We start from the raw sequence: 69,598 nt of genomic DNA, 5'->3' as shown, positions 1-69,598 counted from the left end.
GTGGTGGAATCTCCTTCCCTAGAAGTTTTTAAGGTCAGGCTCGACAAAGCCCTGGCTGGGATGATTTAGTCAGGGATCGGTCCTGCTTTGAGCAGGGGGTTGGACTAGATGACCTCCTGAGGTCCCTTCCAACCCTGATATTCTATGATTCTATGATTTACCTCTCTCCATTCTGAAAACTGACCATTTATTCTTACCCATTCTTTCCTATCTTTTAACAAGTTACCAGTCTATGAGAGGGCCTTCCATCTTATCCCATGAGTGCTTACTTTGCTTAAGAGCCTTTGGTGAGGGACCTCGTTAAAGGCTTTCTGAAAATCTAAGTACACTATTTCCACTATATCTCCCTTGTCCACATGCTTGTTGACCACCTCAAAGAATTCTAGTAGATTGGTGAAGCATGATTTCCTTTAAAAAGACTATGTTGACTCTTCCCCAACAAATTATGTTTATCCATGTGTCTCTGACAATTCTGTTCACTACCATAATATCAACCAGTTTGCCCAGTACTGAAGTCAAGCTTACTGGCCTGTAGTTGCTGGGATCACCTCTGGAGCCCTTTTCAAAAATTGGTATCACATTAGCTATCCTTCAGTCATTTGATACAGAAACTGATTTAAATGGTAGGTTACAAACCACAGTTAGTAGTTCTGCAATTTCACATCTGAGTTTCTTCAGAACTCTTGGGTGAATACCATCTGGTCCTGGTGACTAATTACTGTTTAATTTACCAATTTGTTCCAAAACCTTCTCTAATGACACCTCAATCTGTGACAATTCCTCAGATTTGTCACCTAAAAAGAATGGCTCAGGTTTGTGAATTGCTCTCACATCCTCAGACCTGAAGACGGATGCAAAGAATTCATTTAGTTTCTCTGCAATGCCTTTATCGTCCTTGAGTGCTCCTTTAGGATCTTGATCGTCCAGCGGCCTCACTTGTTGTTTAGCAGGCTTCCTGCTTCTGATATACTTAAAATTTTTTTTGCTATTACGTTTTGATTCTTTGGCTAGCTGTTCTTCAAATTCTTTTTTGGCCATCCTAATTATATTTTTACACTTTACTTGCCAGAGTTTATGCTCCTTTCTATTTTCCTCACTAGGATTTAACTTCCACTTTATAAAGGAAGTCTTTTTGTCTCTCACTGCTTCTTTTACTTTGTTGTTTAGCCACTGCCATGCTTTTTTGGTTCTCTTACTATGTGTTTTTATTTGGGATATACATTTAAGTTGGTGTCTATTATGGTGTCTTTTAAAAGTTTCCATGCAGTTTGCAGGGATTTCACTTTTAGCACTGTACCTTTTAGGTAGGTTTAACTAACTTTCTCATTTTTATGTAGTCCTCTTTCTGAAATTAAATACTACCGTGTTGGGGTCCTGTGGTGTTTTCCCCACCACAGGGATGTTAAATTTAATTGTATTTTGGTCACTATTCCTGAGCGGTCCAGCTATATTCACAACTTGGACCAGATCCTGTGCTCCACTCAGGCCTAAATCAAGAATTGCCTCTCCTCTTGTGAGTTCAAGGACTATCTGCTCCAAAAAGCAGTCATTTACGGTGTCAAGAAACTTTATCTCAACATCCCTTCCTGAGGTCACATGTACCCAGTCAATACAGGGATAGTTGAAATCCCCCATTTTATTGAGTTTTTTATTTTTATAGCCTCTCTAATCTTCCTGAGTGTTTCACAGTCACTATCACCATCCTGGTCAGATGGTCAGTAATGCATCCCTACTGCTATATCCTTATTATTAGAGCATGGAATTACTATCCATAGAGATTCTATGGTACAGTTTGGTTCATTTAAGATTTTTACTTCATTTGACTCTACGCTTTCTTTCACATATAGTGCCACTCCCCCACCAGCACAACCTGTCCTGTCCTTCCCATAGATTTTGTACCCTGGTATTACTGTGTCCCACTGGTTATCCTCATTCCACCAAGCTTCTGTGATGCCTGTTCTATCAATATCCTCATTTAAAATGAGGGATTCTAGTTCACCCATCTTATTATTTAGACTTCTAGAATTTGTATAATAGCACTTTAAAAATTGTCACTTTTTAGCTGTCTGCCATTACATGATGTAATTGAATGGGACTCTTTTTCATTTGACAGTTTGTCATCAGATCCTACCCGTATTTTATCATCTTCCATCCTCTCCTCCTTACTAGGACTTACAGAATCTCCATTAGTAGATCCTCCCCTAAGGGATGTCTCTGTCTGAACCATGGAGAGGGAGGGATAGCTCAGTGGTTTGAGCATTGGCCTGCTAAACCCAGGGTTGTGAGTTCAATCTTTTAGGGGGCCATTTAGGGATCTGGGGCAAAAATTGGGGATTGGTCCTGCTTTGAGCAGGGGGTTGGACTAGATGACCTCCTGAGGTCCCTTCGAATCCTGGTATTCTAGGGCTAGAAAAGGTGCTGTCTCATACACTCCTGGCTGGATTACTGCATCCAGTGGGATCATTCTGCCTGTAGTCGAAACTATAAAAAGACAGTGATTTTTGCTACATGGAATGTTTGCACCCTGATGGATAACAAAGATAATGTACGACCGGAAAGAAGAACTGCTATCGTCCCCAGGGAACTTGCAAGATATAACATCAACGTCTCTGCCCTGAGTGAGGCAAGGTGCCCAGATGAAGGTCAACTGAGAGAAGAAGGTGGAAAGGAAAATCTGCAGAGGACAGGCACTTTCACGGTGTCCGTTTTGCTATTAGAAATACGTTTTTCAGTCAGTTTACAGAATTTCTTGTAGGAATCAATGAATGTCTTATGACTCTTGGTCTTAAACTCAGCAACAACCAGTCTGCTGCTGTCATCAGTGCATATGCCCTAACGCTTGATTCTATCAAGGATATCAAGTAACAATTCTATACAGATCTTGACAGAGTCTTGACCAACATTCCCAAGGAGGACACGATCATTCTCCTAGGAGATTTTAATGCTAGAGTTGGGTGGGAGTCAGATCTCTGGAATGGCACTATCAAAAAGAAGGAGTAGGAAAGACCAACTCCAATGGCATCCTCCTCCTGAGCAAATGCGTAGAACATGGCCTAGTCATCATGAACATCATCTTTAGACAAAGTGAGAAGTATAAGACCACCTGGAGACACCTTCACTCCAGGCATTGGCTTGACTTGACAATGTTATTGTTAGAGCTCAAGACTGGAAGGGTGTCTGCATCATGAGGGCCATGCATGGAACCGATGACTGTTGGACAGACAGAAATTGCCTTGTTAGATCTATCATGAATTTCCAGATGGCCTCAAGGCATTGTAAATAGGCAAAATCAGTACAGAAGAAATTCAGCATCAAGTCCCTTTAGGATATAGTGACTTGGATAAACTTCAGCAGTATCTCCAAAAGAGGTTCGCCACTTTGACTACAGCTGATGATGATAATGGAAGGGATTAAAGACTGCCTTTCTCTCAGCATGTACTGAGTCCATTGTCTATGTCACCTGCCATCACCAAGATTGATTTGATAAGAATGATGCTGAGATTCAGGGTCTGCTCAACCAGAAAAGAAAACCTCATTGCATATGACAAAACGACATATCACACCAGCAGAAGAAAGAGTTGTACAAGCAACTCAAGGCTGAAGCCAAAAGGAAAATCCGCGACATCAAAAATAAGTGGTGTTGAGAAAAGGTAAAGGAGATTGAGCTTTATGCTGATAAATATGACACGTGGAGCCTTTTTCTGGCAATAAGGGCCATTTATGGTCCATGGTCCCAATGTCCCACAGCACTCAATCCCAAGACAGGTCGACATGTTTTAAGGATAGCAAAGTTATAAAAACCAGATGGAAGGAGCATTTTGATTTATTCCTGAACCGTGAGTCAACTTCTCTGATGCCACCATCAAATCTATACCTCAATGACGTTGTCATAAAAATAAAGGGAAGGGTAAACCCCTTTAAAATCCCTCTTGGCCAGAGGAAAAAATCCTCTCACTTGTAAAGGGTTAAGAAGCTAAAGGTAACCTCGCTGGCACCTGACCAAAATGACCAATGAGGAGACAAGATACTTTCAAAAGCTGGGAGGAGGGAGAAAAACAAAGGGTCTGCATCTATCTGTGTGATGCTTTTGCCGGGGACAGAACAGGAATGGAGTCTTAGAACTTAGTAAGTAATCTAGCTAGGTATGTATTAGATTATGATTTCTTTAAATGGCTGAGAAAATAGCTGTGCTGAATAGAATGAATATTCCTGTCTGTGTGTCTTTTTTGTAACTTGAGGTTTTGCCTAGAGGGATTCTCTATGTTTTGAATCTAATTACCCTGTAAGGTATCTACCATCCTGATTTTACAGAGATGATTCCTTTTTACTTCTATTAAAAGTCTTCTTGTAAGAAAACTGAATGCTTTTTCATTGTTCTTAAGATCCAAGGGTTTGGGTCTGTGGTCACCTATGCAAATTGGTGAGGATTTTTATCAAACCTTCCCCAGGAAGTGGGGTGCAAGGGTTGGGAGGATTTTGGGGGAAAAGACGTGTCCAAACTACGTTTTTTCAGGAACCCAGATAAAGTTTGGTGGTGGCAGTGGAAGTCCAAGGTAGTTTTGGGGAAGTTTTAACCTAAGCTGGTAAAAGTAAGCTTAGGAGGTTTTCATGCAGGTCCCCACATCTGTACCCTAGAGTTCAGAGTGGGGAAGGAAACTTGACAGACGTGAAAGAGAATCTCTTGCTGACCACCCCATCACCCTCAAAGAAGTAACATGATACATTATGCAAACCAAGAACAACAAGGCAGCAGGGCCAGATGGCATACCAGCTGAACTCTACAAGTTTGGAGGTGAAGAACTGTAAGGAAGCTCCAAAAATTTTTCCTTCATATCTGGTATAATGAGAAGATTCCAGAAGATTTGAGAAATGCCAGTGTTGTTACAATCTTTAAGAAAGGAGATAAGTTGGAGTGTGGAAATTATTGAGGCATTGCTTTGCTTTCTACAGCAGGGAAAATTCTTGTCCATATCCTCTTAAACCGATTACTTCCCCTTGCTGAGGAAATATTGTCAGAATCTCAGTGTGGTTTTAGACCATCCTGCAGGAAAACTCACATGAACTTCATTGCCTGCCAAATCCAGGAAAAATGTCAGGAGCAAAATCAGGACCTGTACATGGCCTTCATTGATTTGACAAAGGCCTTGACTCCGTCAATCGTGAAGCCCTATGGAAGGTGCTGGCCAGATTTGGCTGCCCTCCAAAATGTATTAAGGTCCTAAGGCTTCTTCATGAGCAGATGATGGCCACTGTTCTCTGTAATGGCCCCGAGACAGACCCTTTCGTCATCAAAACTGGGGTTAAGCAAGGATGCGTTATTGCCCCAACCCTATTCTTCATCCATTTAGCAGTCATTTTGGTCCAGTTTCACCTCCTCAGAGGAGTTGACATTCAATATAGAATGGATGGGCAGCTTTTTGATCTTCGACATCTCTGCTCAAAGTCGAAAGTCCTTAGGGTGTCCACTACTGATCTTCAGTATGCTGATGACTGTGCTATCCTCATGCACACTAAGAATGACCTTCAGTCTGCACTGGGTTTATTTGCACAAGCTTACTGAAGTCTAGGACTCTCACTCAATATGGAGAAGACTAAAGTCCAACTCAGAGACTACTTGGAATCCCATAGAACAGCTGAGAAAGACACAGTGAGTTTATAAACTTTAGGAAGAGGAGATGCACCATATAGACAGATTAAAAGAAGACATGTATAAAGAGCATTGTTATAAGCAAAGGTTCCCCTGTTTAAGTCATTGGGCCTAGATTTAGGTGTTCCAGTTTCTATGCAGAGAGATCAGGGAGGTTACAATTCAGCATACTTTCAGTGATAGACAGAGATTTTAATTGATTAACAGTAATAACCAGATTCTCAATCCTACTCTATCTGCCTTGTGCTGCTATGGTAGCATTAATCTTAAAGGGAGTCCAAATCTCTTAGGGAAGCTTTGAAAGCACTATAGAAATGCATGTGTTATTATTATCAAATAGCTTTACCCCATGTAACAACCTGCTACTGAATCTAGAATGGAGAATGGACATGGTGTGAAATCCCTAAGACCTTGTATTTTCTCTGGCTTCTGGCTTAGCTCTCGTGGAACTTGTCTTCTGGGAGCATAATGTAGTACGACCTCATTTCAGGGACAGATTACTGATAGAAAGGTCAGGGAGGCGTCATTTGATTTGTAAAAACCTAGAGAAACATAATTTCAGCGGTGTTACCCTCTGCGGTGTGGCAATGGGGACTCGCTGCTGCCCCCACCTCCCAGCTCCAGGTCTTCCAGGTTGGTGGAAATTTTGATTGGACAGTATCATTGGAAATAGGTCAAGTTGGGTATCATTTGAAAGTCCTTTCTATCACAAACACAATGGTTCCAAACATAACAAACCTTGTACAATTAAGTAGATATATATTTGAGAAAATATTTAAAAATTGACTTTTTAAAATTATACTTTTAACCCAGAGATGCACTGCTTACATAAAACAGACATAGATCTTTAGTAATCGTAGGGAAGTTAGCCTTGACATTGTGACATTATGCCCCATTTCTTTATAGAAATATGCTTATGATATGAATATGGCATAACTAAGATATGTTTTATGCAAAGTGGGTTATGTGAAGTATCATTGGAAAGGTTATGTTTTACTGAATGTAATTATCCAATTTGTATGCATGTATCATTTCTGTGTCTGAAGTTAGGAATATTGACTATGTAACAATTGCAACTGTGTATGTACTTGGGGAGCACCCACCAGACAGTATGCAATCAGCCAGGATGGGCCATTAAGAAAGACAATGGGTCTTTGAAGATGCTGATATCCCATCTTCCTGGAGTTCCTTCCTGTGGACATGACAAATAAACCTGGTCTCATTGTTGCTTTGACACTGCAAGGTCATGTGATGATGTCACCTGGTACGAAATACCACCTTGGACACTGCTGGTATTTTTCCACTGGAAACAAACGATTCGCACTTTACATAAATCCTATTTAAGGCTGGGAAGTGAGTTAATCTGGACTCTTCTCCACTGCCTACCTGCCCAAGAAGGAAGACTGCTTAAAACAACTGAAGAAACAAAGCAACTAAGCTGGGGAAAGGCAAGAGCTGAGTTCAGGCTGAGACAGGGCTAACCTTTGAAGAGAAATAACTGGAACTCTGAGCTACAGAAACTCTGCAACCTGTCTAAAACAACATTTAGGATGAGAAATTATTATTTGTAACCTTTCTTTAGTGTATTAAGTTTAGTTTGCGTGTTTTGTTTTGTTTGCTCAGTAATCTGCTTTGTTGTGTTTGCTATCCCTTATAATAACTTAAAATTTACTTTTTGTAGTTAATAAACTTATTTTTTGTTTATTCCAAAACCCAGTTTATGCAATTCATAACTGTGGGGTCAAAGAGTTGTGCATATCTTCCTTCACATTGAGGGAGGGGGTGATTTGCATGTGCTTACGCTATATAGATCTCTATACAGCACAAGACAATATAATTTTGGGTTTACGCTACAGAGGGTGTATGCACAGGAGTGCTGGGTAATGCCCTGAGCTAAGTCCTCCCACACAGAGCTGATTGCAGATGCTGTGTGATTCTACAGCTAGGTGTGTCCCTACCTTTGTGGGTGCTGGAAAGGGGCTTGAGAGCCTGTCACAGCAACGCAGAGTAAGGGGAACCCAGGCTGGTGGGACAGGCGGGCTCAGTAGGACCCCCAGCACATCCGGTAGCACCCCAAAATGTGGGGTCCAACCCGTCACTGACATATAAGACGGAAAACATTTATTCATCAGAGTCATCATCAGTGTTGTCTCTATCTAGGGCACTTCCAGTAGTGTCACATTCTGTGGCATGGATGGCGGGTATCAAAGGCCAGGGCAGGCTAAGCCTCACCTGACCTTGGCCGTGGCCCAGCCCGTGTTCCATGCTGAGGTCCCTCCCTCTCTCCCCATCAACCCTGAAGCCTGGGAGGCTCAGTTCCAGCTGGTGGCCTGGACCACAGGCCTGCTGGCAGCCAGGGGCAGCACTCAGGCCAGCTGGGGGGCGGGGGGTGTCCAGCACTTGGGCCAGCCCAGGGTGGGATCCAGCACTCAGGCTAGCCCAGGGGGGAGTCAGGCCAGAGGCCCGGGGCAGCTCTGGGGTTGGCCCAGCGCTGGGGGGGCCAGAGGCCTGGGGCAGTGCTGGGACTGGCCCGGCTCTGGAGAAGGGGAGACAGTATGGCTGGGACAGGCAGGCTGGGACTCCTCCAGTCACAGGGTGTGTGTGTGTAGCTCGGGACTCCTCCAGCCATGGCGGGCAGGACCTCGGGCAGAAGCATGGGGCTGGCGGGCTAGCCTCCCCAAAGAGGGGGGTTCACCCACCACCTATGCGGTCTGGTGGCTTTTAATGGTCTGAGTGATAGGAACACATCTCTGAATGATAGATAGTGATTCTGTTCCCCGGCAATAGGCACAAAAACAGAATTTTGAGGAAGTGTTGGGTAGCATGTCACAGAGAGCACTAGAACATCTATGTCTTGTGCAAAAATCTGGAGCTTAGTGGCAACTTTCTCTGTGGCATTGATGGCATGCAAGTGTCAGATGAACAGTGTCAGGCAGCTGCTTCATTACGCCATGCAACGACAAAATTCTTCAAGCAATTCTTTGCATGCTGGAGCATTTTTCCTGTAAGGTATACAGTTAATTCACCCTTTGTGCGAGTATGAGACAGTAGCTTCTTCATTGTGACACTGGAGATGTTCTTGGAGTTAATGATTTAGTATTGGGTAGGTGCAATATCATGGATTCTCTTCTTTCAGGTAATATTTTTAATTGATTCCTCTGCATATGTGTCAAACAAAGTGGACTTTGTCATAGGTCCAGTATTTTCTCTGTAGCTTCATAATGAAGTGTTCACCCAAATCTCATGGTCAGGGCCAGATTAACCTTTTGTGGGCCTAGCGCCAAACATATTTGTGGGCCCCCATGTCATCGTTATGGGCCCCTTCCTAGTGTGGGCTCGGCGCAATGGCACCATTGGTGCCATAGTAAACCCGGTACTGCTGGGATGGGGATGAAAACATTTATGCAAAAACAAAATATGATTTTTGAAGCCACACTTGATTGAGACTTGCACTCAGCCTATAGAGAACAAACTGGGCTAGCATCAGAATACTCTTGAATTTGGTTTACTTCTGTGGGAGGAGGTTGTTTGTTAGTTTTGTATTTTTTGTTTAAACACTCAGGACCTGCTTGGGGACCTGAACATAAGTGCTTAATTGGCACATTTATGAGCCATATTAGGCCCAGATGTAGCAGTCAGTGGGGTTGTACCTACATCCCACCACTACCACCTTCTCCACCCAAAGTTATGTTTCGTAAATACATTTTTTGAACGCTGGATTTTCTACTTTGGTACAATAATGATTAAAAAACTTTTTTAAAAAAGTTAGTTTCTTTAGCCTATTTCTCCTTTTGCCTCACCATACCTCATGACTTCAAATAAAATAATAAAGTTACTGAGTTGGAGTGTGGGGGGGGGAAAATTGCTGGTGCCCGTCTTTTGCAGGGAGAAAGGGCCACTGAGACACACATGCACAGACACTTTACCACCACAATCCAGCATCAAGCCCCTACCCCAACCTTCACACCTGGGCTCTTTCCCTCCCCCATCCCTCCTTCTGCCCTCCTGCCCCTCACAATTAACCCCCACCATCACACAAGAGCTCTCCTCAATTACCCTGCTATTGCCCACCCCCACTTTCACTTCAGGGCTGTCACCTCCCTCCCTTCTACTCCCCCCCAACACAAAGCCAACCCCACCTTCAATCCAGACTCCCATCCCTCCTTCCCTCTGCCCCCCAATCCCCACCTTCAACCCAGACTCCCCTCCCTTCTTCCCTCCTTCCCTCTGCCCCCCAACCCCCACTTTCAACCCCCACTTTCAACCGAGACTCTCCCCTCGCTCCTTCCCTCTGCCCCCCAACCCCCACCTTCAACCCAGACTCCCCTCCATCCTTCCCTCTGCCTCCACAACCCCACCTTCAACCCAGACTCCCTTCCCTCCTTCCCTCTGCCCCCCAACCCCCACTTTCAACCCCCACTTTCAACCTAGACTCTCCCCTCCCTCCTTCCCTCCGCCCCCAACCCCCACCTTCAACCCAGACTCCCCTCCCTTCCTCTGCCCCCCACCCAACCCCCACCATCACACCCTGCTTCTCCTACCCCCCTCCCCCACGGTGTCACCACTAACTCCCCCATTGCACCTGGATTTGTCCCACAACCGCTGCTTCCCCCCAAACTGCGCTCTACCCCTTCTCCCCGGAATGTGGGAAGAGAGTTTCTGGGCATTGCCACTGGTGGGGGGTGGGCGGCAGCCAGCCCCACTGTCACCATGTGTGCCCCCCCGGGCCTTGAGGACCACAGACAACCAGCCTCTCCCACACCGCCCCCAATGGCGGCTGAGGGGACACACCCACACACCTCTGGCACAAAGCTGCAGGGCCAAAACAGTACTCAGGAGCCTGTGGCCAGGCATCAGAATTGCCAGAAGCCGCACGCTAGGAGTCAACAGCACTGCTGCCATCCCAGGAGAGGGCGGGAGTCTTGGGGGCGGAGGGGCTGCCCCACGGGAAGGGCGGAGCGGCAGGATCAGCACCCCAGCACTTGGAACCCTCTCTCTGCACCATTTCCTTTTTTTTTTGATCCACTCCACTGCCACCTACTTCAACTGGGGCAGCTCACAGTATGGTGCGGGGCATTATGGGACTACTAGTGTAGCTGGCAGCGCAGGTCCAAGGGCCCGGTGGAAGGCAGCGGCACACAAACTACAACTCCCAGTACTTGTTGCAGCACATTAATCCTTTGTGGGCCTCCAAGTAATTATTATGGGCCCCTTCCAAGTGTGGGCCTGGTGCCATTGTAAACCCGGTACTGTTTCTGGTTTGTTGATAGTTTGTACCTCAGCCATATCATCTATTATTGCTATGCTGAAAGACCTTTGCTGGCATGAGGTACCAGTCACATTCTGAGTAGGTGTAGACTTAGGAAAACCATGCAAGATGTGCATTAGGTTGCATTTCACCTGGCACATATGCACGGTTCCTTCGCATTCAAACATCGATTTCGGAATCATGAAGAACTCATCTTTTCCCACTGTTTTACATAGCTCAACATCAAACTGAGATCTGGACACAACCAGGAGAGGAGCAAACAATGACCTGTCCACAGTTAACTCTGTAATAATCTGTAATGTTACCCGGAATTGGGCCAGCTAGTAAGCTTAGGGAGGACTAATGACCCACCAGAGTTTGGCAGAAAGCAGCACGTTTATTATACTGATCATAGAATCATAGAATATCAGGGTTGGAAGGGACCTCAGGAGGTCATCTAATCCAACCCCCTGCTCAAAGCAGGACCAATCCCCAACTAAATCATCCCAGCCAGGGCTTTGTCAAACCTGACCTTAAAAACTTCTAAGGAAGGAGATTCCACCACCTCCCTAGGTAACGCATTCCAGTGTTTCACCACCCTTCTAGTGAAAAAGTTTTTCCTAATATCCAACCTAAACCACCCCCACTGCAACTTGAGACCATTACTCCTCATTCTGTCATCTGCTACCACTGAGAACAGTCTAGATCCATCCTCTTTGGAACCCCCTTTCAGGTAGTTGAAAGCAGCTATTAAATCCTCCCTCATTCTTCTCTTCCGCAGACTAAACAATCCCAGTTCCCTCAGCCTCTCCTCATAAGTCATGTGTTCCAGTCCCCTAATCATTTTTGTTGCCCTCCGCTGGACATTTTCCAATTTTCCACATCCTTCTTGTAGTGTGGGGCCCAAAACTGGACACAGTACTCCAGATGAGGCCTCATCAATGTCGAATAGAGGGGAACGATCACGTCCCTCGATCTGCCAGCAATGCCCCTACTTATACACCCCAAAATGCCATTGGCCTTCTTGGCAACAAGGGCACACTGTTGACTCATATCCAGCTTCTCGTCCACTGTAACCCCTAGGTCCTTCTCTGCAGAACTGCTGCCTAGCCATTCGGTCCCTAGTCTGTAGCGGTGCATGCAATTCTTCCGTCCTAAGTGCAGGACTCTGCACTTGTCCTTGTTGAACCTCATCAGATTTCTTTTGGCCCAATCCTCTAATTTGTCTGATAGCTAACCTCAAAAGAAGGGGGGGGTCACACTCACACTCGCATACTCACGCTCCCAGGACAGGCTCGGCACTGGCGATTTCACGATCCTTCAAGGTAAGTGTCCCACAGCGCAGCGATGGATGGTGTTATGAAGGTAAGTCTTCCCGAGGCACGATGGAATGCAACGCAGCGAACCACTGGCCAGGCGGTCTGGGCGAAGAGCCTTCACGGGAGGTACAATCTTGTGAGTGCACTCCTGAGCACATAGCCCCTTCCCCTTTTAAGAACCTGCTCCTCATGGCCTGTGACTAGAGATGACTTGGCCGTGTCTGGTTGGTCACACTCCACCTTGGGCAGTGTCCATGCACTGGACATGTGATCGCTGCCTAATCAGAGTCCCAGACACCTTGTCTCCCTGGGAGCTCTTCTGATCTTCCAGCTGCTCAAGCAGCCCATTCATCCCACAAGCATTCCAGGAGGGATCGGGAGCAGGAAAGCCACTTCACAGGTATTCAAGGAGGGAGAGGAGACAAAAAGGGGGGGAAAGTGTAACTGACCTTTTGAACCTACAGGTTATGCGGAACATAGTTATACAGAGCATACAGATCACTGCTGCTTCTACAACATCTGCCACCTTCATTCTGTCTTTCTTCTTTGCATTCAAGCACAGTTTTAGTCAGTTCTTCTTGACTGGAGCCCATAGATTGATGGACCCTTGAATAATTCTTTGGGTTTTGAAGGCTTCATGCAAGTCATAATTCAAAGTATCCATTCAGCTGACATCTTTAGCTAGCTCACTGAAAACTGCTTTTTACATGAGATTAATGAGCTCTGGTCCATCATACACGAATAGTTTGCCAGTGAAATAAACTCAGCCTGCAGCTTTAAAATTGCCCTTTTTTGGCATGTGACAGCACCTAATGAGCGTAGATGGTTCTTGGTTACTTCTGGGAAGTCATCCCAGCCATGCTTAATGTTTCATTCAAGATTTGATGGAGTTCTGGGGTTGTCATGCAAAACCAGAAAAGGAAATTTGGATGCTGTGTAATGCCAGCCAACCCCCAACGACTTTTATTGCTCTGTTTTCATGGTCTTGGGCTTCATCTGACCTAAGTGCACAGAAGGGAACTGGTGACCTTTTAATAACTCAGTTTTCTTTTTGAAATTCCTCAAGTATGTCAGGGTCAGACTTTGCTACACCTCTTATTTCAGCGAGGTCCCAGGCAATCATTGCCAAATAGTGATTATATCTAAAGCAAAAAAGTATTTCACAAAGTCTTCCAGTGCACCGAGGTGCAAATTCCAGTTAGCAGTCCTGACAGATTAAATAAAGATCAGCAAAGACTCGGCCATTTTCATGTATTGATGCACCAACCAGAAAGTTGTGTTTGTCACTGATTGAACCTCATCAAATTGCCTGATCCATTCTGTGATATTGCAGGTCTCCATCGTGTGCAATAGGCCATTGATGGAGAAATGTACACTGGATGTGTGGAACTGGTATTGCAAGTCCTATATCACACAGGAAATGATTTCAGTATGCTTTTGAAAGAAGACATATAGGTAGCATTTTGGAAGGGCAACAAGTGTTCAGGTATGTGCTTGTGTAGCGCATCACAAATTTTCCCTGAAATAATTTGGCCACTGTACCAAATCCCCCTGATCTCAGGTACACCAGAGCCATCAACTAAGGAGCCGACGGCACATATCACTGCGAAGAATATATACAATTAATCAGAACGTAGAATCCACCATCCACAAAGATCATCATGAGATATTATTAGCTGTTGAACAGGCCTGCAACAGCCCATGTCTATTGTCATGATACATTTTGATTCAGTTCCACAGATGTATTTGTTCATGCATTCCAGCTGCATAAGGAATGCTAACTGAACTGGGTGATCAGTGGGGCTAGCACGTATGATTGGCAGGATGCATACCTGTCTCATTAGTTCTGGCACCTCATGTAGTCCCAAGTAAAAACCGGCCATATTGGAATGTACCTTTCTCCTGATAAGGTGTGTTATGGTATGTCCTGGGTGTCCAGATCATTTGAGGGTACATTTGCTACCTCTTCAGCTGAAGCCACACACAATGAGTTTTGGCCTCTAGAGTGCACCCCATATTGGCATAATAACCAAGTGAGGTTAAGGTTAGTGAATGTAGAAAGCATGACCATAGTCGATTTAACACTTCTTCATTGAAAACTGGACTTCTTAGCTTCACCACTTTTGGACCTTAGTAGGAAAGTGAGTCATGAAGCTCCTTCAAGGAATGGTTCTTTGCTGGTCCAGACAGCACTTAAGGCTAAGACTGGTCCCTATTAATACACTGCTGACAGCAGGCCATAACAGTACCATGAATGGTACCTTTGCCATCTGCTGTATCTTCAAGGAAGTCTGTTATCAGCAGCACAGAATGTAAACCTACCCTTGATCAGTTCTGGGGGAAGGTACATCCCTTCATTCAGTTCTATGCAGTGAAGAATCTCAGTTGCAGTTGCAGTCTTCAGGTGGAGGACTTTGTTGTAGTCAGTGGAGGAGACGATGCTGTGCATAAGCTGCATGAAGAATTTGCTATATGTTTTGGAATGAACTGTTAAACCAATAGCCACTAGTAGTGGTAGGTTATGCACATGCCGAACAGTTGTTATGTATGTCTTGGACACCTGCCTTTCACTCAAGCACTTGTACATGAGGCTTTGCAATAAAATGGCAGCCTTGTCTACTACTTGCTTACTGTTCTAGTGCTGGTGTAGTAGAAAGAGAGAGCTTGAAGCATGGGCCTGGTGCAAGGCCTGAAGCCTGAACCAAAGTCAGCAAAAGTCATGCTATGAGCAAAAATCAGGCCCTGTCAAAAGCAGATGCTTGCCTGCAAGTCAGTATCTGGTACACAAACTTGGCATCAATATTGCTAGTATTGGTAAAACACACTGAATATGTAACTACATTCCAGCAGGCCAGCACAAGAACACGTCAACCTAGCACACAATAAGATGGGTTTGAAAAAGGTGATGAATAGTGATATTTTGTCTGAAACCTCAGGAGTAAAAATACAGTGAATAGGAATGTTTTTTCTGAAACATCAGGAGGAAAGTACACGGGGAGGCAGCAAACATGTCATGAAACACGTAAGGCGATATGTAAGTTGTTTATCCCAGATTGTTTGTCTCAGTCTATAATTGTTGGGATCCCTCGCCTTAACCACTCATCCAGCCTAGGGGCCAGTGGAAAGTCCTGCCACTGACTGAGCAGGTCCATTGTCACAGACATACATGTGTTAGTGTAACTGTAGACATTGAGCTGGGGCATTAGCACTGTGCTTCATCGGCAATAAATCTGACCAAGTGCCTTCGCTATTAAACAGGTCTGTAGTTATTGGGCAGTTTGATTGCAGCCTGCTGTACGGGCTATCTGTGCAGAGCCAGTGCAACATGCAGAGAGAACGCACACACACAGCCAACATCTGACAACAGCAGGTGTTGAAGTCACTGCCACCACCAATGCACTATTTAAAGAAATATAGGTTACACAGAACTTTTTTTTCAGCTTTGGTATCAGCTATGGATCCCTGAAACTCCCACATCCTGCAGGACAAAATGCTTCTCTGTAGAAATTTGACAGCTGCAAACAGTCTTCATATAACTGTTGACATCAATGCTTTCTTCTGCTTTTGATAGCACAATGTCTTTTGCAGCTTCTAAGGATATGCACTGTGATTCATTTCTGCAGATAGAATTGCTAAAAACTACGACCATATCCCACAGTTCATCTTCCGTAAGTGCATTATGAACCTTTCCGCTAAGCATTTGTTCCTCTTCAATCCTGTTCAAAGTAGCTATTTCTCTGTACTTAGCCTCTGCACCAGCCATCGCCACCACTTTCCCATCTATTACAGCCTCTGCAAGGCAATTTATGAACTCCAGCAGTGTTGCAATTTGCAGTAGTGAAATCAGTATTTGTTCCTGTTGCTTTTACTTTTTGATGCACACTACATCCATTTTTGGTGTAGCACTCGATGTGATATGCAATGTCATATGCGCGGGGGTCTCTTGGGTCAAAGCATCCACTTAACTTTATGTACCATGCAATGTTCTTACCAAGAGTGACTGCTTCATACAGTTTGTCACCTGTCTCACATGTGGAAACTGTGCTTAATGGGTGCCTTTGGGCTTCTGGCTTTACTGTAGAAGTAGGTGGAAAACCCATGGAAATGAGGCCATTGGAGCCAACCGTTCCCAGCCCCACCCGAACTCCGTGCCTATTACCATCCTTCCATCTCCCTCCCGGAGACAGGCCAAGATCACAAATCACATTGGGTAACATGAGGGGCCAGTGAAGCCCATGGAGACTCGACAATGACTTCAGCAGGGCCAGGATTTCACCCACTGTGCACAGTTTGGTGTCCATTTATCTCTGACGTCCTTTGGAATGTCCTTCAGATATTGGGGGGGGGAGTGTAGCACTGCGAGACTCACCCCTGCGGCGTCTCCTGCTAGTCGTCCAGGGAATTAGCTCACCAGCCTCCGGAGCCCCCCTGCCGACCAGTGCCCCGCCTCTTGCTGTCCCCCGTGTCCCTCCCGGACCCCTGTGCCCCTTTATCTGGGGGTTCTGCCCCAGCAGTATCCCACCCAGTCTCTGGGTCTCCCCTTCCCAGGGAACCCCCAAACCCCCTAATCCCACCTTGCCTCAGCCTATGGGCTACTGCCAGTCACCATCTTGCCCGCTTTCACTGGGGCCAACTGCAGTCTGTATAAGCCAGTCATCATTGGCATACTGCTCCTACCCAGCCCCGGGCTGCCCCTTTGCAGCCCCAGAACCTGTTTAGGCCCTGCACAAGGCCCTGCAGCCTGGGGCGTTTCCAGGCAGGAGCTCCCCAGCTCTTCTCGCCTTCCCCCAGCACTGCCCCACTTCAGGTTCCTGTTTAGCTCCCAGGCAGCCCGGTCCTTCCCTCTCTGCAGTCAGAGAGAGACTGCCTGCTCCTGGCCCACTGCCCTCTTATAAGGGCCACCTGGGCCCTGACTGAGCTGGCCATAGCTGTGGCTGCTCCCTTAATCAGCCTGGACTTTTCTCCCAGGCCCTAGCCCTCCCCCAGGGCTGGCTTTAACCCTGTCAGGGCTGGAGCAGATAACAACCCCGCTACAGGGGGTGATATACATCCTTTCCCTCAGTCCTAAAAATATATCCCGTTATCTCTCAGCTTGGCTCTGCAATGGACTTAATGCTGCAACGCTTTTGCAAGGAATAGCATGGCAAATGGAAAAGAGAAGCATGCCCATACCCGCTCAATACACTTTGCAAGTCCTAAACAGAAAAAGGAAAAAACTAATCAGTATCCACTTCACTTAGTCAAACTCTTCAATGATTTTCTTTCCTGTGGTATCCCAGACTTTCTTCACATCAGGGCCATTTCCCCTCTGAATGATCAAACGTTCAGAATTTCATTAGTCTCAGAGAGCGATCTGGCTAAAAGCCTCTCTGCTCTGAGGCTTCTCTGCTCTTAACCTGAGCCATCCATATTGTTTGTTTGCTGTAGTTTTTCTGAGGCAGACACCTCTGTAATTAAGGGTGAAACTGACTTCCCATTACACACCTGATTGAGTCTCTTACCCCCAAAAAGCAGAATATAAGGAAGAGCAGTCTCACCTTTGGTGGGTCACATCTCAGACCGAGAGAGAATTTTTCTGTCAAATGTGATGGGAATTGAAGAACCCTAATGTCAAAGGCCCCAATCCACAAAGGCACTGAGGTGTAGCTACACCAAACATTGCAGTGCCTAACCACGCAGTGGAACCCACACACCTTAGGTTAAGTGCCCAAGCGTCCTATACACTGAATGGGAAGAGACAGGTGCCTCAGAATGGGATCCACAAAAGCCAGCACACTAGGTAGGGAGCCACCTAAGCCAGCCAGTGGAGATGGCAAGGAGAGGGGTGAGTCCTAAATCCCACCCATCAAATGATGTTAGGGACCTAAGCTCAGCCTGGAGGGAGATGCCTGTCTCCACGTGGGATCCACCATCAGGAATCCCATCCAGGAGGCAGGCATCTGAGTCCTTTTGTGGATCTGGGCCAGACCTCCCAGAACAACCCAGAGCATCTGAAAAATGTAGCACAAAGGAGCTATTGTCAATGCACTTCTCTCGTTCTGTACTTTGGCTCAGCTCAGAAGTTTTGCAGAGCTCTCATTCAGAGAGGACCCCTCAGGAAATCTCCTAGGGTTCATGTCCAGAATAGAATAGCCCCATATCTTTACCTCTCTGCTCCTGACTGCAGCTCTCAGTGGCTGTGGAAAGCTGATGGATGCTGGCACCCAAAAGGAAGAAATACTACAAAGTTAGTGCCGACTGCTGTTTCCTTTGGATATAAGTGACACACACTTCTACACTTTAAATAAGGGATGTGGGGTCACAAAAGTTATAATGCTGCACTCTGAACTGAGCTTACTGTGCCTACAGGGTCAGATACACCCTCACAAACAAAGTTACAAATTCCTGGTTGGACAAACACCAGACTGCTGTGCTAAGGTTCCTCACCCTCATGTTACAGTTGTGTTCTCACAGCCTCGCCTGCAGAGGCTGATCTGGGCTATCAGTTACCATGCTCAGAAAGTTTTGTATTCCCCAGCTCCCCAGACACACACACCCCTCTGGAGTATGAACCCAGATTTATTAGTCTGACTCTGCACAGGGAACTGTAAAAAGTAAGCTCATAAAGTTCACCCCCGCCCTCAATGTGGAGAGGACAATGCACATTTGTATTGCCAAACTGAGATTTTTCCCAACACTTCAGTTGAAGGCACACTGGTTTAGATTAAAACATCAAATAAATTTATTAACTACAAAAGATTTTAAGTGATTATAAGTGATAGAAAACAGATCAAAGTAGATTATCTAGTAAATAAACAAAAACGTAAACTAAGCCTAAAATACTAGAAAGATAGGATATGAATTAGAAAATTCTCACCCTGTCTGATGATAGAAGCAGGCTGCAGATTCTTAAGGAACAAGCTGAGCTTAGAATCCCCAGGTCTTTCACAGACAGGCTAGAAATACCTTTATCCTGGGTCCAGCACTTTCCCCAGTTCAGTCTTTGTTCCTCAAGTGTTTCCAGGAGTCCGCTTGTGTGGGCAGTGAAGAACCACGGAAGATGTCACTCCCTGCCTCTTATAGCTTCTTTGAATGGCTGGAACCTTTTGTTTCCAAAGCTTTGACTGCTACTTTAGCCCAGGCCTCATGCCTCATACCAGGCCTCTGATACAAGGGATTATGATTCAGGCCCTCTTCCTACTACAGGTGGGTCTTGGAGAATGGAATGATGACACCTGTTATATGTGAAATACCACGCACTCCCGAATCAATCCTTCAGCTAATCAAATTATCTTATGCAAAGACCAGATGCTCACCACCCTGCAGATGTTTGGCCAGCCACCTGCCTTGTTGGAGATGTGTGAATGTGGCATGGATGAGATCAGTGTAACAACGTGTCTAGCTGTGGTGCTCTCGATAGAGACAACACTGATGATTACTCTGATGAATAAATGTTTTCCCTCTATATGTCAAGGCTAACTTCCCTAGGATTACTAAAGATCTATGTCTGTTTTATGTAAGCAGTGCATCTCTGCCTTAAAGGTATAGTTTTAAAATGTCAATTTTAAAATATTTTCTCAAATGTATATCTACTTAATTGTACTAGGTTTGTTACGTTTGGTACCATTGTGTTTGTGGTAGAAAGGACTTTTAAATGATACCCAGCCTGACCCATTTCCAAGACATTGTATTATCAAAATTTCCACCAACCGGAGGACCTGGAGCTGGGAGGTGGCAAGGTGGCAGCAAGTCCCCATTGCCACACCGCACAGGGTGACACCACTGACATTATGTTTCTATAGGTTTTTACAAATCAAATGACGCCTCCTTGACCTTTCTATACTAACCTGTCCATGGAATGAGATTGTACGACATTATGCTCCCAGACGACAAGTTCCACCAGAGCTAAGATTCTAGATTCAGTAGCAGGTGGCTACATGGGATAAAGCTGTCTGATAATCATAACACATGCATTTCTATAGTGCTCTCAAAGCTTCCCTAAGAGATTTGGATGCCCATTAAGATGAATGCCACCATAGCAGCACAAGGCAGATAGAGTAGGACTGAGAATCTGGTTCTTACGGTTAATGAGTTAAAACCTCTGTCTATCACTGAAAGCATGCTGAATTATAACCTCCCTATTCTTTCTGCATAGAAACTGGAACACCGAAATTTAGGCCCAATGACTTAAACAGGGGAACCTTTGCTTATAACAATGCTCTCTATACATGTCTTCTTTTATTCTGTCTATACTTTCATCTCCTCGTCCTAAAGTTTATAAACTCACTGTGTCTTTCTCAGCTGTTCGATGGGATTCCAAGGAGTCCCTGAGTTGGGACTCTCCCAGTAAATAAGTACATTAATGTGCTCAGGAATTGACAGAAGCACCATGCTAATGTTATGCCATGTGAACAAGAACAACAAACGGGAGTTTTGCGAGGGAGGAGAGCGACTATGTGACCCTCGTCATGGCTTTGTTGTCTGTTAGTTTGTCTGTTTGTGGTGTGCTTGCTGCTTGACTGTAATATATAGTGTGATCTGGAGTGCTGTGTGCTGAGCCTAGTGGCCTGATAGGCAAGGCTGAGAGCTTCTTAACGAGGCTTTGAGCCCTCATCCCTTTAGGATCCATTAACCATTAACCAGGGGTAGGGCTACTCAGAGAGAAGAGGGATTTAAAAAGCTAGCACCTAAGCAATCAGAGGAGCTAGTGACCATGAAATTTAACTGGCACAATTTTTCTAAGATAGGTTTTAATATAAAAATATCCACCTTACAGGGATGGCTAGTGGAGGTTCAGGGTCAGAGTTAAGGCTGATTGTGGAATTTACCTGTGCATTTCACACCTTGCTGATGCTTGATTTGTAACTGCAGCATTCAAATAATATTGTTTGAATAAGTGATTTTTGTGTCTGAGGATTAACCATAAGTAAAACCCCTTCCCTGTAGTGCATTGTATCTATGGCTCTTACCCAGTTATATGATGGTGTAATGTGGGACTCATTTGTAAGGCAGGAGGTTTAAGGTCTCTGTAGATACCATCACTCTGAACAACCTGCGTAGCAGTGTCATGGAGGCAGCTGGTTCATGCCTTGCTCCCCGAACCAGTGTGTCCCTCACTTCTCCCATTAGCATTACAGTACCTTTGATAATGTACAGAGTTTGAGCTCCATCAGTCTCTCACTGTAAGACCCATTTCCCAGAGCTCAGATCATTCTGGCAGATCTTTTCTGAACCCTCTTCAATATTTTCGAAGCATGGACACCAGAACTGGACACAGTATCCAGAAATGGCCTCATCAAAGCCATAGGTACCACCTTCCCACTCCTACCTGACATATCCATGCTGATATGTCTGAGGATTGCATTCTCCCTCTTAGAGTACAGAGTCACAAGGGGAGCTCATGTTCAGCTGATTTCCACCATGGCTCCATAATCCCTTTCTGAGGCCTTGTCTACACTGCAGAGTTTTGTCAACAAAAGGCAGCTTTTGGCAACTAAACAGTGGAAGCGCAATGCCACTTTTAGTGACAAAACTCTTCAGTTTTGGTGACAAAATAAAACCACCTCAACAAGAGTCATAGGATTTTTTATGCAAAAGTTTTGTCACCAAAGTTCCTGTGTAGACACTGTGCTTGATTGTATCACTTTAACTGGCCTCCTTCTGTCCCACAATGCCCATTTTGACTGCTCTGGTCAGCAGTTCCAATTGCACTGTCCTGTAGCCAGGTAAGCAACCATCCGCCCCTCCCCCTTTAAAGCCCCGGAAATTTTTGAAATTCCCCTTCCTGTTTGTTTCGAAGTGGAGAGCTCATATCATGTCTTCCCATCTGATCATGGTGGCTCCACACACCAAACAGTCTCCCACTTGGAGCAGTGTGGAGCTGCTGGAGCTGCTCAGTATTTGGGGAGAGGAGTCTGTGCAGTTCCAGCTGCGCTCCGGCCGAAGAAATTTGATATCTATGGGCAGATTTCTCAAGGCTTGTGCTTAAAGGGCTATGGTGGGACAGAGTGCAATGCAGAGCAAAGATCAAGGAGCTGAGGCAGGCGTATCAGAAGGCGAGGGAGGCAAACCTTTGCTCCAGTGCTGCGCTCCAGATCTGCCATTTCTATAAGGAGTTGGACATTATCCTTTGTGGCGACCCCATCTCCACCACCAAGAGCCCCATAGATACTTTAGTGGGGCTGGTGACAGCAGAAACTGGACCTAACCCAGAGGATGAAGTCATTGACGAAGAGGTGGAGTTAGATCATAGATCATAGAATACCAGGGTTGGAAGGGACCTCAGGAGGTCATCTAGTCCAACCCCCTGCTCAAAGCAGGACCAATCCCCAATTTTCCCCCCCAGATCCCTAAATGGCCCCCTCAAGGATTGAACTCACAACCCTGGGTTTAGGGGGCCAATGCTCAAACCACTGAGCTATCCTGCCCCCCAGGTCCTCAGCTGACGATGTGGAGCCCACAGTGGGGTCACCCAGTGGTGCGTCCAGTCAGGAGCTGTTCTCCACTCTGGAGGTGTCTAGCCAGTCTCAGCAGTCGCACTCTGGTGAGCAAGAAGCAGGAGTGGAGACCCCTGGTAAGTGGTTTTGTTTTGTGAAATGTTGAAGGCATAAAATGTATAAGGCTGGTTGTGTTTCTGTGAGCTGGGCATTGCCCCAAGCAGCTAAGCAGTACGATGGAACAAGGCGTTGATGCACACCGAGATTTCACAAGAATCCCCGAGGGAGATCTCTAGGAAACTTTCCTAGAACTACTCTGCAATCCTCTGCTGAAGGTTCCTTGTCAGAGCTGCTTTGTTCCTTCCCCCATGGAAGGAAAGTTTCCCACATCATTCTTCAATCACTTGTGAAGGGACCAAAGCAGCACACAGGCGAACAGCATAGGAACAGAGGCAGAAGCCGCAAGAGTGTAGTAGATGTACCCTTGCTTCCCTGCTTACCCTCAGGAGTGAGATGTCTGCTACAATGACCCCTGTGACAGGTTGGACCCCCTTTCCAGGGTGTCACCTGATGTGCTGGGGTCCCACTGAGCCCGCCTGTCCCACCAGCTTGGGTTTCCCTTACTCTGTGCAACTGTGACAGGCTCTCAAGCCCCTTTCCAGCACACACACAGGTAGAGACCCACCCAGCTGTAGAATCACACAGAATCTGTGATCAGTTCTGTGTGGGATGACTCAGCTAGGGGATTGCCCAGCACTCAAGTGTACACACCCTCTGGAGTGTAAACCCAAAATTATATTGTCTTGTATTTTATAGAGATCTATACAACGTAAGCTTAATGAAATTCACCCCCTCCCTCAATGTGGAGGAAGATATGCACAGCTTCTCCCCTCCCCCACCCACAATTATGAATTACACAAAATGGGTTTTAGGATAAACAAAAACAAGTTTATTAACTACAAAAGGTAAATGTTAAGTGATTATAAGGGATGGCAAACAGAACAAAGCAGATTATTGAGCAAATAAAACAAAACACGCAAACCAGGCTGAATACATGAAAGAAATTGGCTACAAATAGTAATTTCTCACCCTAAATGTTGTTTTATGCAGGTTGCAGAGTTTCTTGAAGGTAAACTGCACTGCTTGCAGCTTAAATCTCCAGGTATATCCTTCACAGGCTGACGTTTCTCGCCTGGGCTCATCCCCTAAAACCCCCCAGTTTAGTTCCTTTGTTTCTTCAAGTGTTTTCAGCAGTGTTCCTTCTTGGGCTGGGAGGAAGTGGAGAAGAGCCAAAATGAACTCACTCCACAGCCTTAAATAGGATTTACATATGGCAGGAATGCTTTGTTTCATAGTTTGACCCTCACCCCCTTCCAGTGGAAAAACACCAGACCCAAGATGGGGTCTAGTATCTGGTGACACTATCACCTGACCTTGCAGTGTCAAAGCAGCATCCCAGGAAACTTCTCAGGAAGGAGGGAAATTAGTATCTTCACAGACCTATTGTACTTCCTAATGGCTCATTCAGGCTAATTGCCTACTGTGGTGGGAATTCCCCAGGTGCAAGCACTTTTGTAATTGATACATAGTCCATGTCCCTAATTTCAGATACAGAAATGATACGTTCAAACAAATAGGATAATCACATTCAGTAAATCATAACCTTTCCAATGATATCTCACATGACCCATCTTGCATAAAACATATCTTAGTTATGCCATATTCATATCATAATATTTCTATGAAGAATATGGGGCATAATATCACATCCCCCGCCTTTGGAAAAGGGTGGGAAAATTCAGAATATTGTCCCTAGTCAACTGCACCATGACCCTTTCATGGTGATTTTCTCCCCCTGTACAATGCACCTAACCCCGGGGTAAACTGACCATGCTTGGGATGTTCACTGGCATGCGTGCTTGTCAAGGGTCAGCAAGAAAGTGATTGGCATGTAACTAGAGGTGTATTTTACTGCACTGTTTCAATGCTGTGTGTTTACTTAACAATCATGCAACTGTGTACTGTTCTTTGTGCTTCTTCAGAGGCACTCACTACACACCGGTAGAGCACCTCCACCAGATAAGAAAGTGCCCGAGATGCAGCACAGAAGACATGTTCCGGGAGGTGCTGCAATACTCAGATGCAGAAAAGAGGGAACATAGGCAGTGGACGGAAATCAAAAGGCAGGACAGAAAAGAAAATGAGGCCTTCATTAGGGACTCAACTGAGAGGATGATTAAAGCTATGGAGAAGCAAACTGAGATGCTGAAGTCCCTCATAAGACTCCAGACTGAGCAGATGTGTGCCCTCCCTCACCTTCAGCATATTCAGAACTCTGTCCCATGACCTCCACAAACTCCACCCACACATTCCTTTCTGCTGTCTGGGACTTCTCACTTTCCCGTTCACTCCACCCCCACAGACACCTTTTCAAAGGATAGCTGGACTTATAGACAGCTCTGACAGTCAACCCTCCCCGGTATCTCTTCTCAGACCAAGCATTTGTGGGTGGTGTTGTAGTTCTTTGTGCAACAAAAGCAAAGTTGTTTGAATGATAAGCACTCTTTATTTGTCTCCTGCAAATTGTGATAGCAGATGGCAGCAACAAATAAACAAGCCATTTAATCAATTGCTTACATTGAATCCTTGGCCACAAAAGCATCACAAGTGCTTCCTTGCAAAACTCGATTTCATTAAGCATTGTAGTTCAGAACATAGCAACATACATTATTGGTTCTTATCTTCAAAGTGTTGCCTCAAAGCCTCCCTGATTTGAATTGCCCCCCTGTTGTGCCCCTCTAATAGCCCTGGTATCTGGCTGCTCAAAAGCAGCTGCCAGGAGTTCTGCTTTGGCAGTCCACCCATGAGCAAACTTTTCACCCTTCCCATCACAAATATTGTGCAACGTGCAACATGCAGCTATGACTATGGGAATACTAACCTCACTGAGGTCTAACCTGTCATAAAGGCATTGCTAACATGCCTTTAATCTGCCAAATGCACATTCCACAGTCATTCTGCACCTACTCAGCCTATTGTTGAACCACTCCTTACGCTATAGAATCATAGAATCATAGAATATCAGGGTTGGAAGGGAACTCAGGAGGTCATCTAGTCCAACCCCCTGCTCAAAGCAGGACCAATCCCCAACCAAATCATCCCAGCCAGGGCTTTGTCAAGCCTGACCTTAAAAATATCTAAGGAAGGAGATTCCACCACCTCCCTAGGTAACACATTCCAGTGTTTCACCACCCTCCTAGTGAAAAAGTTTTTCCTAATATCCAACCTAAACCTCCTCCACTGCAACTTGGGACCATTACTCCTTGTTCTGTCATCAGCTACCACTGAGAACAGTCGAGATCCATCCTCTTTGGAACCCCCTTTCAGGTAGTTGAAAGCAGCTATCAAATCGCCCCTCATTCATCTCTTCTGAAGACTAAACAATCCCAGTTCCCTCAGCCTCTCCTCATAAGTCATGTGTTCCAGTCCCCTAATCATTTTTGTTGCCCTCCGCTGGACGTTTTCCAATTTTTCCACATCCTTCTTGTAGTGTGGGGCCCAAAACTGGACACAGTACTCCAGATGAGGCCTCACCAATGTCGAATAGAGGGGAACGATCACGTCCCTCGATCTGCTGGCAATGCCCCTGCTTATACATCCCAAAATGCCATTGGCATTCTTGGCAACAAGGGCACACTGTTGACTCATATACAGCTTCTCGTCCACTGTAACCCCTAGGTCCTTTTCTGCAGAACTGCTGCCGAGCCATTCGGTCCCTAGTCTGTAGCGGTGCATGGGGTTCTTCCGTCCTAAGTGCAGGACTCTGCACTTGTTCTTGTTGAACCTCATCAGATTTCTTTTGGTCCAATCCTCCAATTTGTCTAGGTCCCTCTGTATCCTATCCCTACCCTCCAGCGTATCTACCTCTTCTCCCAGTTTAGTGTCACCTGCAAACTTGCTGAGGGTGCAATCCACACCATCCTCCAGATCATTTATGAAAATATTGAACAAAATCGGCCCCAGGACCGACCCTTGGGACACTCCACTTGATACCGGCTGCCAACTAGACATGGAGCCATTGATCACTACCCGTTGAGCCCGACAATCTAGCCAACTTTTTATCCACCTTATAGTCCATTCATCCAGCCCATACTTCTTTAACTTGCTGGCAAGAATACTGTGGGAGACCGTGTCAAAAGCTTTGCTAAAGTCAAGGAACAACACGTCCACTGCTTTCTCCTCATCCACAGAGCCAGTTACCTTGTCATAGAAGGCAATTAAATTAGTCAGGCATGACTTGCCCTTGGTGAATCCATGCTGACTGTTCCTGATCACTTTCCTCTCCTCTAAGTGCTTCAGAATTGAATCCTTGAGGACCTGCTCCATGATTTTTCCAGGGACTGAGGTGAGGCTGACTGGCTTGTAGTTCCCCGGATCCTCCTTCTTCCCTTTTTTAAAGATGGGCACTACATTAGCTTTTTTCCAGTCATCCGGGACTTCCCCCGATCGCCATGAGTTTCAAAGATAATGGCCAATGGCTCTGCAATCGCATCCGCCAACTCCTTTAGCACTCTCGGATGCAGCGCATCCGGCCCCATGGACTTGTGCTCGTCCAGCTTTTCTAAATAGTCCCAAACCACTTCTTTCTCCACAGAGGGCTAGTCACCTCCTCCCCATGCTGTGCTGCCCAGGGCAGTAGTCTGGGAGCTGACCTTGTTCGTGAAGACAGAGGCAAAAAAAGCATTGAGTACATTAGCTTTTTCCACATCCTCTGTCACTAGGTTGCCTCCATCATTCAGTAAGGGGCCCACACTTTCCTTGACTTTCTTCTTGTTGCTAACATACCTGAAGAAACCCTTCTTGTTACTCTTAACATCTCTTGCTAGCTGCAACTCCAGGTGTGATTTGGCCTTCCTGATTTCACTCCTGCATCCCCGAGCAATATTTTTATACTCTTCCCTGGTCATTTGTCCAATTTTCCACTTCTTGTAAGCTTCTATCTAGGTTTCCTGTGTAAGGATTCATGAGCGGGAGGCTGGGTCTCCTAGGATCACTGTGGTCATTTCAACATCCCACATTGTAATCTTCTGGGCTGGAAAGAAAGCCTCTGCTTTCAGCTTTCTGTACAGGCCAGTGTTCCTGCACCTTTCCAGACCACCCCGCATTGATGTCAGTGAAATGCCCATAGTGACCCACAAGCGCTCACAACACAACAGGGGAAGCCAGGGGGCCAGGGCCCTCCCACTTTTTGAAAGTGGACAGGCCTGGTCCATCCACTTTTCACTGGGGCAGACCCCGCCCTCTTCCCCTCCTCTTCCCCCTGAGGCCCCATCCCCAGCCAGGCCAGCACAGAGCCCAGTTCTGGTAGCCGTGCGGACCCTCCATCTGCCCGCAGTGCAGGGGGTCTGAGAGCAGCCCCCTACCCTTGTACCCATCCCCCAGGCTGCCTGCCCCGCCCAGGGAAAGTGGAAGTGGAGGGTTCACGACTAAGCGCCGGCTCCTCACAGCTGCCCACATGGCTCTCCCTGACCCCACTCTGGCTGGGGATGGGGGTGGGGTGCCTTGGAGTTGCAGCCCGGCCATGGTAAGAGCCATGCAGGCAGCTGTAAGGGGGGGCCCGAGGGGCAGGGAAACAGGCTGGGGGCTGCTCTCCTTGGGTGCCCCACACTGTGGGCAGGTGGAGGGTCTGCTGCAGCTTCCCACAGCTGCCAGGCCCCACGCAGCTCTTATCATGGCCAGGCTGTGGTTCCAAGGTCCCCCCATAGCCAGAGCTGAGTCAGGAAGAGCCAAACGGGCAGCTGTGGGGAGCGGATCCCTTCACCTGCAATGGGTGAGGGACACAGGGGGCAGGTACAGAGGCAGGGAGCTGTTATTGGTCCCCACCCCACCCCAGGTGGGGGAAGGGCATGGATTCCCCGCCCTGCTCCAGCATCTGGCTTGGCCAGGGGCAGGGCCTTACGGTGCCTCGGGGGGCTCCCAGGCCCTCCACTTTTGGGAAGGCTCCAATGCACGCAGGTGTCCTAAGATCTGTCCTAGATTGCGGTGTCATTAGAGGAGGTTTTGGAAGAAATTGATAAACTAAACAGTAGTAAGTCACCAGGACTAGATAGTTTTCACCCAAGAGTTCTGATGGAACTCCAATGTGAAATTGCGTAACTACTAACTGTAGTTTGTAACCTATCATTTAAATCTGCTTCTGTATGAAATGACTGGAGGATAGCTAATGTGATGCCAATTTTTAAAAAGGGCTCCAGAGGTGATCCTGGCCATTACAGGGTGGTAAGCCTGACTTCAGTACAGGCAAACTGGTTGAAACTATAGTAAAGAACAAATTTGTTGGGGAATAGTCAACATGGTTTTTGTAACAGGAAATCATACCTCATCAATCTACTAGAATTCTTTGAGGGTGTCAGCAAGCATGAGGACAAGGGGGATGTAACGGGATCCCTGTGTTGCAGCCTGGGACTGTGGGGACTACTGTGCTCCCTTAACTCTCCAGCCTGGGCTGTCTCTCACAATGCTTTGCTAATGACAAGCAGCAAACCCCTCCAGACGCTGTGATCACTCAGCACAACAGCAGGTGGAGCCCCACACCCAGCTAAACTGCATGAATGCTCCCAGAGCCATTCATGAATCACTCAGAGAAAGGCACCAGCCAAATCCCCACAGTTCCCAGCCTTGTACCTTGTACCTCAGTAATATACCATCTTGCACTGCTCAAGTCCCTTTCTTGAGCAATTGAAATTTATGAATTGGTTCACCTCTTCATCAAAGAAAAGTGGATATACATTGGCTAGGCAAACTCACTTGTAAAGATAAACAGTAAAACAAGTTTATTGACTACAAAACTTAGATTTTAAGTGACTATAAGTGATAGGCAAAAAGTCAGAGTTAGTTACCAAAAAATAAAATATAAGCATGCAGTCTAAACTCTCAACCCTACTAGACTGGGCAACAACTAGATTAAGCAGTTTTTCTCACCCTACTTGATATTGCAGTTCATAATATACAGGTTTCTCCTCTGTTAGAGTCTTCAGTCTTCTCAGTATCCTGGTTGCTTGCATCATAGTTGGGGAAAGGAGAGAGGCCAAGCACGAGGCTCCTGTGTTCTGTTTTATACCTCAGTCCCATGTGCTTGGAGAATACAAGTCCAGGCATGACTGGTGGGCATTGATGAGTCCCCAGGCAAGGTTGAGCAATTCCCCTGGTGTGGCCTTATGCAGGTGAGTCATTGAATTAAAACTCCCTTGCTGGACAATGGCTGCTGATGGTTGTTTGACACCTGCCTGGGCATTGGTTACTTTCTTTGCTGTTGTCTCTGGAGAGCTAATATCAGGCCAATTCCCCAACTTACAGCACGTTTTAGTGACAACTATACAACACAATCTCATAACTTCATATGCACTAAAGATATACATATTTAGATAGAACAGTGACTTTCAGCCGATCATAACCTTTCCCGTGATACCTCACATGGCCTGCTTTATATGCAATATCACAATTATGTACAAATGAGGAATATGGGAGTTACAGGGGGCTCCCCCAAGGTATAGAATGTCACAGGGGATCCAGTGGATATCATATACTTAGATTTTCAGAAAGCCTTTAACAAAGTCCCTCACCAAAGGCTCTAAAGCAAAGTAAGCTGTCATGGGATAAGAGAGAAGGTCCTCCCATGGATTGGTAACTGCTTAAAAGATAGGAAACAAAGGGTAGGAATAAATGGTCAATTTTCAGAATGGAGAAAAGTAAATAGTGGTGTCCCCCAAGGATCTGTACTGGGACCAGTGCTGTTCAATATATCATAGGTGCCGACTTCCCCTCTAGCTGGCAGGTGCTCGACCCCCCCCCACTCTCTGCCCTAGGCCCTGCCCCCACTCCACCCCTGTTCCATCCCTGCCCCCACTCCACCCCTTCCCCCAAACCCTCTCATCCACCCTGCCTCTTCCTATCCCCGCTCCGCTCCCACGCTGCCTCTTTCCACTTCCTCCCCCATGCGTGCCCTGTCCCCACTCCTCCCTCTCCCTCCCAGAGCCTCCTGAATGCCACAAAACAGCTGTTTTGCCATCCCAATGGGAGGCGCTGGGAGGGAGTGGGAGGATTTGATCAGCGGGGCCACTGGCAGGTGAAAGGCACTGGGGAGAGGGGGGAGCTTGGTAGCTGAGTGCTGGAGCACCCACGGAGTCAGTGCCTATGCAACATATTCATAAATGATCTGGAAAAAGGGGTAAACAGTGAGGTGGCAAAATTTGCAGATACAAAATTACTTAAGACCGTTAAGTCCCGAGCAGACTGCGAAGAGCTACAAAAGGATCTCAGAAAAATGGGTGACTGGGCAACAAAAATTCAATGTTGATAAATGCAAAGTAATGCAGATTGGAAAACATAATCCCAGCTATACATATAAAATTATGGGGTCTAAATTAGCTGTTACCACTCAAGAAAGATCTTGGAGTCATTGTGGATAGTTCTCTGAAAACATCCACTCAATGTGTAGCAGCAGTCAAAAAAGTGAACAGAATGTAGGGAATCATTAGGAAAGGGATATACAATAAGAAAATATCATATTGCCTCTGTATAAATCCATGGTATGCCCACATCTTGAATACTGCGTGCTGATGTCGTTGCCCCATCTCAAGAAAAAGTATATTGGAATTGGAAAAGGTTCAGAAAAAGGCAACAAAAATGATTAGGGGTACAGAACAGCTGCCACAGGAGGAGAGATTAATAAGACTGGGACTTTTCAGCTTGGAAAAGGGATGACGAAGGGGGGATATGATAGAGATCTATAAAATCATGACTGGTGTGGAGAAAGTAAATAAGTGTTGTTTACTCCTTCTCATATCACAAGAACTAGAGGTCACCAAATGAAATTACTAGGCAGCAGGTTTAAAACAAACAAAAGGAAGTATTTTTTCACACAATGCAGTCTGTGGAACTCTTTGTCAGAGGATGTTGTGAAGGCCAAGACTATAACAGGGTTCAAAAAAGAACTAGATACATTCATAGAGGATAGGTCCATCAATGGCTATTAGCCAGGATGGGCAGGGATGGTGTCCGTCACTTATGTTTTCTGGGAATGGGCAACAAGGAATGGATCACTTGATAATTACCTGTTCTGTTTAATCCCTCTGGGGCACCTGGCATTGGCCACTGTTGGAAGACAGGATACTGGGTTAGATGGACCTTTGGTCTGACTCAGTATGGCCATTCTTATGTTCTCCTGTAATTTTTGTTTACTTAAATAAACAGTTCTTTATTTAAAGTCAAGTTCAATTATTTATTTTGGGACATCCCAGAGTGTATAGGAAAAATAATCCATGGTATATTTTTATGTGGTCACTCCTGAGTGCAGTATCTTTAATAAACAAAATGAATAACTAGAATTCCATGTAATTAATTTTTTCTCCTAGTTATCAATGTTAATTATTTGGTATTTGTTTGATAATTTTACTTTGAAAATTACCTGGTGTCCAACTGCTTTCTACCCCACACTTGGGTAGTTATGAGGATGTGGTCAACCTCTGCATCCTTGGATAATGAAATTTATCCAGTAGAAAGGAGCTGTTTAACTATACTGTGAGATAGCTGCAGATTTGCAAAGGGGTGGGTGTTTGGCAGAGTGAAGGGAATAAGAAGGCGCCTCCTGACATGACTGGAGGCTACTGAGAAATATCTTCCTCGTGTGATACGTAGGTGCTGTGTATTGTGAAAGCCAGGGGGAGATCCTCAGTGATGGCTGAGCGGCAAAAGTAGAGGGACTTTCTGTATGTTATGAATAGCCAGAGATGGACCTCTACAAGTAGTCAGGGACAAGGTCAGAGATGTGATGGGCCCCTACTTTGATGTCAGAGTGTAGTGGTAGAAAAATAAATATCCTGTAATCAAGGAAATGAATGCAGTGTGTTTGTGTGACGATTTTATTATTAATTGACGTTATTAGAAAGGTGATGTTCCTTAATGGATCTTTTTCAGTTGATGATACATGGTATAAACCCTTTATTGATTTCATATTACACAGTGCAACCCTCAGACCAATGGAGCTGTGGAGGAACATGTAGCTGTGCTGATAGGCTTATAACAATGTCTAGTGGAAACTCTTCTCTTTGTCTTAGTGAATGGAATGGTGTGGCAGGGCCTGCCATTTTGGGGAGCAAAAGGGGGCTCCCCATGCCTTGTGTTCTTCACAGGCTGCAGGACATGGCTAGGCTGGGGTGTGGGCTGTGAACGTAGCTCCACAGTGCTCTCCAATAGAGCTGTTTCCCTCTGCATCACATCCAGCATCTTTTCCTGCCTGTCCTTTCCTTTGTCCATGTGTTCCCATGGGAGGAGGTGGCAGGATCGTAATTTCATGTGCACCTCTACAGTTCATCCTTACTGGAGGATGTTACCCTGAAGTGAGTTCCCAAGAGGCAGGGAAGGGTCTTGATCACAAAGGCAGTGGGGGAAACCAGGAAGAGATGCAGTCCTGATCTTTATCAGGATGGTCCCCCTTGCTCCCAGTTGGTGCAGGAGAGGAAGGGAAGTACCACTTGTATTGCAACCTAGGGAAGGCTACATTGCCTTGCACTGTGCATGCCAAAGTACAGCCCTCCTCATACCTTAAATTCTTTTTCATAACACCTACACAAGCACAAAGAGCACTGCAAAATAAATTTTGAAACTGGTCTGAACCCACAGTGTTTACATTGTAGCCACACACACCCTGTTTTTTATGCATTATGAAATATATCTATAGGAGGAGAGATGGATGCAGACATGCTGCTGGCAATGTCTGCTGCAGGCGCCACCCCCCACAGCTCCCATTGGCTGGGGGAGAGGGACAGAAATACCATCACTAGTCACCGGGCAGATTCAGCCATGGAGGCAGCATCATTAGTTGCCGGTGTCAGGCAAGAGTTAGAATTTAGCTAACAGCTAAGACACAAACCACAGATCAAGCAGGAATGCTTCAGCCAAGGACACTGACCACTGTAAACAATTGATAAACTTATATGGTCAATGCCCACCCAGTAACTCAGCTCTTAGAACAGAACAAACCCTCCCTTCTCAGCCCACTGGATATCTGTAATCACTCAACCCTACCCCACCCCGCCTCTTCCCCCCCCCCCCCAAGGTAGCCTTAGATGCTTGATGCAATCAGGATGACCTCTATATATACGTACTGTTCCTATTTTTATCTTTGTTCAGGGTTCTCTCTTGACTTGTAACAATGTCTGTTTCTGTAATGAACAGATAAATGCAAATGAATTGATAAGAGAATGTATATAACTGGCCACTATGGCACCATATTATTTTCGAAGCTGTTTATCAGTCTTCCTGGTACAGTGAATAAACCCTCTTCAGTATTGTCTGTGCTTGCCTGATTCTTTGGGAAAATCTTTTTGCCTAACACTAGGTAGAGTCAGCATCATGAGTTGCCGGGCAGAGTCAGCCATGGAGGCAGCATCACTTTTTTCCACAATGAATTTTAACAAGTCAAAATACTGAACACGACTATCTGACACCCACCTTGCTGCAATCCTGAAGGTTTTAACTGCTCAGTCACTGAGGCCAAACATTAACAAACTGACAGAACTGAAGTGTTGCCAGGTGTCTGGCAAACACTAAAAACTCTGGCAGGCAAAGAATTGTACAAAGCTGTATGACAGTTTTATTATTTCTAAGAAATTCAGAATAAAAAATACAATATAAACATTTTCTTTTCTGAACACCATCTTCAGCGACATTGGCCCACTAGCAGGGTTTGAGGACTGGCACTGGCCCTAAGGTAAATTGAGTTTGAGACCTCTGATCTATAGCCTCATTTGTGCCATTAGCCTCCTAATATAGTATGTTTTCAAAGGGAGGTAAAAGCACAGGGTGCTGGTCATACTGTGAAACAAAGGACTTCTCTATTGCTTTTGCTCTTTCTCTGGCTGCTGCTACAATAATTGTGCCTGCCCTGCAACTGGCCTGCACTTTTTAAACCAATATACAGTTACCATTGTTTTGAACAGGGTCAGAGGAAGGCTGCAGTGCATGGGGAGGGAAGGGGAGCACCAAGCAGCACTAGAAAGTGGGTAGTGGGGCTTCATATTTGCTCAGTTTGAGATCTGATACTTCAGGGAAATAAGCCCTTCAGAGTTTAAAGTGTCCAAAGTCAACACCATTTTGAGGACACTGCGGGTCGGGGTGGGGGAAAACAAGGAAAGGCTGATAGTTCACATCCACTGAACGTGGCAGCACCCGGCCAGTACCCAGAACAACATGGGTCAAATCCCCCTGTAGAGGTGTATTTCAACACAGCACATAACATTGAGTGATGACAATCCCCTCCTGGATTTCAGGGGCATCTCCAGCACCTAGGTTGCTGGCTTGGGCATGCCAAAGAGATATTGGCTCTCTGAGAATATCTCCTCCTGGCTGGGGTCAGGACTCAATTGAATTTCTTTGGAGTGGTTGGCTCCAAACTGCCCAGAGCCTCACGCTGGGGTTCGGTGGGTGCCTTATTTCTAAAATCCAGCCCCACTCCTCATAGCATGGCAGGTATGGGGCACATTGCCAGAGGTCCTCTTCTCTTCCCTCTGTTCTTGTAGCACCATTGGAGATGCAGCTGTGGCCAGGGAGTGATCTGGCATGTGCTCTGCCAGTTGCTTATAGGTCGTGACATTCTGGTGACACTTGTTCAGAGGGACTGGATGTGCTTCTCTTCCCAGAGGGCAAGGCAGGCCAGGAGCACCAGATGGGACCAACAAAACAGCAGAGGTGTACACACCACAAAGCTACTTTTGGTGACTAAACTACCTGTTTTGCTGACAAAATAAAACCACCTCAATGAGAGACACAGAGCTTTTTGTGGCCAAGTGACAAAGCATCAGCGTAGATGCTGCTGGTATGTCACTGTAACTGGCCTCCCCCACTATCCCACAATGCCTGCTGTGACCACTCCACTGCCCTGCATTTCAGCTACACAGGCATGCACCCCTCCCCTTCCAAAGCTCCAGGAAGTTCTGAAACTCTGGAGCTCACATAGCTACTACCCAGCTGAGCATGCAGCTCCCAGCAGCAAAACAGTAAACACGCTCCTGCCTGGACTACTGGAGAGGGGTGGATCATTGGTCTGTGGGAGAACCCGGAGGGAATCACAGAATCATTAATGAGGAATCCTGCTCTCCCCAGCCCTAGGAGCACAGTGGCTGGCAGGTAGGCAGGGTGGGCTGCTGCGGCAGGGGGAGAGACTCATGTTGTACTGAGGCAGGGGTTGATGAATGCAGGGTGGGGGGTCCCCCTCCACCACCCCCACTTCAGGATTGGTTGCTCAGACTGCTGTCCAAACTTGGAGACAGCATACCAACACTTTCCCCCAACACACACTTTGTCTCTGTCTCTTCCCCCCTTACACACATGCTCCTTGTCACACACTCTCAACCTCTCCACCCCACACACTTCAGTTGAAAAGTAGCTGGCAATCTAATAGGATGCCCATGGAACAATGGGACTGAGAAATCTGCATCATGTGATGCTGTACCTGACCTATGAGGCATTGCAAACCCTTCCCAAAGCACCCTGCAGCTAGTTGTGCAGTGGGATAGACACAGTGCACTACATCAATGCAAGAGCTGCTAGTGTGGATGCGCTCTGCCAACACAAGGAGCACGGTGTGGACATGCAACAGCAGTTTAATTAAAGCAGCGTAACTTTTGTCTACACACACTACAGGGTTTTATTGACAAGGCCTAGGATTCATAAAAGGGTGCACATGGAGATGTGTCATCTGGTCAAGATGACTCCAGAGCAGTAGAGCGCACAGAGGTAAACACAGGCTGACCTGGGTGTGAAGCAATGCAGTGGGGGATAGCAGTGGGAGGACTGCCAGAAGCGGTATAGAAGTAATCCAAACAAACCTTATACCACTAGAACTAAGGAGTACAGTAACATCACCTCCAAAGAGGATTCATTGAAGTGGGATAAGACAGCAGATAAATAAATAAAAATAACTAACTTCCGCTTGAGAACTCAATACAATTTATGCCAAAATAGTTAAAGTTATAACTAGGCTTGACAGAATTCTATTTTTATTTTTCATCATTTCTACATTCTACCCACCAAGACAACAGAAGAGTTTCCACCTACACATTTTTGTGAATCCATTAGTACAGCCATGTGGACACTCAGCACTTTGGGCATGTTCCTCTACAGGCCCACTGGCATTACGTTTACATTATGCTTTGTCAAATCAATAGCATTTATCAACTGAAAAATTGCATTGAGCTGCAGCTCCCCTTTCCCTAACATTGATTATCAATACAATCCGTATACAAACACACTGCCTTCATTTAACTGGCTACAGAACATTCATTTTCCACCACTACACTCTGACATCAAAGTAAGAGCACAACACGTCCCTGACCACTGGGGGCACCTTGTAGCTGTTCACAATATACAGGAAATCCCTCTGCCTCTCAGCCTTTGGTGAGGATCTCCCCTGGCTTTCACAGATGTTGTGCAAAACACAGCAACCACCTATCAAGTGAGACAGAGATTACTCAGCAGCCTCCAGCCTTCTCAAGAGGTTCCTCCTCCTTCCCTTCAGTCTTCCAAATGAGTATTTCACTGGACTAGCTGCTCAGAGTATAGTTAAACAGCTCCTTTCTCCTGTCCAAGGGGCCAGGAAAATGGTTCATAAGCCAGGAAGGCAGTGGATAAACTGGCTCTGGAAATGACAGGAGTGGGGGTAGAAAGGGGTTGGATGGCAGGTGATTTTCAAAGTAAAAGAACCAAATAAGTATAAAAATTCATAATTGGGAGAAACTATTAATGAGACGGAATTATTAATGAATTGCTTCTCATATGACTATTTCAGGAAAACCAAACCAACACATAGAATGATTGATTATGGATATTAAGGAGACAGCAGCAGACCAAAATTGGTGATGAATCCTGGTCACGCCCCACCTGAGGCACGTTGCGCATATGCTAAAAAGAATGAGACTGCAACCCAGGAGTAACCGCTTAAAAATGAACAAAGGATTCTGCTTCCTTTACACTAAAGTACAGCCCAAAACAAAACAACTGAACTCAAATTTAAAATAGGGAAACATTTATTTAAGTAATCAAAACTGATTGAAGAAACCAACAAAAAATTAAATCCACAAGGATTATCCAAATGAGACACACCAACTGAAAAAAGGTAAATAAAACAAATGATACAATGTATGAAATCTTAAAATAACGTCTTAACTAACATGAAATTCTAAAATAGAATAACTTCGGATACTAACAAGCATCAACGGTTCCCGCCCCCCAAATAAAATTCACTTGTAGCGAAGTATTATCAACAGAATGTAACAGCTAACCTTAAAGAAAACATTTCAGATAACCATGTACAACCTCAGTGAAGTAACTGGATTACAAACTCTATAATTCAACTTGATATTAAAACTTTTAAACTCAAAACAAATTTGGATGAAACTAGATAGGTTGAATAGTACAAACAACACTGAAAGTTGTGTAGACAGCACAAAATCTACCAAATCCATTATTACTACTTTTATTTCCGTCTTAATAAGGTAACATTGTGAGGCTAAGCATGATTTAAGGCAAATTCGCAAGTCATAGGATCACTACAGCACAAAATTCAGCATTGTTTAGACACATGTATCTAGTTGGAAATAGTTACAATGACACATAATAAATGGGGTACAAGAATCACCCAATTTGATTATTATACAACAATGCAGATGAGAGAGGATTAGCTTTGGTTTGGTGGAGTTAATAGGCAATTTTACAAGGGTGAAAGTTCAGAAAGCAGTTTGATTAACCAACGTATTCAAATTAAAGTTAGTCAAGGAGAGTGAGGGAGTTTTCTTGGAAAGTTGAAAGGCAGTATATTGCAGGGAGATCCTGGTATTTGAGTTAATTGGCAGTGGGGGGGGGAGGGAAGAGAGAGATTATTAAAGGTAATTCAATACACCAATAGGTAAACGTAACATTCAAATATAGAAAGAATTATCACAAAGTACCCTGCTTCTGGTATATAAAATTGACAAATGTAAAATAAGAACTAGTTAAATTCCTATTCCAAGATTGGGAAAAGGTTTGTGTGGAGTGTAAAATATAAACATATTAGTTCATTCTGTAGTTAGAAACACACAACACAACTGAAGTTAGTACAAAATTATTCTAAAGTTTAGAACATACACAAATAAAGATTGATGTGAGATTTTGAAGTTAGAAGATAACTTCTCTCGCTCACACACAGTGTAGTGTTACAAGGGTGAGAGATCTAAGGATGCTTCTCTCACCGGCACTTAATTCTCACTCATATGCAAAAACCGGAGGTGCAGAGGGAAAAATCCAGGGAAGAGCAGAACAGTGATTAACAAAGTTGCTAGTTCTTAGTAACACTTCAAGATAGGACTTGAGCTGAAACAAGACAACAAAGATACAGTAACACAATCAGCACAGCTGAGATTTAGTTATGTCCTCATCAAACCAAAAATTTGAAGGGTAGCTCTTTTAAGCAGTAAGCCAGATAATTTAGTAAGCCAAGTTAAGTGCATCCAGCACCACACACCCATGGTGTGAACAATAAGTCTGGCAGCTACAGGTTACAGCATGTCATTTAAAGCAGCCAAAATCTGCAATGTTGTCAGATTCAAACCCTATCTTACTCTAGTTATGTCCTTTAAGGCTCTGTTTCTTTGAAGCACAGAAAATCCCTATGGAATTGTAGCAGCAAGCTTTGATTTCCTAAATCTTTCTGCACTTTCAAGCAGGTGCAATTTCTCACCCTTCCTTCTGCTGTTCAGCATACAGCCTTCTTTGTGGTGAGTGGTGGGACTTCGGATCTTACGATCACTGGAGAAGGGGGATTGGATCCAGAGTCACCCACCTTATAGGTGGATGCCCTGGCCCTCAGGCTGTGGAATCATTCTTACTCTGGCCCAATGATTCCTTAAGTATTTATATACAGTGGAACTGCTTCGCTAGGAGAGACAAGGAGACACTCACATCAGAATATCCCATGTCTTGGTAGTTCAGCCACTCTCCTGAGAAGTGCAAGATCCCTGTTCAAATCCCTTTGCCTCAGTAGGTAGTGGGGGGACATGAACAAGGTGTCTCCCACATCCTGGGTGAATAAAATAACCATGAAGCTAAAGGTTATAAAGGAGCTCCTCCATCTGCTTCCTCCCCAGCTGTGTTGTGTGGAGATAGGTGGCCTCTGAATAGGACTTCTGTATCAGACCCCATTGGCAGAGGAACATCTAACTTCCCCAGTTCCTGACTTGAAGGAAGAGATAGGCACCTATCTCCATAAAAAGGATGGGGCTTAGAAGACTCCTCTCCTGGTGGCATCCTCCACTGGGCAGCTTAAGTGGCTTCCCCCCTAGTATGCTGGGTTCTGTGCCAAGACTGATTTTAAAAAGCAAAGTTTCACTGATGTTTTGGGTTTTCTTTTAAGACTTTTATTGTTGTTGGGTTTTTTTTAAATGAAGTTGCACCCTGACGGTTTTTTGCTTAATTCTAAATGACCTGAAAATCAAAAAGGAATCCTACAAAAAGTGGAAACATGGTCAGATTAATAAGTAGTACAAAAGAACAGCACAAGAACATAGAGACAAAAGCAGAAAGGCTAAGGTGCAAAATGAGTTACACCTGGCAAGGGACAGAAAGGTCCATAAGAAGAGGTTCTTTAAATACATTAGGAGCAAGAGAAAGACAACAAAAAGTGTGGGAACTCTATTTAGTAGGAAGGAGAGCAACAATAGGTGCTTAATGCCTATTTTCCTTTAATCGTCGCTAAAATGATCAATGATGACCAGATACTTAACACAATTAATATTGACAACCAGGGGGAAGGAAAGCAAACCAAAATAGGGTAAAACCAGGTTAAAGAATATTTAGAGAAGTTATATGTATTCCAGTCAGCAGGCTCTAATTAAATTAATCCCAGGGTACATAAAGAACGAGCTGAAGCAATCTCCAAGTCATTAGCAAATCTCTTTGAGAATTCCTGGAGGACAGTGAGGTCCCAGAAGACTGGAGAAGGGCAAACATGGTACTTATCTTTAAAAAAAGGAACAAGAAGGACCTGGGGAATTATAGTTCAGTCAGCCTATCTTCACCAGATGGAAAGGTACTGGAGCAAAGTATTAAACAATTTGTAAGCACCCGGGGGACAATAGGTTATAAGGCATAGTCACAATAGATTTGTCAAGAACAAATCATGCCAAACCAATTCAGTTTCCTTCTTTGATAGGATTACTGATTTAGTGGCTGGGAGGAAGCAGTAGACATGTTATAACCTGATTTTAGTAAGGTTTTTGACACAGTTCCATATGACATTCTCATAGGCAAACTAGGGAAATGTGGTCTAGAGGAAATTACTATAAGGTGGGTGCACAACATGTTGAAAGACCATACTCAAAGAGTAGTTATCAGTGGTTTCCTGTCAAATTGGGAGATTGTATCTAGTGGGTTCCCACCAGGGTCAGTCCTGGGTCTGGCACTATTCAATATTTTAATTAATGACCCAATAATCCAGTAGAGAGTATGCTTATAAAATTTGCAGATGACAGCAAGCTAGAAGGGGTTCCAAGCACTTTGGAGGACAGGTTTAAAATTCAAAATGTCCTTGACAAATTGGAGAACTGGTTTGGATTCAACAAGATGAAATTAAATAAAGACAAGTGCATAGTACTTCACTTAGGAAGGAAAAATCAAATGCAGAACAATAAAATGGGAAACAACTGTTTAGGTGGTAGTACTACTGAAAAGAACCGGGGGGTGGGGAGGGCGGGGGGGGGGGGGCTCAGAGGAGAGCAATAAAAATGATTAAAGGTTTAGAAAACCTGACCTATGAGTAAAGATTTTTAAAAATGAGCATATTTAGTCTTGAGAACAGAAGACTGAGGGGTGACCTGAAAATAGTCTTTCAATATGTTAAGAGCTGTTATAAAGGGGATGGTGAACAATTTTTCTCCATGTCCACTGAAGGTAGCACATGAAGTGATGGGCTTAATCTGTAGCAAGGAAGATTTAGAAAGTTTTTCCTAATATCTCACCTAAATATAAGGGTTATTAAGCTCTTCAATTGGCTTCCAAGGGAGGTCGAGGAGTCCCTATCATCGGAAGCTTTTAAAAAAAAAAAAAAAAAGTTGGACAAACACCTGTCAGGGATGGTCTAGGTTTACTTGGTCCGCTGGCCACAGAGCAGGGGGCTGGACTTGATGGTCCCTTCCAGCCCACCCCTGCATTTCTACAGTTCTATGAGAAAGGGTTTTTTTCCCCTCTAGGTTTTTTTGTTGGGCTTTGACTATGCTCCTCCTGCTGCCCAGCATGATTGACGAACACCTGTTCTGCAACTCTCCCTGATTTCTGCCTGGCAGCCAAAGGACTCATTATTTCTTTTAAAAGTGAGCAGAGGCACTTGATTAACAATTCCATTTTTATTTTTTAAGATTATAAATTTAACTGATGGGTTTGTCTTGGCTATTTGAAGAGCAAGATTTTTTTCCTTATTTCAGAATCGGTAAGGGTTCGGAGTGGACTTCAGTACAGGTTAGGTTTCAGATGGGTTTAGTTTCCCTTCCTGCAGCTGGGCTATTACTATTCCTTCTTGCATATTATTAAAAATCCTTCTGATTAGCTGATGGCCCAGGTAAGAGAGAGGGAGCTTTAAATTATGGGAAGAACATTTCTTGTCCTGCAGCATTTAGAAAGACAATTTCACTTTCTTTTGGAAGTCAAGGATGTTGTTCCCCTGAGCAAACAGCATCCGCACCCCACTGGGAATCATAGCCCTAGGGGTGTGAGTCAGATGTATAAGGGTGGTGGTGTGTGGAGATAAGGGGTACATGGGGAGGTATGTGTGAGAGTCGGGGGGGGGCAGGGGGAGTGCAATAAACAAATCTCATCACAACATGGGAATCTTATCTCAGCCTCTTGGTCTACACATGTTCCAGGCATATGATTTCATTCTCTGCTTTAATAACTAACTATTGCAGGTCCTCATTACAGGGCCACTCCAGCCTGCCCTGACCCTTTGAGATTCATGGGTCTCAATAGAGGTCTTATACACATGACCCATTCCTAGGTGTTGTGTCCTGTGTGGATTCTCTGATGTGTAATGAGGTTTGAGCTTTCACTGAAGCCTTTCCCACATTTAGCTCACTTATAGGGTCTCTCTCCGCCACATGGGTTCTCTGATGCTTAATTAGGGTTGATTTCCGACTGAAGCTTTTCCCGCAGTCGGGGCAGTTATAGGGTCTCTCTCCTGTGTGGATTCTCTGATGTTGAATAAGGTTGGAACTTTGACTGAAGCTTTTTCTGCACTCATTGCATTTGTAGGGTCTGTCCTCAAGGTGGGTGCTCTGATGATTACAAAGGGCTGAGCTGCTACAGAAACTTTTCCCACAGTGAAGACACTCATAGGGTCTCTCTCCACTGTGGATTCTCTGATGTTTCCTAAGGGCTGAGCTCGCATTGAAGCTTTTCCCACACGCGGGGCATTTAAAGGGTTTCTCAGCCATGTGGATTCTCTTGTGAGTAACAAGAGTTGACTTCAGTCTGAAGCTTTCCCCGCAGTCAGGGCAATTATAGAGTCTCTCTCCCATGTGAATTCTCTGATGTGTATAAAGGTTTGAGCTTTGACTAAAGCTTTTCCCACATTCACTGCACTTGAAGGGTTTCTCTCCTGTGTGGGTTCTCTGGTGACTAGTAAGGTGTGCACTGTGACCGAAGTTTTTCCCACACTCAGCGCAGGTATAGGGTTTCTCTTGTGTGTGGATTCTCTGATGTGATAGAAGGGTCGATCTACGACTGAAGCTTTTCCTGCACTCGAGACATTCAAAGGGTTTCTCTCCCGTGTGGATTCTCTGATGTGACAGAAGGTTTGAACTCTGATTGAAGCTTTTCCCGCAGTCGGGACACTTATAGGGTTTCTCTCCTGTGTGGATTCTCTGATGTTGAATAAGGTTGGAGCTCACACTGAAGCTTTTCCCACACACGGGGCAGTCATAGGGTCTTTCTCCTGTGTGTGTTCTCTGATGCAATAGAAACTTTGAGCTCACACTGAAGCTTTTCCCACACTCATTACATTTATAGGGTTTCTCTCCCATGTGGATTCTCTGATGGTGAATAAGGGTTAAGCTCTGACTGAAGCTTTTCCCACAATCACCGCACGAGTAGGGACTCTCTCCAGTGCGGATTCTCTGTTGAACAGTTTCTTTGATTTTCTTGATGCCTCTGCTCTTGTGAATGGATTTACCCAGTCTCTCCTCTGAGTAGTTTCCCTGCTTCCTTTCTGGTCTGTGCTGAATTTCACAGGCTTCTCCCTGCTCAGGACTCTGGGAAACATCAGATCTTCCTGATACCATCTCCTGTGGTTCCACTCGCTCAGGACTTTCCTGCTGAGGATTCTCCTCCTCATTCACCATCCCATCACCTGCTGGGACAGAGAGCAAATCCAGACAGGAGTCAGTCCCTGTGCCAGGGACAGGGAACCTCAGAAAGGGGAGAACAAACCCAAATAACTGCTGGGGAGATTGAACGATCAGGAGCTGAATCCTGCTCCCCCCATACCCTTCCCCATAGGAGGGTACCCATCCTTCCTCCACATCCTATGAGCATAGATGAAGGGTCAGACAAGCTTGATGAAAATGCGTACATGACGTCTGCCAGGATGATAGAATAACTGATTTCTGAGTAAGTTTAACTGATTCCTCACCTGTGTGGGGGTCTCTCAGAATCTCCCTTTCCTCATAGTCCCGGAGATCAGAAACGCACAACCTCTCCCCTCGTTCCAGGTGGGAGATCACGTCAGGTTTGGAAACTGGGAATCCTGCTTGGCAGAGGGAGTGAGGAAACAAGTGTTGATCTTGGTCATTAAGCTCAGGGCTGTTATTACTTCCAAACCAAGGATCTGCGCAGCCCACACAGGGAGGCTTCTTCCTCTCCCTACCCCTAACCCTATGGGGACTGCACTATAAATCATACAATATCCCATGATGCACAGCTCTGGAGGAGGAGTTCACCCACTCTGCCTCAGGAATGGCCCTGACTTATTCCCCTGAGGAGCTGAGCGGAGTTGCTACACTCTGAAGTTACCTGGGGTACGATTTAGCCTCCATCATTTACAGTCACGTCTCCCCCCCACACACCCGTATATCCCTTCTCAACACAAGGCAGAACAGGAGGATATACTCAGACCATCAACTCTTTGGTATGGGGACTCTCTCCTAGTCTGCATCCATGCAGCACCTAGCTCCACAGGTGTCACCTGATTGGGGACCCTAGGTTCTCCCCCAATGATAAGCTGTTCATAAATAAACAGAGGAACCACCACCCAGGGCCTGGAAAAAGATCACTATACACCTGCTCCCTGTCCAATGCAGAGAGCAAAGAGCCTCCTCTCATGAGTCATGATGGTCCAGTACAAGGGCCCCCATACGCTTGCTGATCAACTGTCATTCAGTCCTTCCCCATTATCCATAAGACCCGATCTGCCCCTGCTGACTCACACCTCAGGCCTGGTATTGGCTTTTCCTACCCCCTTAACCTGCTCCATACACCTCAGACCCAGAGAGGACAGCTCTGGCTGTGGAGTAGACATTCTCCTCCCACCTTGGCTCAAATCACAGAATCATAGAAATGTGTTGCTGAAAAGAACAGCGAGAGCTCATCTGTCCCAGCCCCCTGCACTGAGACAGAAGTAGGTACCCCAAGACCGACCCTGACAGATGTTTGTCTATCCTGTTCTTAAAAGCAACCAGTGACTGGCTCTTTGTCTGCACTCGCAATTGAATGACAAAACTTTTGTCTTTCAGAGGTGTTAAACACCCCCACCACCCGAAAGAAGTTTTGTCATGACAAGTGCCAGTGTGAACAGAGCACTCCTGCTGACAAAGCGAATGCCACTCATTGGGGGTGGAAGTTTTTTGTCAGTAGGAGAGCCGACAAACAGCGGCTACGCTGCACAACTTTTAGCGGCGGGGCTGTGGCAACACAGCCATGTCGCTAAAAGCTGTGTACTGTAGACAAAGCCTGGAATTTCACAACTTTCCTTGTTAACCTGTTCCATTACCTAACTGTTCTTACAGATAGAAAGTTTTTCCTAATATCAAACCTAAATCTCCCTTGCTGCAGGTTAAGCCCATCACTTCTTTTCCTATGTTCTGTGGACATAGAGAACAATCGATCACCTTCCTCTTCATAACACACCTTCCCCCATTTGAAGACTGGTATCAGGTCTCCCACTCAGTCTTCTTTTCTCAAGACTAAACATGACCACTTCTTTTTGCCTTTTCTCATAGGTCAGGTTTTTTTGCTCTCCTCTATACTCTCTCCAATGTGTCCACATCTTTCCAAAAGTGAGACACCCAGAAGTGTTCACAGTACTCCAAATGAGTCCTAATCAGTGCCAAGTAGGGAGGGACAATTACCTACTGTGTCATACATATGACTCTCTCGTTAATACAGCCTAGCATGATATTAGCCTTTTTTGCAATTACATCACATTGTTGGCTCACATTCAATTTGTGATCCACTATAACTCCCAAATGCTTTTCTACAGTACTACTTCCTGGCCAGTTATTGCACATTGTGTATTTGTGCATTTGATTTATCCTTCCTCAACGTAACACTTTGGATTTGACTTGATTTATTCTTGACAAAACAATGTTGACTATTACTTATCCACTAGGTGCTTACAAATTGATTGTTTAATAATTTGGTTCAATGTCTATACAGGTATCAAAGTTAGGCTGATTGGCCTATAATTCGCAAGTCATCTTTGTTCCCCCCTTTTAATGATAAGTACTATGCTTGTCCTTCTCCAGTCTCTGGGACCTCACCTGTCCTCCATGAATTCTCAAAGATAACTGTTAATAGTTCCAAGATTGCTTCAGCTAGTTCCTTAAGTACCCCAGGATGAATTTTGTCAGTCCCCGATGACTTAAAGAATATTTAAGTAAGTTAGATGTATTCAATCTGTTCTTTCTCTACTCTGGCTTGTGTTCCTTCCCCCTTGTTTTTGATATTACTTCTATTAAGCATCTGGTCAACATTAATTTTTTTTTTTTTACTAAACACTAAAGGAAAATAGGAATTAACAACTCAGGCTTCCTGATGTTATCATTTTTAGCTCTCTTTCCCCTCCAAGTAGTGGGCCTACACTGTCTTTCGTTCTTCTCTTGCTCCTCATGTATTTACAGGACCTCTTCTCATTGCCTTTTATGTCCCTTGCTATTTGTAACTCATTTTGTGCCTCAGACTTTTTGATTTTCTCGCTACATGCCTCTGCTGTTATTTCATACTCATCCTTAGCAAGTTGTCCATGTTTCCACTTTTTGCAGGATTCCTTTTCAATGTTCGTGTCATTAAAGACCTCCTGATGCAGCGATATTGGCCCCTTGCTATTCTTCCTATCTTTCTGTATTATTGGGATACGCTTTTGGTCTTGTAAATATTGTCTTTTTGAGAAACTGCCAGCTCTCCTGAACTCCTTTTTCCCTTAGATTTTCTTCCTATGGGACCAAACATACCAAGTTCTCAGAGTGTGTGAAAGTCTGCTTTTTGGAAGAACATTGTCCTTATTCTGCTAATTTCCCTCCTTCTTTTCCTTAGATGCAGGACAGATCCATCCAAAGAAATCCCACCAAGTGAATCCCCATAGTTCCTGAATCCTCAGGTTCCTAGTCGAGCATCTCTCTTATAGTTAGTGCTTGAGTCACATTGGTGCTTGGTGAATAGGGAAGTTTGCTGAATTGGAACTTGACCAAATTTCTGACTAATCTACAGATCTGCAAACATAGATGGCCAGATGTAAAGGCCAGAAGGGAGTATTAGGATTATCTAGTCTGACCTCCTGTATGTTAGACAGGTCAGACAACCTTGCGCAGAAATTCCTGCATCGAGTCCATATCTTGTGGTTGAGCTAGACATATTTGTTAGAAAGAGACATCCAAGCTTGATTCAAAGACTCCTAGTGATGGAGAATCCACCACATCCCTGCTTAAATTACTCCAATGGTTAATTCACCTCACTGTTAAACATCTGCACTTTATGACTGGTCTGAATTTATCCAGCTTCAGCTTCCAGCCACTGGATCTCCTTCTGATTTTGTCTGCTAGATTAAGGAACCCTGTGCTGTCAGAAATCTCCCTCTGTAGATACCTAAGGCTTCTGTTCAAAATACTACTTAATCTTCTCCTGGATAAATTCAATATACGGAGCGCTTTAAGTCTCTCACTCTAAGGCACATTTTCCAAACTTGAAATCATTCTTGTGGCATTTTTATGAACTCTTTGCCAATTTGTGAATATTCTTCTAACCTCCCTGGGCCGTCCCCCAGACATTCATATAGTATATCGATAGACTCACAGAATACTCTCAGACCACCAGTTACTTCATATATCCTCCCTCAGCCCCAGAACACAGCCCCTCTCAGTGCGAGGAACCATCACGGCCAAGAAGAGACACCAGGACCAACATCCTCCTTCCAAGAACTCAGCACCTTGGCAGAAGAGGTAGCTCTAGAGACACTAATGGCAACCAGCCTCAAGACTCTGGTCCATGGCTTTCCTGACAGGTAGAAGAGTCTGGAACATCTGGGAGCTCCTGCTAACATATCTGGCTCAGGCAGAATGCAGTCAAGATGGAGATAAAGTGCACTTAAAAATCTTGGTTCTGGGAAGAGTAGCACCATCAACATGTCCCTCAATCTTCTGTTTTGTGGGAAGGCACAGTATCACAGACACACAATCTAGGGACTAGCAGGGCTGATCGTCATAGAAATATGGGGGACCAATTAAGAATCCTGAAGAGAAGCTGACCCAGATGCTTCTGAGACCCCACAGTTTCTAATACCCAATGGGACAGGAATCCTTACCCAGCAAGGTCACGGTCTCATAATTCTCCTGCATAACATCCCTGTACAGGGCTCTCTGACCTACGTCCAGCAGGGTCCATTCTTCCTCAGAGAAATACACAGCCACCTCCTCGAAGGTCACCGGCTCTGCTGCAGCCATTTCCCTTCCTCGTCTCTCCGTGGATGGGATGAACTGGAGCAAATGTGGATTTTATTCTGCAGCCTGTCAGAGTGAGAAGGGCGATAGGGAAGGTTTCAGAAGGGGTTTAATCCATTACACACCCCAATTTTCCCCAGACTCCTTCCCTGCCAACAGACACCCTCTGTCATCCTAGACTCTGTTATCCTGGAGAATGCTTGAGCCAAAAACACTAAAAAACAAAACAAAACAACCCAAAGTTTAGTCCCAAATCCATAGTCAAGTCTCTCAATAAGTGGCCTGCATTTCAAGAATGTTGAGCCTGCCATATTGGGTCTCAGTTCTGAGTGTCCAGCCTTGCTGATAATTAGGCCAATGACTGAGCTGCCTGAACACAGACGTAGGTGTCTACATTAGTCTCCTGTTTTTTAAGGATTCTGGCTTTTATCACTTTATTTACAGTCCAGCCCAGCCCCTCCCACAAGGACTAAATCCATACAGACTTTTAAACACTGTTAGTGACAGAGAGTAAGTGAAGTCAATGGAAGCACTGAGATGCTTAATATTAAATATGTGTGAGTGGTTGTAGGATGAGTTCCTAAGATTCATACAGCTTAAGGCCACAAAGGACTATGAGATCATCAGTCTGACTTCTGTATGTCACAGTCCCTTGCATTTTACCCTGTTACACCAGTTCTGAGCCCAATGACCTGCATTTGTCTAAAGTATATTGGTCAGAAAAGCATCCAGCGTTTATTTGAAGACATCAAGAGATGGAAAATCCACCACTTCCCCTGGTCATTTGTTCCAGTGGTTAATCACTTTCACCCTGTAGGGTGGGAGGGTCTAGCCCAAGCCAAGAAGTCTAGGTAGCAATGAAACAGCCCTGCTACCAGAGCCCCATGAGCCCATGTCGGCTAGCACAGGCCAGCTACGGGTTTTTCTTTTGCTGTGTAGACATACCCTCTGTGGCTCAAAAGCTGGTCTCTCTCATGAACAGAAGTTGGTCCAATAATATATTACCTCACCCACCTTGTCTCTTGAATAGGAATTCTTTCTCAGTCAAATGTAAAATTTTTACTTAAATTCTTAAGGGACTAGAATTAGTTTAAAAAATAAAATGGTAAAATTGTAATTTGCTCTTTTCCCAGGCCCCTTCTCAAAAACAAGCTAAGTGTTTTCCCATATCAAACGTTTCAAATAAATTCACCCAGGACAGAGACTCTCTGCTCTAAAATGATCTTAGGAATTGTCAAACTATGTCAGACCTGAGGCCTGTCTGGTAACTCTGAGTGTGTTATAAGGAACTGAAAAGGTCCCTTTAGACTAAAATGGTGCAGCCAACACTGTCCATGTCACTGTGCGGTCCAGCTATACTGAAAGAGCAGAATAAAAGCAGCCACTTTGGGGGATCCCCCGACACGGTCCCCAGGGCGGCGCATCCCCCCAGCAGCGCGGGGACCAGGCAGAGGCAGGAACTGGCTTTTCCTCTCCCTGCTCCTCCCCAGGAAAGTCAATCTGCCCGGGGTGCTGCAGGGAACGGAGCTGGGCAGGGCTGGGAGCCGGGAACCTCCCTCCCCACTGATTGCTCCTGCTGCCCCTGCCAGTCTCTGCTCCTGTCTCCCTCCTGCCCCCTCTCCCTCCCGTCGGGCTGGGAGACTCGGTCCCTGGCCCGGCCCGGCCGCTCTCCCGGCGCTGGCTCGGCTCCTGCCGGCGCTCAGGGGGGCAGAGCCGGGGGGGGGGGGGGGTCAGGGAGGGCAGCAGCTCCAGGACTCGCAGACCCCCGCCCCCCCGGGAGCAGAGCTGGGGCGAGGAGGGGCCGTTGGTGCAGAGTCACTTTCCTGCCCGGCCCCAGCCCTTCCCCCGGGTCTCTCCCCTCACCTGCAGGCTCCGGCTCAGGGGCTGGTGTCGGCAGAGCCCGGGGCTACCCAGGGGCTGGTTCCAGCCCCCGCAGAAAGTCCCCGCGGCTGGGCCCAGAGGGGGTTAGTGCAGGTCTCTCCCCGCACACACCCCGCTGGGCAGCAGCGGCTCAGCCCGGACTCCGGGCTCAGTATGGAGCTGAAGGCAGCAGTCAGTGTTTGACTCAGGAAGTCCAACCCCCACCTGTGCAGCAGCAAGAGCCAGAGCAACTTCCCCTCCCTCAGCACTAAACAGAGCAGCAGCCGGGCGTTACAGTGTTAACCCCTCAGCTGCTGGACGCCAGCCAGAATCCTTCTCTCCTTCCTGAGCTGAGAGAAACCCCCAGTGTGTAGACACAGAGTCCTGGAGCAATGCGCTCCCTGGTGCCATCCCAGGCTCTCAGAAGCCTCCTGTCTAACTACCTCCCTCAGCCACCCTGTGCTATTTATTTTGCTGTCCCAGCAGGAACTGTCCCCTCCCTCTCGCCGCCGACAGGGATGCGGCAGACGAATCAGGTGAGAAACTGCTTCCTGGAGCATTTGCTCCCTTGCTGGACCTATCCGAGGTTGCTCAGTGGCATCTGCTGAAGCTGCTGCCCTCACTCTGCCCTTCCTACCCTCCCAATCTGCTTCCTGCGGCAAGGAAATGGTGCTAACAGTGGGAGAAAATGAGAGGGGAAAGAAGGTGAGAAATCATTGTCAGGTGAGAAAAGTTAAATAGGAAGCGGTTATGTCAACCTAACCAAAGTCAGGCTAAGAGAGGCTGCGGGGAAAGCCTCTGACAGCAGAATGAAGGAATACTTGTTTAAGTTGCAGGGAGTAAGAAAAAAGGGGAGGCCTGCATTCCTGCCTTTTTGTACCAAATGTTCTGGGACCAGTTTGTTGAGATCGGAGGCACTGTTTTCCACTCCTTGTTTTTGTGTTATGTCTGTTCTTAACTCCTTGTCTCCTGGTTGACACCCATACCGATAAGAAAGTTAGTGAAGCATTGCGATTTGCTAAAAGTTATGTACAATAAGGGGGTAGAAGTGCATGCATAATAGAGAAAGAGGATTTTAACTAACATAGGGGAGGGGTGGGCTGCTTTATGAATAAATCTGTGACGCGACGGAACTGTCTATAAAAACCTATGAGTTTTACTTAGAGGCTGCTGGTTCTCTTTGGAGACGGGCTGCTCTCTATTGTTGTGTGCACTCTTCAATAAAGAGCTTTGTGTTCAGATCTTGCTGGTGTTGCCTATCTCTCTCCAGTCAGACAACGAACCATGCCGTCTGGGGGTTTGAGTCCTCGACATCATGGAGGGGTAAAAAATGTGTCCAAAGGAGGGGAGAACTGGTGGAGGCAAGAGAAGGAGACGGGCAGATTAGGAAAAGTCAGGTCAAGGAGCAAGTGCTGTCCTGATTGCCTAGATTGCACTTCCTTTCCTGTAATCCACAGGCTAAGGCATTAGCATTATTTATTTTAAATGTTCATATGACTCTTGTTGTTCTTAGTGCACCTTCAGTTCCTTTGGTTAAGACTGCACCGGCAGTGATTTCCCTACGCCCTCCCTGAATTTTCCCAACCACCCCCCCTACCCAGTTTTGTGAACTAGTTACATGCTAATTTAGTGACTGTTTGGAAACTTGAATTGAAATTGAAACATTAATACACACTTTAAAAGCATATAAAGTGTATGATAAAATATGTGTATCTGAAAAAGTATGATAGATTTGAAAAGTATGAACATAGACTAGCTTCCTTATACAGCTGTTGTTTTTTACGACAGTGTCAGTGCATTCATTTCCGTGATGTTGACCAACCTAATAATTTCAAATTATGATTTGTAAGAAAAGTCTAAATGAGCTCTCCCTGACAGCTCGTGATGAGCTGCGGGCTGGGGGGAAAGGCTTCAGGACCAGATTGTATTTACATTCACACCTAATCTACCTAGGTATCCAGCAAACGGAGCTGTGTTGCCCAAGTGATAGATTTTGGCTGGGGTTGGGTTACAAATCACTTGAATGTGTGTGTGTGTGTGTGTGTGTGTGTGTGTGGTGGGGGGGTAATGAAATGTTGTTATTCTTATTGTATGAGTAAAGGGCAGTACTTAGCCTGTGTTGATTGAGGGCATCAAGAGAGAGGGTGGGGACAGGTGTTTTGCTTGATGGTCTGCCTGTGTCACAAGTACGATTTGACTGCCCCTCTCCACAGTTTAAAGACAGAGCTGATTAGGCTCCATAGAGAGTCTTTTGTTTTGTTAAGTGACCACTACAGCTTAAATCACTGATAATCAGGTCTAAGTGCTTAGACCTGCTGTGGGACAGTGTTGCCGTGGAAGAGACGGTCCAGTCTGCACTGGCAGTGAGGTTCCCCCACAGAGAGCTTAGCTGAAATCACTGAGAGCTGGGTGGAACCTCAAGAGACCAACTCGCAGAGGTCACAGTGGCAGGTGGCAGCAGAAGGCGATGGTGGAGGGCCATTGGCAACAAAGTGGTGGAGTGAATGGTGGCACAACAAACAGCAGTGGCCAGAGCGAATAGTGAGCAGCTGGAGGAACAAGCAAGATGCCTTCTTGCCCCCAACCTGGGAGCTGAACTCATGTGAAAGCACCTCTGAACTCTGAGTCTCCACTGACCAAGGACAACACCCGTGAGTGGGGTGCGGTGGAGCGAAAAGTGAGAGGTACGTTAAATAATGTTTGTTTATTGGACTATGTTTGAGTGACTTTGCTCCAGAATGCTAGATTTGTGACTGGGAATGGAAACTTATATACATATGTTTCCTAGTAGGCCAAGATTTTTAAAATGCATTATTTGCCCAGGTTGTTATCTCACATCGTTGCTATCTGGAGAGGTCATTATGTTGGGGAGTTTCTGTACTAAAAACATTTTTATTATTGTAATTAATTTTTATATAAGAATGGTCATACTGGGTCAGACCAATGGTCCATATAGCCCAATATCCTGTCTTCCGACAGTGGTCAAGGCCAGGTGCTTCAGAGGGAATGAACAGAACAGGTAATCATCAAGTGATCCATCCCCTGTTGCCCATTCCCAGCTTCTGGCAAACAGGTTAGGGACACTCAGAGCATGGTGTTGCGTCCCTCCCCATCCTGGCTAATAGCCACTGATGGACCTTGTCAAGGTTCCTTCCCAACTCTGAACTCTAGGGTACAGATGTGGGGACCTGCATGAAAACCCCCCAAGCTTACTTTTACCAGCTTAGGTTAAAACTTCCCCAAGCTACAAACTATTTTACCCTTTGCCCTTGGACTTTCACTGCCACCACCAAACGTTTATCTGGGTTTATTGGGAAAACGTTGTTTTGGAAACGTCTTTCCCCCCAAAATCCTCCCAACCCTTGCACACCACTTCCTGGGGAAGGTTTGGTAAAAATCCTCACCAATTTGCATAGGTGACCACAGACCCAAACCCTTGGATCTTAGAACAATGAAAAAAGCATTCAGTTCTTGAAAAGAAACATTTTAATAGAAGAAACAGTAAAAAGAATCACCTCTGTAAAATCAGGATGGTAAATACCTTACAGGGTAATTAGATTCAAAACATAGAGAATCCCTCTAGGCAAAACCTTAAGTTACAAAAAAGACACACAGACAGGAATTCTATTTAGCACAGCTTATTTTCTCAGCCATTTAAAGAAATCATAATCTAACGCATATCTAGCTAGATTACTTACTAAGTTCTAAGACTCCATTCCTGTTCTGTCCCCGGCAAAAGCATCACACAGACAGACACAGACCCTTTGTTTTTCTCCCTCCTCCCAGCTTTTGAAAGTATCTTGTCTCCTCATTGGTCATTTTGGTCAGGTGCCAGCGAGGTTATCCTAGCTTCTTAACCCTTTACAGGTGAAAGGATTTTTCCTCTGGCCAGGAGGGATTTTAAAGTTGTTTACCCTTCCCTTTTTATTTATGACAGACCTATTCTCCAGGAATTTATCTAGTTCTTTTTTAATCCTTTTATAGTTTTGGTCTTCACAGCATCCACTGGTAAAGAGTTCCACGGGTTGACTTTATGTTGTGTGAAGAAGTACTTCCTTTTGTTTTGTTTTTTTAAACCTGCTGCCTATTAATTTCATTGGGTGACTACTAGTTCTTGTGTTATGTGAAGGATTAAATAACATTTCCTTATTCACTTTCTTCACACCAATCAAGATTATATAGACCTCCAGCATATCCCCCTTAGTTGTCTCTTTTCTAAAATGAAAATTCCAAGTCATTTTAATCTCTCCTGTTTCATACCCCTAATCATTTTAGTTGCCCATCTCTGTACCTTTTCCAATTTCAATATATCTTTTTTGGGATGGGTTGATACCAGTCAGCTCTGTGTTCTTGGGGAACCAGGGTGCAGTATCCAGCCTGTCTGACTCATGAAAGACACCCCCCCACCCCACCAGCCTCTGTTTAAACCAAAACCCGTCAGAGAAAAATACTTGCAGAGAGCAGTGAAGGGCGTTGGGAGACACACTTAGACCCCTCCTGACAAGGGTGACAAGATTAAGACATCTCCATTAGCATACAGAATGAAGAACAGAGACAACTCCCCTAGCCTCATCTGCATGAAAGATGGGACAGGGAGACATCTCAATTTGCATGCAGAATGGAGAACAGAGAACTGCACTGAACTCTGGGACCAAAAAAGCAGGTACACGCTGCATCATGGGAATCTCTTCTGCAGATGTTAATGAACCTACACCTACACCTGCACACACCCAGATCAGCAATTATCAGACCAATTCTAGTAATAAATCCTTGATTGATATCCAAAATACTGAAACAGCCTACTTGCATTGGGAGCTCCCTGGAAGAAAACACCACCCAGAGCCAAGAGTGATCAGCTCCTATTGTCTAGCCTAAAGAAAACCCTTGAGTCATCAGTTTACCTATAAACAAATCTAGTGTTCTCTCTTGAACCATTTTTACAAAAATCCCTACTCACCCTCCAGTAGGCGTTCTGATGCTTAGATCCAATCTATGCATCAGTTCCACTGGGACTCCATCTTCTCCTGACTGATCGTGCTGGGGGCTCTGCCTGTCTCCTGCCCTCAGGACCCTGAGCTACCACCATCACCTGGGAACCCTGACCAGTTCAAGCCTCCTGGAGTGGGTGAGATCCCCCGCCCCCCCCCTCTGTTTTCCTTTCTACCTCAGGTATTAACCTTTAATAATCTATGTTATGTTGTTTTAGGCTCTCCTTGTGTCGTTATCACTATTATTCAATAAATAACTTTTATGGTTAAGCTGGTTGCCTCTCTCTCTCTGAACTCTAGTCTTTTGTGTTTAGCTTCCCCCATTTACTCTGCAGCAATGCTTCTTTTACCTAAGCTAAAGATCCCTGTAGCGCCCAAAAATACTGTGGGGTTTGCTCATCAAGTGGATTACTACCCATACAAGTGTGACGTGAAAGTGGGATAGGGACGTGTTAAACCTGTGGCACATAAGGCGGGGGCAGCTGAAAGTGCTGCTCAGCCCAGCCTATTGAGCCCAGAGGCACATGAGGGTGACAGCAAGAAAGTGCTGCTTAACCCAGCCCATTGAGTACAGGGACATATGAGGGAATCAGCTGGAAAGTGCTGATTGACCCGGTCTGCTCAGACTTGCTCTGTGTGTGTGTTCATCTAGTTCTAGGGCTGGAGGAACCCAGTCCTGGGTAACCTAGGTCCTGTAGGATAGCTCCATTGGGACGGGACTTGCAGAAGGAAGGAGTAGAGCTCCATATGAACACACAAGTGACATAAGCAGTACATCAATAGAATTACAGAATTCCGCTCTCCCCCCCGCCCCGAAGAGTTACCCTAATAAATGAGCATACCCCAAAGTAACGGGCACATCTGGTAACAGGGTTGACCAGATCTGCACACAGTATTCAAGGTGTGCTCGTACCATGGATTTATATAGAGGCAATATGATATTTTCTGTCTTATTATCTATCCCTTTCTTAATGATTCCCAACATTCTGTTTGCTTTTTGCTGACTGCCGCTGCACATTGGGTGGATATTTTCAGAGAACCATCCCCAATGACTCCAACATCTCTTTCTTGAGTGTTAAAAGCTAATTTAGGCCCCATCATTTTGTATGTATAGTTGAGATTATGTTTGCCAATGTGCATTACTTTGCATTTATCAGCATTGAATTTCATCTGCCATTTTGTTGCCCAGTCACCCAGTGAGATCCCTTTGTAACTCTTCGCAGTCTGCTTTGGACTTAACTATCTTGAATAGTTTTGATTCATCTGCAGATTTTACCACCTCACTGTTTACCCATTTTTCCAAATCATTTATGAATATGTTGAATAGTAATGGTCCCAGTACCGAGCCCTCAGGAATACCACTATTTATCTCTGTCCATTCTGAAAACTGATAATTTATTCCTCCCCTTTGTTTCCCATCTTTTAACTAGTTACTGATCCAGGAGAGGACTTCCCTCTTATCCCATGATGGCTTATTTTTCAAAAGTCAATTTAAATTAAATAATTAAAAAAAACATGTATATTTGTTTTAGAAATCTAGAACAGTTATGTGTTTTGGTGTAATTTGCATTATCCTAATAAAATTTATTCATATCTCTTTTATATGTTGCAGGTCAAAGTAAAAATGAAAAGACAAAAACCAATGCAACAATTTTTCCACTCAAAGGCCTCAAAAACCAAGCAAGGTGAAGAACACATCAAGAACCAAGAATATATCAACATGTCATCTGAAGGGTCAAGTGGTGCATCTACATCCGACCAGCCCGAAGCACAAATACAGCTACCTACTGAAGAAACAGTGTCTCCAAAACCTAAAGGCAGTTCCCGATTGTTGTTGGTCAAAGTGTTCCCATTTATTGAAGTTACAAAAGATGGCTACTGGTGCACCTCTTGCAAAAAAGCTTACGAAGAAGGAAAGCTTCCCAATGCTCTAACTGGTAAAAGTGGAGGAGCTTGGTTTGTCAGACCGATCAGCAAAGCTAATGCTGACAAACTACGTGAAAAGGCTGCAAAACACCAGGCCTCTGGAGTCCATCAACATGCAGAAAGCCTTATAAGCCCACTTTCAAAGCAAATTTTAGAAGTACTTAATGAGGCTGTTAAGAATGCTGGAGACACAACACGGTTCATGTGAACAAACATGGCTGTGGCATCATACTTTCTGTTTAAGCAAGAGATACCACACACTACAAACTGGAGGCCAATGTTAAGTGCATTGTCACTTGTTCATCCTGAAGTTGAACACTGGTTCCGAACAAGACCAGCAAATGTTCACTGTCTTTCTGCAGGCAACTCAACTGACTGGCTAGACGCATGTGGTGCAACAGTGAAAGACTCAGCTGAAAAAGTGAAGAACTCTCTGACCACATTCAAAAAAATTGCATACATGGCTGATGAATGCACCAGTGCAAATGGGCATCAAGTATTGAGTCATTGTGTACATTACCTTAATGTCAGTGGTAGGCCAGTAGATTCATTTCTAGATGTTCAAGTTATAGAAGACACATCGGCTGCATCTGTGACAACCCACATCTTAGAGTTAAATGTTTGTCAGTTGGACCACAAACAGATGGCTGCTTGTGCATTTGATGGAGCTGCAAAGTTCTCTGGAAGACATGGTGGAGTACAAGCTTTGCTCAGAGAAAAGTGTATCCTTAATCTCTCCTATACACACTGCAGAAGCCATCTACTCCAACTAGTGCTAGTACGAGCTGCAGACTCTTCAAAAGACATTTTAAAAGCTATAAATTTAATGTCTTCATTATATTCTTTTTTCAGCAAGAGTCCAAAAAGGCTGAATATCTTGAAAAACATAGAATATACACTGGGACTGAAGTTCAAATTAGTCCAACCTGGGAAAACCCTCTGGCTTTCTCATGAGCGATCCTTGGCTGTTGTCTTAAAATTACTCCAGCTGTTATTACTGGCTTTAAAAAGTATCTACCAAGATGGGATGGATCTAAGTAGTGAGGCTGATGGATTACTTTTGCTACTACGTTCAGAGAAGATTATTGCCATTCTCTCTCTCGTAAGTCTACTGTTGAAACCACTTGGGTCATTAAACAGTGCCTTCCAGGCATCTGCTACAACAGTAGTAGATCTTTGTCCAGCAATAGAAGCTACATTTGGATCAATCAGAGAGCTATCCATTGGAAAATTACTGGAAGAAGCAAATAGTTCAGTCCAGAAGTTGACTAATGAAGACATATATATTGAATCCTTAAGTGAAGGGGACAAGAAGTGTTTGTTAAGACAACTGAAAAAGTACACAGACTTGATTCTTAAAAATCTACAACAGCGACTTCTAGATTCTACTCAACCTCTATGTAGCTTTTACAGATCCTTATCCTATAAAACACCGATAGCTGAGTGGAGTGAGGCTCTACCAGCAATGGGGCTGCCATCTGCGCAGGACAAAACAAAGAATTTGAACACAAAGTGGAATATCATACAACGAATGAAAGAAGATTTGACTTCAACTTCTTTTTTTTATCATCACTAGTGGCTCAACCCTGTCTTTGTGCTATATTTCCTGGGATGAAAGAAGTAGGAATTCATCTCTTGCTACTCCCAGTCACAACGTTGCACGTTCTTTTTCATCATTGAATAGAATTTTGTGTTCTGAAAGATGTCACCTTCTGCCTGATCATATGAATGAACTAATGAGCATATCGATTGAAGGAATGGAAGTTCTGGACACACGAGAAGCCACCAAAGATGAATGCATTGCATTCTAGAGGTTTATTAACAGAGTTGTACAAAATTATAACAAGAAGCCAAGAAGGAAGTAGATGTAGTGCTTCATAGAAGGCTTGAGTAGCCAACTTTAATTTGTGTGATGATTTTAAAACATGAGTTAAATCTAATAAAATGTTCATGAAACATTTTTCAGTTTTTACTGTTGTGACATACAGCCCACCTTCACCCTCACGGTCTCACCCCTCGTCGGCCCTGACCCCACCCTCCTGTAAATTCAAACACCCCACCCTCCTATTTCAATTCCTGGGGAAAACACTGGTGTCTCATTCAGAGGGATGGGATGTTCCCCTAAAGTAAAGAGGGATGGTAGCACATTCTGACAGAGGAACAATGGAAACTGAGCTACCAATGGAAGAAAAATGGGGGATAGCTATAAGCACGTGCTCATGGAGGTAGCTCCTTCCTCTCCCTTCATCCCTTTTACCCTGCTCTGGAAACAGTTTGGTCCCTGTACAAATTCTGTCCCTCTCTACAGTCTAATTTGCCCCCCATACCCCCTTTTTTCCTCCTGTTTTCAACAGGTAGCAGAGTCTGATGGCGGGCAAGGACACAGTGAGGCAGCTGCCTCAGGAGATGCTACTGAGCATCCTCGGGTCACTACACATGGTAGCTTATCTTGGTGGAGAACTGATTTAGACATTACATCCCCTGTGTCCTCTAAATCCTCACTTAAAGTCATCCCGATTAACGTTGTTTTGGTGTTAAAGTGATGATCAGTGAGAGCAGTGGGTCTCAAACTTTTTTTTCCGTGGACCACTTGAAAATTTAATTTTTTTGTCTGAAAACTGTCAAAAAACATTAAATTAAATTAAATTAAAAATGCATTTTTCAGCCAAAACTATTTGTTTTCCCAGTTTTCATTTCTTTAAATGAAAAAGAGAAAATGTACAAGGAAAGTGAAGACTTTCTGTGAAAATTTTGTTTGGTGAATCCTGCAATTTATACATTAGAAAACATTGTGATGGAATGCGGTCAAGGCAGCCATATAGACACTTTAGATAGACAGAGCAGTGAATAATGGAACTTTTTTTCCTGACCATCTAGAGAGTTGAGTTATGACAGTTCCTTCCATTCGAGGCTATCATGAGGCTGATGTCATTCTCAGATTAAATTCATCCATGGGCACCATTTAATTTGGTGCCTGATGGGAACTGAGTTCTTCTGAGCTGGCCTCCAGGCATAAGGAATAAGTTGCATTCCATGTTCAGCACTGGATGAGTTGATTTTTCACCTGCTGTGAAGCACCACGTATTGGCTATTGCTCAGAGCCACCAAGTATGTCAGTGGCAAAACCAAAAACGAAGTCTGAGAGCTGGGTGCATAATACCTTGGAGGACCTGGGTCTGGAACAAGTTCTGAATTCCTATCGACTGCAGGAGCTTCCTTAGACTCCCTTGAAAATAAAACCCAAATATGGAATTTTTTGCACCATTCTGGAGTCCTTTCAGGATGCAGAATAAAAGTGACATTTGAAAATGTGGCTCAAAATAATTCTTGCAAATTTTGTTTTAAAATTAACAAGACAGCAAATACAAACGTTGAAGGACTCCTGAAATGACCTGGACTTGGCATGTGAGAAATGATGCATTGTAGGCATCACCCTTGAATGGACTAAAATCTCACTGTCTGAGGAGCTGCAGCTTTAGATTTTTATCCCAGGCTCAGTGGTAAGTCCGTATTAATGTTCACTTCCAAACATACACATGCACAAAATAATATTTGCCCAGAAACACACAATTATGTACACGTAGAAACACACACACAATAATCCACATTCACAACACATATGTAGTGTGACGGGGCAAGGCCAGATGGCTATAGAAAAGTAGTGGGAGATAGATAGATACATTAGCTCCAGGCTAAAGAAATCCCTGGTACCAGGATAAGTGAAATGGCAGTTGCTCCAGGTCAATTAAGACACCTGGGGCCAATTAAGAACTTTCCAGAAGGCAGGGAGAATGCTAGGTTGATTGGGACACCTGAAGCCAATCAGGGGCTGGCTGAAACTAGTTAAAAGCCTCCCAGTTAGTCAGGTGGGTGTGCCTGTCAGGAGCTGTGGGAGGAAGTTGCGCTGTTGGAGAGACTGAGTAGTGAACACCATATCAGGCACAAGGAAGGAGGCCCTGAAGTAAGGGTGAAGTGGAGCTTGAGGAAGTGAGGGCTGCTGTGGGGAAGTAGCCCAGGGAATTGTACATGTCATGTTTCAAAAGGTCAGCTACTATAGCTGATACTATTAGGGTCCCTGGGCTGGAGCCCAGAGCAGAGGGTGGGCCCGAGCTCCCCCTCCCCCCACCCCCTTTGCCCGCTGATTAATCACTGAGACTGGGAGACAACAGAGACTGTGCAAAGAAGGATAACTTCTCCTCACCTCCCTCGCTGGCTTATGATGAAAATGGCTCAGTAGACTGTGACCCTTGTCTCTAGAGAGAGAAGGGTTACGTGGAGGGTCACAGTGAGCCTCGGAGGCTAGCGAAATCTGCCAGGAAACGCGGGACCCACAGAGGCAAGGACAGAGCTTTGTCACAGTAGTCACACAATATTTTTCATGAATAAACACACAATAATGTGTGTTCACAAACACAACAATAACGCATACTTGCATGCCAGAATAAGTACTGACAACACACACAAAAGTGACACAATATTTTCATAATAAACACATGCTATTGTACATTCTCAAGGACACACACAGGAATAGAAAACTCACATGCACATTGATTTCAACTCAGGTATACACTCACAATAATGTACACTGACAACAACACACATGTGAGCAGTGTACTTGACTAGCAAACACACACTGAAAGCAATGTCTCAGTACATTGCACTTAGAATGTAATCTCACAAAAAGAAACACATAAGCCAGATCGACACTAGAAACTTTCACCATCAGAGCAATGTCAGCTTGGAAGTGTGATTTTTTTGGGCAACATTTCTATACCGGTAAAACCCCTCGTGTAAACATGGTTAAACCAGCTTACAAATGCTTCTGCGGTGTGGCTTGTTTCTCTCAGAGAACCAGTGTCAGCAATACCAGCAAAACTACTCCTCCATTTACAGGAGGAGAGCTTGTTCGTATTGCTATATCAGCAAAACTTTTCCAGTGTAGACCTGACTAGACATTGTCTCGCTAGACATTCTCCCTCTTCTTCTCATATAAACACACACACACTTCCACGCACACATTCTCCTCCATTTACTGCTATGGGGTAAAATTATCATCCCCCACCAAGTTATTTAGGTACCGAACTCTTATTTTCAAAAGTGACTTTGGCACTTCTACATATAATATGGCCATATTTTTAAAGGTATTTAGGTGCCTATGGAGGATTACCTAAAGAACCTAGATGCTTAATACCTATAGAAATCAATGGGTGTTAAGTGATGTTTTTGAAAATCTCACAACGCACCTAAATACCTTTAAAAATCTGGCCTGAGTGACTAAGGCATTTTTGGAAATGGAACCTTTTCACAGAAGTGCTTTTGCAGATGTTACCCCTCGCCATGAGGCAGCCACCAGCCAGAGGCAGATCCGATTGCTCACGATAGTGAGGTATTGCAGCAGGTATGAGATGGCCATTTGTATGTCTAAGGACATGATATGAAAGAGGAAGAACTCCATGCAGTCCATCAGGCAGTGGAAGTAGGCCTGGACATGGTAGCAAGGGAAGGAACTCATCTCCTGATTGCTCACCATGGGGATGACCATGCTGGTGAGCAGGACATCCAGGAGGGAGAGGTTGGTGAGGAAGTGGCACACTGTACTGGTGAGTTTGGAGAAGAAGACCCAGAGATTCTGGCTTTGGGATAAACTGTTATTTCATGTTAATCATCCAGAACCCAGAAAGGGAGAATAATTCCAGTGCACCAATTGCAGGGCTTTATTTGATTGGGAAAGGAGAATAACTTGTACAGTGTGAGGGTCTGACACCAGTTTGGGGTTATCCTTAAGCCCTATCCATAACCCTAACCCATAACCAATAGGGACTTAAGTATAAGTTTTTCTTTAAACCTTTAATGGGGCCATTCGTGTTTAAAGTTGAGAATGTGCTGAAGTGGCTGCGGAATCAGGGCCTTTGTACAGAATATTCAAAGTGAGTTTTAATTTCATAAACGTGAGTGTTTGGACCAGATCCTCAGCTGGTGTAAATTCTCAGAGATCGATTGACTTCAACAGAGCGATGACAATTTAAACCAGCTGAGAATTAGCCCCTTGGTTTTTCAGGAACCCATGTGTGATAAGTCCATTTATTCAGAGCAACAAAACAGAGCATGTTTAAAATGTATCCGGTCAATACAGCTCAAAGTCCAAACACCGAGTACTTTTGATGAGCTGTTTGTAAATGAGCGATGGAGTAAGATAGTCATAACAAATCTTTGCTAAATAATGTTTAATGAGGAGTACTTATAAGAAAATCAGCCTGTTAGCCGATGGCCAGGGATGTTTGGTGAGGTGCCAGCTATGCCCGCTTATACCATCCGTGACTTTAACCGCTAGGACGCACTGTCCCTTCGCGGCGGGCAGCCCGGGCTAGGCTGACGGATGCCCCAAGGTCCTAACCACCCGTGACTTTAACTGCTAGAGCTCAGAGCTCCTTCGCAGCGGGCAGTCAACACTGACTGACAGGTGCCCCAATGGCAGCACTAAGAGCCTCTCCACACCCGTGACTTTAACTGCTAGAGCTCAGAGCTCCTTCGCAGCGGGCAGTCAGGATTGACTGACAGGCGCCCCAAGAGTTTGCCCCGTGGAGGCGGCACAACTCAATGCTAGGCTCTTAGTACTCTCACCTAATGGCCAGGCTTTATAGCCAAAACGGCTGAGGTTCTTTAATTGTGTTGGCTGCTCTACAGTAAACCAGAGAAACAAGTCAGGCTTATGCATAAATGGTTACCAAAATTTATTAAACTAGATTCTAATCATGTGGTTACAAAATTGCTAGTGCCTACTTATTTAAATGTAGAGATGTTACACACACAATCAAGTTACAAAACTGAAGCTACAATCCCAAAGAAAGAAAACAAAGTATAGAGCTCTATTTCAAAATATGTGTACACTAAAGATAGGAGATCAGGTGTGGGTGCTTCTTACCCTCCTTGCATCTCTCGATTCCAGCGGTGCCAAGCCAGGATCGGTCACTCAATTCCGCAGAAAGACGAATAAGGGACAAGGCTCAGGGACCCTCTTAGCTGCAGAAGCCTTGGGAGGCTGTCACTTATCTGACCAGCAGAGAGATAGTGAAAAGCACTCAAAAATCGTGGTGCTGTAGGTCCCCTACTTATACCTCTGTACTCCTTTATTCTCTTTCTCCTTTCTATGCCAAATTGGGGCTGGTCTGTCGGGGTGACGCCAGCTCTCGCAAGAGTAGTTCACACTTGCAAGGGAGAGAAACAATAAGTGTCGACTACCGGACATTCCTTTTATTAAGGTAAATATTTTCCCACCTAGGATGTTGGTGTGTGTGTGCATCATGCTGTTTTAGTAGGGGCTAAGAGCCATGTCTGTCACAGCGCCTCTGCCTGCTGTGAGCCCAATTGTTGTATATGTTCCCAGTGGCACATTGTAGCAGCACACCTGTGCTTCTCTCAGCTTCAAAGGCTGTGCTGGAATTCATGTTAAGTGCCCTGTGGTTTTTGGCTCCCGTGTGTTTCCAGCAATGCTGGTCTGAGGGGGGGGCTGTCTGGCTACATTCCACCCCCTGATGCACCACACTACATCCCAGATTGCAAGGTGGCGGTTATGCCAGCAGCTCTTGCCCTCCTTGGGGAAATCTAGAAATACCCAACAACCAAATTAGAGGATGAGGGTTCGCGGAATTGGTTAGGATCCCTTTTTAGCTCTAGGTATCTGATTTGTGTGGAGGAAAGAACAGTTTGAATCAAACGCTTCATAATACATAAAGTTACACAAAAAACTATTACAATAATTAAAATGGTTAAAACAGTATTTACAACCGAATGTAAAAACGGGGAGAGGGAAAATCCCAAGTGTTGAGCTAACCATTGCATACATGAGGTTTGTCCATTCTCAGCCACTGCATGTAAAATTTTAACTGCACCTTTAATAGCAACCACATCTTGCTCTATTTGCCCTGAATGATTTACATAAACTTCTTTAGATGATCCCATTACATATTTCACAGGCTGTCCCCAAACAGTGCGATGCCATTGTCCCACCTCCCCCAAGTCAATGCGAGGGTTGTTGGTGTACCATGCTGCTCCCCACTGAAAGATGTCGCTTTTGTTCCACCAATCATTTAGGCTGAGTGGTACAAATTCAATTCCCAGTCCATTGGTTGAATTTTAGCAAGGTGCACATCCAGCAATTTGTAGCACCAGCAGCTGAGGCGATGGTTTGGATTGCTCCCCGAAGAGGATGTTCTGGTATTGCCAAGGTGACTGGAGCCAACAGAAGGATCATGAGGGCTTGCAGGAACATATCTCTGGTGGGTCGTGTTCTAGCTAAAAAACTTATTTTAAAACCAAAAGCAAAAATTACACCTGCTATTATAAGTAATGGCAAATATATCAACAGTCCATAGTAGTCTCTAGTGATCAAACAGGTCTGCTGCATGGTCCTTTTTGCTGACAGGTTAGCTGGCAGGTTGCTCGGAACCATGGGACCATTCCTGCAATAAATCACATGGTCAGCCGGTCTTGGATGCAATCCAAGCCTCTGTAATGGTTATTAGCCTTTTATCAGCATTTAAGGCACTCCATACACCTTTCTCTTTATAGGCGTGCAAAACACAGGTAAAGGTTCCCAGGGCTGGGTGTTTAATCACAACAGTGTCTCCGGGAGCATACTTGGAACTGTGCAGTGGTGTTCTGGCAGGGGAGATAGCTTTCCCTGTAGGGAAGAATCCCTTGCTGATTGGACTTCCTGTAGGAGTCTGTCTGTTATTTAATCTCTGCACCACTTCGTCCAGTCTGTCTCCCCATGTGCCATCAGTAGGCTTCAAGTGATTCTTTAGCAACCCATTCCAGCGCTCGACCATGCCATTAGATTGAGGTCGATATGGAAGTTGGAAGGTCCATTGGACTCCATGGTTAAGGGTCCATTCCCTTACAAGTTTATTCTTAAAATGCGAACCATTATCTGATTGGATTTCTTGAGGCATTGGGACAATTGCTGTTAAGCGGTTTAGTCCCATAATTGTGGACAACCCTGTTGCCAATCGGGTTGGATATGCAAAACCAATCCCTGAAACAATTTCTACCCCAGTCAAGATGTATTTCCACCTCTGCCTTGTAGTGGGCAGTGGTCCGACATAGTCGACCTGCCAGGTTGCCCATAGTGTTTTTCCATCTCTTAGCCTGGCAAACCTTTGTCCTTCTGCTGTATGTTTTCTAGTCTCAGCACAAATAGCGCAGGCTTGCACCAGGTCTCTAGCCTGTCTGTGGGTGATAGGCCACCCCCTGATATGTGCTTGCCGCACTAACTCATCACTTCCTGTGTGTCCTAAATTATCATGTAACCATGAATATAAGCGTTCCCATTCTACTTGTGTGGTAAAGAGCTGGGCAGCTGCATCAGCTAAATTGTTTAACTGTGCAGCTGGGGTATTATTCCTCTGATGAGCTGAGACATGTCCTATAGACAGGGGTTGTTGCAGGGCATGCTGATATAACCACTTCCAGTATTCCAGTCCCCATACTGGTTTACCTCCTATTTCCCAGTGGTTATTTTTCCAGTTAGTGATCCACTGAGTGGCACCTGCCCATACCGCATAGGAGTCCGTATATACTGCGGTGGCTCCTGCTTCACAGGCCAGTTTAATTGCAGCCAATTCTGCAAGTTGTGCTGACCCATCAATTTCAGCAGTTAGGGGTGCTGCAGAGGTGTCTGCAGGCACTGCTGCAGCTTTTCCCTTCCATTTTCCTTTTACCAGCCTGGCACTGCCATCAGTGAACCATACTCCCTCAGGCTTAGAAGGATCAAATGGGGCAGCATCCTTAATGGGAGACTGCTGTGGAGGTAGGCGGTATTCATCAGGCATTCCTACTTTCCATAGGGATTCCTGAATCATAGTGGGGTTTTGTGCAGTGTCTGCACTACCTACCCTGTGGTGTATGTAAAGTGCCCATCTTTGGATAGTCATTTTTTTGTGCTACACCAGGTGGTAACTCTTTCCCTTCCAATATAGGTTTAATGATTGGAAGAGGAGTGTGAATTGTGATGTCCTTATCCTGAGTTAATTCCTCAGTTTCTCTCAAGGCTGTGTAAGCTGCCAGAAGCACCTTCTCATAAGGCGTGTAGTTAGCCTGTGACCCTTGCCATGACTTGGAACCAAACTGAATTGGTCGTCTGGGAGCAGTGTCACTTTCTTGCCAGAGAGCATAAGACATTCCAGTGGCTCCCACAGTTAGGTACAAATGGAATGGGGCTTCAGGATGTATGGGACCCAGAGCCTGATAGGTGTGTATCTCCCCTATCAGTTGCCTGAGGGCTTCCTCATGGGCAGGAGCCCATTCCCAGGCAGCACTTTTCTTTAACAAATTGTACAATGGTCTGGCTATAATGGCAAAGCCAGGTACATGTTTCCTCCAAAACCCCAGGGTTCCCAAAATCTGTCTCAATTGATCTTTACTTTCAGGGGAGGTTGCCTGATTTAGCTCTTGCACAGTGTCATTAGGCACAGACCTCCTACCTCCCATCCATACAGTACCTAAGAATTTTATCTCTTGGGAGGGACCTTGGCATTTCTCAGCTGGTAACTCTAAATTAAGGGCTTCTAGTGCTCCTTTGATTTGATTCATAGCCTCCTGTACCTCTTCTGAGGTTTTCCCACCTATTAAGATGTCATCAATGTATTGCACAGTTTGTACATTGGGTGGCAGTATAAGGTCATCTAGGACCTTTGCCAGTGCCCCATGGCAAATAGTGGGTGAGTGTTTAAACCCTTGTGGCATTCGGGTAAAAGTGTATTGTACACCTCTCCAAGTAAAAGCAAATCTTTCCTGGTCAGCTGGTTGCAAAGGGACCATGAAGAACATGTCCTTTACATCTAATACTGCTAGCCAGGGTTTATCTATGTTGGTCCAGTGCATTACTCTGGGTTCATCTCGGTCTGCTGGGTAAATTCCTTTTACCCATCGACAAGCCAGAGACCAAAGTGTTTTAGGGGTGTTCCCCTCTGAATGTTCCAGGAATATTCCTGCACCTAAGTTAAGGCGCTCAGTTTCTTGGGCTGTCAGGCGTATATATCCACCCCCAGGGTCCCAGAGGCGGACCAGCCACTCTATTATACCTTCCTCAGGCTTTTTAGCAAAATCTCCCTGGATTGTTTTTAACTCCATGGGAGTATATTGGCGGGTGGTAATTTTGGTAAAGTGTGTTGGAGCTTTACTCCCTTTTCCCTTTTTACCTCCCTTCTTTGTTTTTGAAGAGGTGGATGGATCATTGTCATCCCCTTCTTCATCCAGCTCTGCCCCACTCAAATTTCCCTCATGTTCTTCTGATTTGTGATGTGTGATAGCTGGTCTTAATTTTACAGAGGGACTTTCCTCCTCAGAGGAGGGGGACTCATCTGCTGAATCCCAAATGTCTCCATCCCATTCCTCAGGGTCTAGCCAGAGAGCAGTCTCAACTTTAGCCCGGTTGATTCTGCGTGTTTTAGTCTCCAGCTTTTCCCTTCGTTCTATCCCTTCTTTCTCAATTAAGGGAAGTAATCTTTTCTGAAGATGTTCCATATCCCTATTCAGTGTTCTTACTCTGGTATCTAAATTCTGGCATTCCTTGCGCAGTGTGTCCCTTTCCTGTTGTAGCCTATTAAATTCTATTGCCAGACTATGATAATCCTTACAGGCAGCTTGCCAAATGTTAGTAAGCAGCCATATACAAGCACCTTTTCCTTTCCCTTTCTTCATCTTGCAGGCAGTTCTCCAGTTACAGAAATGCTGCCAGATCTCTGCTGGTTTTCCCCAATATTTCTCCAGCAGTTCTTTGCTCCACAGAGGATTTCCCCATCCCTCTTGGGTCAAACTTTTCTCTAGCTCAGGGAAATCTGTGGTGTTTATCATGACTGGTTTCATTGTATTACTGTAGTGCAGCCTATATCACAATCCTGTTCGTGACGCCAAATCTGTTAGCCGATGGCCAGGGATGTTTGGTGAGGTGCCAGCTATGCCCGTTTATACCATCCATGACTTTAACCGCTAGGACGCACTGTCCCTTCGCGGCGGGCAGCCCGGGCTAGGCTGACGGATGCCCCAAGGTCTTAACCACCCGTGACTTTAACTGCTAGAGCTCAGAGCTCCTTCGCAGCGGGCAGTCAACACTGACTGACAGGTGCCCCAATGGCAGCACTAAGAGCCTCTCCACACCCGTGACTTTAACTGCTAGAGCTCAGAGCT

At 45.2% G+C, this 69,598-nt stretch overlaps 1 protein-coding gene and 1 long non-coding RNA gene across 4 annotated transcripts; one reads left to right on the top strand and one right to left on the bottom strand.

Annotated features, from left to right (window-relative positions):
* Positions 1-41,427: 41,427 nt before the first annotated feature.
* On the bottom strand, positions 41,428-50,719 carry LOC141998987 (uncharacterized). Of its 2 annotated transcripts, none has more exons than XM_074972042.1 (4): positions 50,502-50,719; positions 48,503-48,704; positions 44,342-44,455; positions 41,428-44,062 (listed from the first exon to the last, which is right to left on the bottom strand). In XM_074972042.1, the coding sequence occupies exons 2-4, from the start codon at positions 48,639-48,641 to the stop codon at positions 42,687-42,689; spliced, it is 1,629 nt and encodes a 542-aa protein (XP_074828143.1). In that variant the 5' UTR covers positions 48,642-48,704; positions 50,502-50,719; the 3' UTR covers positions 41,428-42,686. The 2 variants fall into 2 exon arrangements, with proteins under 2 accessions (XP_074828143.1, XP_074828144.1); XM_074972043.1 differs by having other exon boundaries at positions 41,429-44,059.
* A 356-nt stretch (positions 50,720-51,075) lies between these two features.
* Positions 51,076-59,397, top strand: LOC141999016 (uncharacterized). 2 transcript variants are annotated; one of them, XR_012641944.1, is made up of 3 exons: positions 51,076-51,221; positions 52,795-53,182; positions 57,099-59,397. It is a non-coding gene; the product is annotated as an uncharacterized LOC141999016 (long non-coding RNA). The 2 variants fall into 2 exon arrangements; XR_012641945.1 differs by having other exon boundaries at positions 51,134-51,203.
* Positions 59,398-69,598: the final 10,201 nt, after the last annotated feature.

Source organism: Natator depressus, chromosome 14 (genome assembly GCF_965152275.1).
Source record: "Natator depressus isolate rNatDep1 chromosome 14, rNatDep2.hap1, whole genome shotgun sequence".
Classification (NCBI taxonomy): Eukaryota; Metazoa; Chordata; order Testudines; family Cheloniidae; genus Natator; species Natator depressus.
Note: the sequence above shows the minus strand (reverse complement) of the source record. Positions and strands in the feature narration are given on the sequence as shown.

Bases quoted from the DNA above. Each gene is read 5' to 3' on its own strand.
- LOC141998987 (XM_074972042.1), bottom strand. From the start codon at position 48,641: ATGGCTGCAGCAGAGCCGGTGACCTTCGAGGAGGTGGCTGTGTATTTC. The intron at 44,456-48,502 runs GTAAGGATTCCT...TCTGCCAAGCAG, and splicing joins TGAGACCGTGACCTTGCTGG to GATTCCCAGTTTCCAAACCT. The intron at 44,063-44,341 runs GTGAGGAATCAG...TCTCTGTCCCAG, and splicing joins TCTGAGAGACCCCCACACAG to CAGGTGATGGGATGGTGAAT.